This window comes from Bemisia tabaci, chromosome 10 (genome assembly GCF_918797505.1).
Source record: "Bemisia tabaci chromosome 10, PGI_BMITA_v3".
Classification (NCBI taxonomy): Eukaryota; Metazoa; Arthropoda; class Insecta; order Hemiptera; family Aleyrodidae; genus Bemisia; species Bemisia tabaci.
The window spans coordinates 18,849,724-18,921,812 of record NC_092802.1 but is presented as its reverse complement, the minus strand read 5'-3'; the positions used below and the strand labels follow the sequence as shown (position 1 = coordinate 18,921,812).

Genomic DNA, 72,089 nt, shown 5'->3' with positions numbered 1-72,089 from the left:
GTCCAGACTCGTAACAACATCGACAAGGAAAAATACTCTTGATTCAATCGGATTTTTGCTTAAATCAAGAACCAAGCCTCTTAATTCGAGCGGATTTCCTTTTGATTTCAGCAAAAATCTGATTGGATCAAGAGTATTTTTTATTGTCAATGTTTTCAAGAGTCTGGACTTTAGATCCAATGTGTTTGTTTGTTTGTTTGTTTTTGGCGCGTATACGTAGTATACCGCCTTTGCGATCGTTTCGAACCCTGCTCGATACAATAACCGAGTCCCTTAGTTCCTTACCGAAAAGTGACTACCGCGAACTTCTGAGATTTTCCAAAGCGTGTAAAAAGTTTATTTATCCATCAATAATTATGATTTAAAGTTGTTTCTCATTCTGGGGCTCATTAGTTTATGTGCAGTGAATACCAAGAGTCTACGTTACTTGGTTTTTTCAAAAAAAGCCTAAGAATGGGGCGCGCTGATTTAAAATATGCATATATAAGCAGAATCAAGCGAATTGATTCGAGGATGGCTGAGCAGGTCGGCACTCTCGAAATGAGAATTTAACTCCTCCGTTTTGTTCAAAACGTTGCTTTGACAGATCTATAACCTCGATTATACTTTTCAAAAGTTGGTACCCGTGCTCTGATAGTGCTGTTCATCTGACAACATTGTCAGTGTCAGCTGATAAAATGTATATTTTCACAGTGCAATCTGTGTAAGTGCAATCTGTGATGAGCCTCGAGACTCATTAGACCATTAGCTAAACGTGGCTCATACAGGAATCCACTTACCCCTCTCTTTCCCACGCTCCTGCTCACTGCGTCGGCGTCTCGACGAACAATAGCTAATGACGGTTGCCAAGCGATGCCGGGATCCTCAGCCCCTCGCCCAATTACTTACGCTTCATTAACCATTTCACCGTCACGCTAGGATTCGTCCAATTTTCAAAAAAAATTGTTTCGCGAGTTTTTAGCAATTTTTTCCTTACTCTCCGTTAAAACACGAATTAAAAGAGGTCTCATTCATAAAAATCGGCCAAATAGAAGAGAAGTTACAGTATTCGAAATCCGAAGAAATCAACAAAACTTCTCCAAACAAAAAATAAAATGAAGGGGAGGGGGGGAATGTATAAATTACAATTTAATATGATTGACCTCAGAATGTGACAAGCAATTCAATTATAAAAAGGAGAAAAAATTGAGTGAAATTACAAAAAATTAGCCTCTTGCAAGGGGCTTCCTTGTATGAGTTTTGACCTGAAGACAAGTAAATCCCGTTATATTATTAAAACGAAATTGACTCCATAGTTTAATGCCTTAGTTTCTTGAATACGATTATTTTAAGCACTCGATTTATATCAGCAATTTTACCCATGAGGTGATTTCCTGAGAGCTGATAATATCACGAATTTCTCATAGAGCCCTTCAAAAATGGCTTGCTTTTTGGGCAGCCGATTCGGCCATCAAACCGAGGTTTAAATGGAAGCTGATAATAACACAAAGCTCTGAGAACAATTTTAAGATGAGAATAGGAACGGTTTGTAAATAACGAGGAGAGGCGGGCATTCTGTTCAGCATATCGATACATAAGTATTTTCACACGTAGAATTCAATTTTCACGTCAGGGAGTCGACATATTTTGATTTTTTCGATTTTATACGGGAAATTTATGGTTTTTCGGGATTGAAATTACTTACAATTGTTTCATGAAAAATGAATGCACCCAAAATGACTATAGCATTTTGACTTTCACATACCTACGTGCACTCACTAAATTGATTGGTAAATTCAAAGAGTGGGTACATCGACCTGGTATATCAAGTTTCTGCGATTTTTTACGGCAAATCGGTAGATTTTCGGGATGTTGGATTGCTTACTTTCAATTCATGAATGAATAAAGCATGGACATGGTTGAGCTTCTTTGCATGAAAAGACGTTTAAAATAACAAAATCAAGACATATTTAATACAATTGCATTTATATCGAGTCAATTTCTTTTCAATAATATAACGGGATTTATAATACCGGTGATTTGGGTATTTTAGCCCCAAAATACCTTTAAATCGACTTTATCTTCTAGGAATTCGACAGAATTTTTCCTTTCTTCGCTTAAATTTTTCCGTACCACTTTTCTTCAAGAATCTGATAAGATTTTGCTTGAGGCGGATCAAAAAACTTAAATTTGTTCGAATAGCTTTCTAGATTCACAATACACGGTCTCGTCAAGGTGCGTCGTTGACCTTGCAGTGTTGGATCGTGAATTCTCTTGTTGTGCTGCTTGCCTTTTTTGAAATCTCTGTAAATGAAAACTAAAGGGGTTGATATGTGCGAGTTAATGACGCGCCTTATCAACACATTGTGTTGGAGTTCACTGCTTGTTTTTTTTTTTTTTTTTTTTTTGTTTTTTTTCCCCAGTGTATAGGAACAGTGGCGTGTCGTGAATGATCGATTATCGATTTTTCCTCACTTGAAGCTACACGGAGAAAAAAACCTCGTGCGTGGGACCCGAAGTTTAGGTCATATGGACTTTTGAAGTTTTCAGATTGAGCATCTGAACACTATAGGTCTAGCTGTCGAGGTTCGGATCACACATCTGAAACTCCAGTTCTTACATCTGAAGTACTTCAGATGTGAGAACCGAAGCTTTTCGGGTGTAAGAACCGAAGCTTTTCGGGTATGAGAACCGAAGTTTTTCGGATGTGAAAACCGAAAGTACTTCAGATGTAAGAACTGAAGTTTCAGATGTGTGATTCAAACCTCAACAGCTGGACCTTCAGTGTTCGGATGCTCAATCCGAAAAGTTCAGAGATCCATATGACCTAAACTTTGGGTCCCACGCACGAAGTTTTTTTCTCCGTGTACAATATAGGAACAGTGGCGTGGCGAGAACGATCCTTTCCTCACTTGAAACTATGGTGGTGAATCGATTATCATTGTGTTCGTTGCAAACGCCCTGTTTATCGATACTTTTCTATGGGTTTAAATGACAGATCAATCGATATATCCTAAAGCATGTCACTTCACTGAATGGATGGGGACGGAAATTAAAATTTTCTAAAAATAATTATTCACTCGTAAAACTTGGCGTACTTCCGCAGCGCATTGCAGAAAACGACACTGAATACTTTCGATTTCAATTTTGAGAAATTTGTGGGAGCAGAAGAGCTTACTTTGGACAAAGCCGGCTGCAGGGAATCAGGGCTCCATCGTGATTTCCGCAAATTTTTCATGGAGAGAATTAGTTAAATGTCGAATTCCGGACTCTTCCGGGAACCCCATTCAAAAACGTTCCAACTGAGTTCTACCTCTGCTTCCGACGCGACGGTTCAATTTATTCTGATTGTTCGCGTGCACTTTATTCCACACATGCCGAGCAATGGCGTGGCGTGCTTTGCGATTCATCGATTGTTCTGACATTTAAACCTATGAAAAAGAATCGATACGCAGTGTGTTCGCAGTGGACACCTTGATAATCGATTCTTCTATATGGATTTATATGGGGAATTATCGATAATCGATCGTTCACGCTTCGCTACGGATGCCGAGAAAAAAGTCTATCGCCGGAGGTGAGAATTAGCGGTTCGACCCTGCACTTATCCAGCGTTGCGAGCTCTTTACAAAATCTATCTAATTTAAATGTGTTCAGGGATTCGATTTATTGATGACCAGCGAAAGAGGCAATATATATAGATTAAATTTTGTATTAAGAAACCACTTTCTCTGGCTCTTCCATGAAAGCACATATCTGCATAGGGAAACCAATTATATGGATCGCATTTAGCAAGAAGGAATCGGCGCGATTACAGTGTTGTTAAAATGTTGCTTTTTCAAAATCAACTGAAAAACCTCCCAGAATAGCAAATAATTTTTGCTTCCCACCAAAAATTGGCAGTTCAAAGGCGAATTATCGTGTGAATTTTATTGACATGTTCGTACTCGCTCTATATAGGCACTCTAGAATTTTCTAGATGTCTACTTGGCCGATTTTTATGACTTTTTCGGATATCGAAAAGATCTGTATAAACTTTCGATCAGTCTACTATCTCTAAATGGAGAATTTGCATGCAATTTTTTAATTGCTTCATCTGAAAGTACTTTAAGATGCTGATTTCACAGTATTTTTTATACTTTTTTTCTGACATGAGAAATAGTATAAAAATAGATTTAAAAATGAGAAAATGCACCGTCTAGTGACGTCATCTGGCGACGTTTCCCATTTAAACACATGTATTTTAGCAGATTCGATCATTTTGTCATATTATTCAATTCACGAACCAAGGGTATTCTCGTGTTCAGTTCCCTCAGTAGATTCCACTTAAACACGAATTTCATCAAATTTCAGATACCTGCAAATTCTCTATTACTGCAATACGACCCAGCACTGGAAAAAAAACACATTGAATCTAGATCTAGAGTCCAGACTCTTGAAAACATTGACAAGAAAAAGGACTCTTGATTCAATCAGATTTAAGCTTAAATCAAAAGGAAATCCGCTCAAATTAAAAGGCTTGGTCCTTGATTTAAGCTTAAATCTGATTGAATCAAGAGTATTTTTTCTTGTCGGTGTTTTCAAGAGTCTGGCCTCTAGATCCAATGTGTTTTTTTGTTCCAGTGTAGGAACAGTGGCGTGGCGTGAATGATCGATTATCGATTTTTCCTCACTTGAAGCTATGGTGGAGAATCGATTATTGAGGTGTTCGTTGCGAACGCCCTGTTTATCGATACTTTTCCATAGGTTTAAATGGCAGATCAATCGATATATCGTAAACCACGTCACGTCGCTCAAATTAAGAGGCTTGGTTTTTGATTTAAGCTTAAATCTGATTGGATCAAGAGTATTTTTTCTTGTCGATGTTTTTAAGAGTCTGGACTCTAGATCCAATAAGTGTTTTGTTTTTTTACAGTTAGTAGACGACCTTCGGGGGTCGGGTCGCTCGGCAGCCAGCAGGGCGCAACCCTTAGAATTCGCATAATCACGAACCGCGCGCCAACTTGGCGACTTATCGAGAACTCGGCCCCTCGAACCACGAACCCCCGGCGGTTGACTTTTAATTTGAATAATCCATCGATATTCCACGGGCAGTCCTCCACCCCACCTGCCTGCACCCGCACCTCATCAGCGCCCTCCGTTAACGCCGGTCCACCACTTTTGTTTCTTCCGAGTTGATTAACAATCCGACCCCCGACCCCCGATCCCCCCCATGGTCACCACCCCTCGCATTTATTTACGAATCATCAATCATACCCCCAACCCCAACCCTGCTCCGAGGAGGTGCGATTCATGTTTGGCTTTCCGCAAGCACCCCGGATGGGAAGGGGGGGGGGGGGAGGCCAGGGAACCTGTCACCTGTCCGACGTCGCGGATGCTTGTCCGGTGTCAATAATAATGGACATCGACCGGTGGAAAAAACTGGTTGTCGGATCGTCCGAAGAGGAAGCAATCGCCAAGGTTATTGACGGGATCAGTGCAAAGCAGAGGGTCTATCGATGTCCTGATGTACCGATAAAGCACACAAACATGGCCCGAATATATGAATAAATAAGGATGGAATTTAAGCATGAGCAAACAAGGCTAAAACATTAAAAACATTATAACGCAGGACGTTTCGTGCTGTTACCAGCTCATTTTCAGCCGCAAAAAATAAAAAAATTAAATAAAATATAAAAATTGAGTGGTGACCTGACCCCCACCGTTATCAGTTACCACTCGATTTTTATTTATTTTTTGTGTTTTTTTTTAGCTGAAAATGAGCTGATAACAGCTCGAAACGTCCTGTTTTTTAGTGTTTTTAATGTTTTAGCCTCGATTACCCATGTTTCAATTCCATCCTTATTTAAAACATTTATATATTTACAATTGTTCGCTATTTCGTTAAACCGTAAACGCGAACATTTGATGTACTAGGTTTCAATTTGTGTATATTGGCAACATCAGAATGTTTATAGAATGTTCCTCTACCATAGAGCTCTTGAGTGAAGTGTACGTCCGGTCATAATTTCTTCGGAGAATCACAATCTTGACAAAGAGAACTCAGCGCCTATGAGACTCCTGCGAGTGATTCAGCCAGCGCAAGCGCGCGGCTAAAACGCCTTCAATTTTTTGTGATACTCAAGACCTACACCGGTGGTCGAATAGTTGCGTGCTTCAGATCGTTCAGTTTCCTGACTCCTCTCTATGAAAATAAGAGAGCCACGCATCAGCGGCGTGGTGTGCTGTGCGATATATCGATTGATCTTCCATTCAAATCCATTAAAAAGAATCGATAAACAAGGTGTTCGCAACGAACACCTTAATAATCGATTCTTTACCATATCATCAAAATGGGGATATCTATAATCGATCAGTTACGCCACGCCACTGCTACGCATAAAACATAAGTTGTAGACGAGCGTTTACGAGTCGACGACTTTTTACGACAGTTTTTCAGAGCTGAAAGCTAGGGCTTAGTGAGGCTCGAAACCAGAATCCTAGAGGAAAAAGGCGTGCAAATCATATTGTGGCACAAAAACAAGCATTCAACTATTTTAACTTCTTAGATACACGTTAAGCAACTGAAGGTGTTTTTGTGTTTGGTGTTGTTGGTCGGTTGATTCTTGTCCGTCAAAACTCCAAATTATGTTTATTCACTGGACATTACAAAAATCGCTCTTTTGAAACGAACACCTCTATGCACTTAAGTCCGTGTTCCTACGGGAATTATCACAGTGGGACTGAAACCGGCAAAGAGGAACGAAGTTGAGTTACAACCGAGAAAAAATCGGTTGAATCTGATATCCTCATTGAGGGTTCATTGTTAAAGATAACGTTCAACACCGTTTAAGTTTTTACAGATTCAGAATAAGTTTGTTCAATTCTGAGATGTTGCCAGAAAAAAATGTACGTTTATTTTTGAAATTAAAACAATGATAAACACATTTTTTCCAAAATGTACTTTGTTCATTATTTTTACTTGCATCGATCCAAATGTGATAGAGCGTAAAGTACTTTCCCTTAAATCTTTACTAAAAAATCCTAGAAATTCTTCAACTTATCTTAAAGTCTTACGCAATTTTTCAATTTTTTTAAAAAATAAATTGTATTGAAAATTCCAAAAACTTTTCTGTCATTTTTATCATGTTTTTATGAGATTAGACAGAATTATTCAATTGTTTTACTTAAAAGCGCTTCTACGTGGAAAACAGCTGAGCGCTTATCTACAAAACGGAATTAGGCCAATCAACCTACAACAACAACAACAACAACGTAGGGATCGTATTCGATACATAAAACAGGTGAGTTTGTATCGATATCGACTGGTTCAACATGTAAACATATAGCCTCAAAAGTCAATCGAGTAATCTTGAGGAATGGCTTTTTGATTGGTTTTTGTGATTTTTTACTCTAATAAGCGCCATATGGCAGTGAAACGCCGATTCGGGAGGAATTTTTTTTTCAGCTTTGCTGATTTGAATTTTAAAATTTTTGTTTGAGGTTGTGTTTTATTGTTTTGAACCAAACGATACTTCGAACCGCTATCGAATACGACCTATGAGAGCTTTCCACCTTGTTTTTTTCCTGTGTGTGTCCCATTACAAACGAATTTAAGCGAGAGATCTGGCGGTGGCGGAGAAATCACAATCAGGTTTAACATCGATTTGCTGCGTTCGTGTCAACGGCCCTTTGTTTTAATCTCGCCGGGTGTTTGAGTATTGCGAGGGGCGGGATGAGCGTTGAAGGGTGAGCGAAAGGTGTGCGAAAGTGCTGTCGGTTGAGGTTGACTGATTGTTCGGTCCGGGCTCCCGGCGCGCGGTGTGATTTCAGCGCGAAAACTGTCCGCGGAGCTGAAACCGAGGCGGCTTCTGACACTTCCCAACCCCTGCACCGTTTCAGCGAGCGCCTTGGGAACGAGTTGGAAGTTTGCAGTTTCTTAATGATCCGAAAACTTGAGAAAATTTAAATGAAGAGTGCAAGCTCAAAGCGTCTTCAATTGGATTTTTACCCCCTCCCCCCTTCTCTGTAACATATCCATGACGCAGGTCTCCATGCCTCATGAGAAAATACGGAACGTTCTCTTCGACACCACCTCCTTACTCACAAAAAAGTCGAAAAATCACCGATGAACCTCACTTCTTCTCTTGCTCCGAAAAAAATCAGTGGCGTGGCGTGCTTTGCGATGTATCGATTAGTCTGCCATTTAAACCTACAGAAAATTATCGATAAACAGGAAGTTCGCAGCGAACACCTTACTAATCGATTCTTTACCATAGGTTTAACAATCTATACATCGAAATTCACGCCACGCCACTGAAAAAAATGGGTCGGTTGCAGGTCACAGAATCGTGTTTTGATGCTTGAATTTGTAGATCAGCTAAAAATAATAAGATCCATCCAAACAGTAACTTTCTACGTTGAATATAAGCCGAAATATCACCCTTTGAAAAGTCGGGTTTTTGACGTCATACACCGCGGTAATGACACCCTTGGTTTCTTTCACCTTGCTTTAATCCGAGTTTTCCGATGAACAACAAGTGCAAAAGGGCGTGATACCGACCGAACTCGAAGTCTTGTAGGCGCTGATATGCGTTTCACGCCAATTGACCGACTGCTCTGCTTTTGACGCAATCCGAGAAGTTTTCAGGCTGTCTTGTAAGTTGTAAGTGCGAATATGCGGTTCACGTTGACCGCACTGTTTGGCGCAATGCGTGAAGTATTCACACACTCTTGTAGGCGCTTTATATGTTTAACGCCGGCCACTCTGTGTTTGACGCAATTATTGACCGAGATATCGCGCTTTGAAAAAGTTGCTTTATGACGTCATCCACCACGGTCGTGACACCCTTGATTCTTCCACCTTGCTTTTATCCGGGTTTCACGGTGAGTAACCAGTGCAAATATGTGTCTCCCTCTGACTGATGAAAGCAAGGTGGAAGAAACCAAGGGTGTCACTACTGCGGCGGATGACTTCATAAACCGAATTTTTCAAAGCGCGATGTTCAGATGGATATAATTTTTAGCTAATCTACAAGAATCAAGTATCAAAACACAATTCTATTACCAACACTACTGACCAATTGCATAATTTTATGAAGTAGCCAAAGGGGGCTCCACGAGGTACAAATCTCTCTCTTGAACTGGAATCGCCCCTTCGTTGAAAATCAAATTCTTTTTGGTCGGATTGAATAACGTAACTATTTTTTTTAATCACTGAGAAAAATAGTCTCATGGATCCAGAGTAGAGATTCTTAAAAATTTGAAAAGAAAAAATACTCTTGATTCAATCGGATATTCGATTGAATTAAACGGAGATCCACTTAAATTAAGAGGCTCAGCTCTCGATTCAAGCACAAATCCGATTGAATCGTGAGTATTTTCCTTGTCAACATTTCTTACAGTCTGGACTCTGGATAGAAGAGACCATTTTTCCGGTGAATAGATCTTTATTTTTGGCACAAACATTTTTTTACTACTGTAAATATTGAATAGTACAAACCATATAAATCGGTCCATGCAATTACACATAAAAGCTGAACATGATTCATCTTTGGATTGGTTAAAGAATGTTGGTTTAAACATACTTACAGATATAAAACGGGAGATGTTGGATAGAGCAATAGAGCATGTCCTTACCTGAAAAAAATAAAAACTTTTAAATGGACTTGAAAATAGACGCATAAATAAGACTACGAAAAAATTGATATAACCAAGAATTTTGTACAAAGCAAAGGGATAATAAGCCTCAATCTTAGCAAGATCGTAATCCTAATAATTCATAATAAACCAGTGACACTTTCTGTAAGTTGGCAATACTGAGCCTCACATTGAGAAATTAAGTTCGTGCATATGAACGGCAGTGTACATACAGGCGGCGGTGTTCGTACAGTGTTCTGTATCGAACGTATTATTAGGTTCATGTGACCGTACTCTCGGTTCTGCCTTCCGCATATTCGGTAAATGCAACCGAACTTTCTCAACAGTTCGGTTTGGTTTAATGTCCCGGTAGCACGGACTCGCGAGGATACGGTTTCTAGAACCGAATTTTACGGCCCGTGTAGGACACCGTATTTATGGAGTCCTGCGGACATCGATTCCAGACAAGATAGGCACCATTGGCGCGAGAATCGATTATTCAGATTGTTCAAAAAGGCTTCCCTCTAACTTTTGAACCGTTCGAGAAATAACGAAACTTTGGGAATGTTTCTTCATCTTAAAGGAGACCACCTGGGGGGGGGGGGGTGCAAAGTTTTGGCCTCCCCCTCATGTTGGGTTGGTTCCTTTCTGATAAACCAGGTCCAAATTTCCCTGTGCGCATACATGTTTTTTTTTTTTTTTTTTTTACGAATTGGCCAGAAAGTGTAGTATCCAATTTCAAAATGTAGTCCAAATGACGCGCATAGTTCCCATGAGATTTCCTTGGGGCGCTATGGATGTTAGGTCCGATTGCATGTTCTCGCATTTTCGTTTGTTCTATTGTCTATTATCTAGCTAGCAAGTCGTGCTTATCTCCTCACTTTTCCTCAAAATGCTCTAGTCTCTAGTTTGTTTGTTGTGGGTCAAGGTCTCCAACCGGCCTCGTCTTGATGACTGCGCGACTGTTGTTCGCGCGTATCTGTTGCCGTCTCACTACCACTTACAATATTTTCATTTTTTCTTCAAGTAGAAATGTTAAAAAATTGTAAGTCAGGTGCCAAAAAAAAGTGTCGTGTTTGTGCTACAGTGCTGCCTCCCCCTCCCTCCCAAACTAGTTGTTTACTGATGAGTAATTAACGCAGAGCCATGTAACATGGTTGATGTGCTACAATAGACTTCGATCATGGTCACTGCGATTTGCAAAACTATTACACTGACTTTTATTCAAAAATATTTTTGAGGTCAAGGCCTCTCATTGCTTGAATGTGCAAGACTGGTTTTGAGTCACGTGACTTAAAGGATTCTATAATTTAACAAATGGAGAAATCTAACTACTGTCGGGGGTTATTTTTCATCCTTACTTCTTTACAATTTAACATACAAATTGTTGTGCTCTTCAGTTCAATGAATGTATAGTATTTTTGAACAACGTGTTGATCTAAACGATGTTGATAGAAAGGATTTAACGTAAAAATCTGATCAAAATGTAATTAATAATGGATTCAAGTTCCTCGTCGATTGATCGAACAGTTATAAAAATTTCAATATTTATACGGTAAATGTAAATATAAGAACTGTTCTACAGCAAACTAGGAATTCTTAGGAATTTACCAACTAAAAATAAATTTCAACTTCAAAACAGATTCTGCCGATGTATTTCCTGATTAGGGCTGAAATTAATTACCTTCTTTTCTCGAGATTTTCTTCGATGATTTCCTTCGCGGAATTTTCATCAGTAAAATAAAATTTGTAAATTACTTAAAAATTACTGCTTAGAAGCCCCGCGAGGTAGTTGTAACATAATATCGTTGCTTAGAGATAACTCGACAACAAAATGTAAGTAGAATACATCCCGACGATACAAAGACACGTCTCCTGACAAAATTTGTAGATGATTGTGGCCCTCTTCTCACCCTCATTTTTGTTGCAATGCCTCTTCATCGATGTCTTCTCTATCTAAAATTAAATGAATTTCCTTCTCTTTTTAAGTTTTTCATAATTTTACACTTTTTTTCTTTCACCTGTTCTTCAATTCATTTAACAGTTCCTTAATCCTTGTCATCGACCGCCTTTTTTGTAGTTGTCAATATAGCTTTAATCTTTTCGTTATCTCTTCCCTTTTCTTTATTTTCTTATTCTTTTGCTTCCTTCTCTTCATCTCATTTTCCTGTCGTTTTTCCTTCCCTTCTTCTTCAAAATCAGTTTCTTGATATCACTTATCGTCTTATTCTTGACTATCTCTTTTGTTCGTCCCTGTTCCTCTCATTTTAATTGGTGTCTTCAATCACCCTCTTCTTCAGTGTTGTTTTCTTGATATTACTTTTCGTCTTATTCTTGACTCTCAGGTATTTGTTCCTATCCATCCCCTGCTTTTAATTCGTGTCTTCAATCATCCTCTTTTTCAAAATCAGTGTCTCGATATTATTTGTCGTCTTGCTCTCAAACCTCTTGTGTTTGTTCCTGTTCCTCTCCTTTTTTTGGATCCTCGATCATCCTCTTCTTCGTTTCGACCGGTGACGCACTGAATCTCCATGACGATACTGAGAATCCCCAGATGGCGGCACCGGCTTCTTCGTCCGAGTCTCAATCTCGCGTTACTCGTCTTCTTCACCATCGCAACTTTGCTCTGCATCTTCGACTTGCTTCTCCACTCAACCGGATCCAAACGCAGAGCACCCTTGAGGGTAAAACCTTACTCTCCGGAGGATTTCGACCCGAACGATCCGGACGCTGTCGAGTACATCAACAACACCGCGGTCGGGGACCTCTACGACCCGGGGTTCGACATCCGGAACTCGGAGTTGTGTCCGGCGTCCGGCGAGGACCTCAAGTTCGCCATTTTGGTTCCCTCGGCCCGCGGGAACTTTCACAAGCGGATGGCCATCCGGCAGACTTGGGGGAGCTTCGCGCAGCGGAAGGACATCGTCGTGGCCTTCGTCGTCGGCCGGCCCGGCGAGGCGTCGGATCCGGCGTCGGATCTCCCGTCGTCCGTGGAGGAGGAGTCGGAACTCTACGGGGACATTATTGCGGGAAGGTAAGGAATAATGTTCGAAAATGTACTTGTATTATGCTGCCGTGCTAAGGAAGAATCAAGAGTCCCTTTATACCCAGAGTTACGACATCTCACTTGTGGTCGGGCTCGGTTGGGATGAAAACTGGATGAAAGTGGCCCAAAAAAAAAATCCAATTCTGATTGGTTCTCGCTCAAGGAGCCACGAATGAGTGCACCAAGATGGCGGTGCCTCGAATGTAAACAAAAATAATGAAAATATATAACCAAATTGTGATTTATCAAGAGTGAATTGTTATTTTCATTCCATCAAAGTGAAAATATATAAAGAAATTATCCACAAATCGATTTAATTTTATTTTATTGCAATTTTTTTGGTTAGGTTTTGGTTTGTTTGAAGCGAGAATCTTTAAAAAAACGCAAATTTCTTACGCAGGTTGTGAAGTTAGGAGTGCATTTCAGAGTTTGCCGATGCGCTCATCGTGATTTTCGGGACATTATCTACACGGAGAAATAAACTTCGTGCATGAAACCCGAAGTTGAGGTAATATGGATCTCTGACGTTTTCTGATCACGCATCCGAAAACTTGAGGTCGAGTTGCCGAAGTTCGGGTCAGACATCGAGGTACTTCGGTATTTACCGGAGTACTTCAGATGTCTGACCCGAACTTCGGCAGCTGGACCTCAAATTTTTAGATACGTGATCCGAAAACTTCAGAGATCCTTCTGACCTCAACTTCCGGTCCCACGCACGAAGTTTTTTTCTCCGTGAATAAGAAACAACTCCTATTTTTGCTCTAGCAAAAGTTTGCAACAGGCCCATTCGACAAAGAACGGAGGCTTCCTTCCATAAAATGTTCTTTTAAGTGTTGAAATTTCTCTCGTAGCAAGTTTTCTTACGTCCACAGGTTCGTGGACTCGTACGCCAACCTGACGCTGAAAATCACGGCCATGCTCGAGTGGAGCATGACCTTCTGCTCGAAAGCGCAATTCATCATAAAAGCTGACGACGACGTGTTCCTAAACATCCCGAAGCTACTCGACCTCGTCGAATCCGACGCGGTTCTGGCAACGCGGACAATTTTCGGACAGCTTTTCAAAGGTTGGCACCCCGTGCGGGACCGAAGGGATCGCAACTACGTCCCGGAGACAGTCTACGCCCCGCCCACGTTCCCCGACTACATCCGCGGGCTCAGCTACGTCATCACGGGGGATCTCGTGAGGGAGCTCTACGACAAGGCTCTCGAGTCGCCGTACTTCTTCCTGGAGGACGCTTTCTACACGGGGTTCCTCCTCCAGGCCGTGGGGGGAGAGAGGGTGGGGATATCGGCGGCGTTCACCTACAGGGATAGGAAGTGCAATTTTCGGGATGATCATTGGATGGGCGTCGCCAGGGTCCGGGAGCTCTTTGATCTGTGGAATAAGTTTCTGGTAGGCCGCCCGAGATGTATGTTTTAGCATGTTTTGTAAATACACAAAAACGAAAAGATGTGTTGGCGCCTTTTATTTAGATAGACCGAGTTTATCAGAAAGGAACCAGGCCACATGAAGTTGAATCTGAGAAAAATAGGTTTGAAGTTTTATTCCTGCATAAGGCTCGATGTAAAAAATAAACTTCAACCCCTCTATCACATTTTTTTGTTCTGTTTTTAGACTTTCAATTTTTGGCAGGAGCAAATGTACAGCTAGTGAAACTCAAAAACATCCTTAACTCAATTTTTTCGAAAATGAGGGTTGGTTAATTTCTGATAAACTATCGGTCCAAATCGAGGATAGTTGGACCGCGTTAAGCAGAAAGAAACCAAGTCACATCAGCTGTTGTCACATTTATCGGGGCAGTTTAATTCTTTACGAAATAACGTTTATTCGGATTCGACTGAAAATTTTAATGGATTTGTTTCGTGCTATGAAGAAAATTTACTGGAATTCGCACAAGAGCCCGCGTAACCGTTTCTGTGAAAAAAATTAAATTGCTGGATAAAATTTAGCAAACGTTTGTGCGGATTTTTCCGCAAATTTCTGCGATTTTTCTGCATAATTCGTGGCAAATTCTTAAAAGTTTTCGAAAAAGTCCCCACGAGCATTCTCTTGTAAGAAGTTAAGTTGCTCCGTTAAATTTGGCAATTGTTGATGTGACTAAGTTCCTTTCTCCTTAACGTGGTACAGTTTCCGTTTCAATTTAATGTCGTTTATCCGACAAAACAACTTATTTGCGTCGCAAGTAATTAGTCAAATCAGGTATTTTGCCAACTGCGTCGGCAAATAGTCAAATGTTCTTACGTAGCTTTACATTTTTATCTTTTTGCTAATTTTTGAGAAATAATTGACATCTCATGCAGGAGAGAGTTATCTGTAAAAATGTGCATCTTAGAATGGTGAAAAAATTATTTTTAGTCCTCATACTATCATATTTATCTCGAAATTTGCAGCATGTCATAAAATGTGGCATTTTTGAAATGTTGCACTGAAATCAAAGTATGGTGAATTTTGCCGGTAGTATGGTAAATTCTATCATTAGTATACTTGATTTTTGATACAGTGATACTATAAAGTAAGGATAACGAGACATCTGGTAGCATTTGCCATACTTTTGATGAATGCTTTTAGAATTACAGTATTTGCTATTTAGCAATAAAGAGCTCATTTCTGGCTCTTTTTTAGAAACGACGTAATTGGCATTCGTATCTATCTGCAAATAGGCGATTTTACAGATAAACCGAAAATTGTGGTTTTAATTGCAAAATTAAATCGATAAAATCTTGTCGGGGGTGTCGCAGTATGGCTGAAGTTTAACAGTCTCATCTAATATTGTGAGGAAGCGTGGAAGATTGAACGGCTTCTCTTTCACATCAAATAAAAAATGTTAATTAAAAAATAAATTGATTATGTAAATTTGTCCCTGCAGTGAAGACGGAATTGCATAATTTTAGCAGAACTGCAGTCCACTCGGTTTCAATTTGCTACACTTATCTCAGAGAAAATCCGAGATTTCTCTCGATAGAAAGTTGATGTTTCCGTATTACATGATCTTGAGGAGAGACTCATCTCCATGAATTACTTAGATCAAGAGATGGAATAAGGCGCGCTGTAAAAGCGACTTGTATGTATGTGTATACATATTTATCCTTGAAATTTTCAGCCTTTTAGATCAAATCAAGAACGAAATCATCCGAAAAGTTGGAAGTGGAATCCTCAAAAATTTTCCTGAAATGTCAAAATTTTTCGGAAGAGGATTTGGCAACGCCTGATGGCTCATACGTCGTTCTTACTTAGTACGGAAATGCATAAGTCAGATCTTTTTTACGTCAATTATGCCTTACGTTATTTTTACTTGAAATCCCCCCTCCCCCTCCAAAAAAAACGTTACCCAGTACACAATTTTTTCAGTCCTTTTAAGAACTTTTGAAAAGAGCTCCAGTGGCGTGGCGTGCTTTGCGATATATCGATTGATCTCCCATTTAAACCTATGGAAAAGGATCGATTAGTGTTCGCAGCGAACACCCTAATAATCGATTCTTTACCACAGCTCAAATGGGGAAATATCGATAATCGATCATTCACGCCTCGCCACTGAAGAGCTCTCTGCTAGTCGTTGTTACTAGAGATCCCTCGGCCAAGAAAAACGCGAGCCCCTGTTGAAAGTGCGAGCTTTCCCGCGGAGCCAGCGACGCACAGTGGATCGAGCCAATCAGAGAAGTCGGACATGAAATTTTTGACCTTAAAACATCAAATTTTATCGTTTATTACGTCACATGTTACATTCCAAGGGATGCTTTAAAAAGAAAATCTCACGAGGAAACCGATGAAACCACTTTTGAGACCTCTAAGTTTTGTATAAACGGAGTTATAAGCGTTTTTTCCAAATTGTCCGACTACTTCTCCTGGCTCGATCCTTTGTGCGACGGGTATTTCAATCGCCCGAGAGTTGGAGGCCTGATAACGAGAGCTTTCAAGTGTCAGGTTAGCTTTGCGAGCTCACTCGAGAAGTTCGGTGATCCTGAAGGGCGGGCGGATACCGCCCCCTCGTCCCCCGATCCCTGCGCCAGGGAGGGATCAAATGGTACGGACGGACAGGGAATCCCCGCCGAGCGACCCTGGAGAGACGTGTCCCTGTCTCCCCGGACGATGTGCTGTTGATAAGGCAGCTTCATCGTGCTCCGCACTTTTTCCGGAGATTCCATCTGATTAGATGGGTCTCATGTCGACTTGATGTTCGAATAAATGAGTATCGACGTTGCAAGTCAGCAATCACATCCTGCCGTGCTAAGGAAAAACGCCGCGCGTATGAACCTTCAGGCGTTTCCAAATTTCCTTTGAAAAAACACGAATTTCCTGGTAAACTCATGAATATTTTTCCTCCTTTTTTCAGATAATTTTGCTCGCAATTCCACCGAAAAGTCCTGAAAATTTCAAGGGAAAATATATATGCATAAATTTCCTCAAAAATTAGCATTTTATCGAAGGAAGTTTGGCAACTCTTGGATGTTCATACGGCGTTTTTCCTTAGCACGGCAGCAGAACTCGGTTTGCGACGTCGCAGGCTTCCTGTCATACTTTATTTTTTAAACGGAAAACTTCTGAACGGCAATTTTTTAAAAGTACCGTGATTTGTCTTCTCTGTGCGAAGAAAATTCTGTGAAAACTTCAAGGAATGGTGTCAATTTGTTCTCCTTTAAAAAATAACATAGAGGCGGAGATTTTCAGACACCGTAAACGAGATATTTGATTGCCGACTTACACCGTCGGTATAATCTTGAATGGGCCAGTTGCTCCGGTGACAGAATCGTGTTTTGCTGCTGAACTCTTGTAGATTAGCTAAAAATAAGATCTCGCCAAACAACAACTTTCTACGTTCAATATTATCTGAGATATCGTACTTTGACAATTCGGATTTTTGACGTCATTTACCGCGGTAGTGCATACGAATAGCCACGGTATGTACTACCGCGGTGGATGACGTCATTAATCGAGTATTTCAAGGCGCGATATCTCGATTAATATTCAGTGTAGAAAGTTGCTGTTGGGTCAAATTTTATTTTTCAGTTGATCTATAATAATAAAGCAACAAAATACGCAGATTCTATGGCAAGGGTGAAAATTTCGTAAGAGGAGTCGTTCCATCCAACCCTTGCGCACCAGATTGCAACGCTAATTCAACATAACAAGGCTAAAAAGTACAAATAAAAATCTTAGACGTTTCGGCTCAGTTTCAAGCCGAAACGTCTCGGAGTCAAGACGGCATCTAGGGATCACCAAACACATTTTGACAGCCAATTTTTTTCTACGCGCATCTCACTCCTTGATGCAATCATAGCGGATCAAGCAATTTGGCAACACCGGATTTCATCATTTAACCTATACAATGTATCGATTCTCGAGGGGCCAGTGCTCGGCAAGATTCGATTATTTGCATAGGTTCAAATGGAGGAATGCGGTGTTGCCAAATGCTAGATCGCCTCTGATGCAAATGGTAGGCGGGGCAGGTGTCCTAATGTTCCCGTTACGGTTCCACGGAAATCAATTCCTCGCGGAAAATATTCTAAAGAAACTCATCAGATTCAGGCGGAAAATTTTTCCCACATAAACTTGGGGAAAACAGATAGAAATCTTCCTTGCTTTAAACCTGCACGCTCCAATTATTAACCTGCTAATCAAACACACTCCGGGAAAATCCAGCGCACTATCCAACCACGATTGGATGTATTTATGCTAAAAGGAACTAAGTGCATAGAGTTTGCGTGGAGCTTAGTTCCTTTTAGCGTAAATACGTCCGATTAGAAAATACGTCGTAAGAGCATTCGGACGTTGCCAAATTACCTCTCATAAAAGATGAATTTTTAGGGTATTTTGTGAATATTCCCCTTCCAATACTCCACAGAGTTATTTTCGCAATTTAATCTTAAGTACCAAAATGATTCCAATGGAAAATACTCATAACTTTTCTCAAAATTAAATATCCGACCCGAGGAAATTTGGCAACATTTGAAAGTCCATACGTCATTTTTCTCTAGAACGGCAGTATTATTGACGCCTGCCGGACGGGTTTCAGCGGCTCAGCGTTAAATACCTCCCCAAGGCTGACGAGGAAAAATGCGACGCCTTCGTGACAAAAGCGCGTATATACACTCAGCAATGAACCCTGTCTTCCATACAATTTAACGCTTTCGCCGGCTCACCTCAATGTTCAGTTACGCTCTCATGTCAGTCAGGCGACGAATAATTCCGAACAAGAGGAAAACCGGGCGAGGAAAAGTTGGCCGAGAAATTCCGGCCGGCGAGGTACGCACAACTCTACCCTCTCGGAAAAAAACCGCGTATAAGACCGATTGAAACCGTAATTCGATACGCGGTTTATGCTGTGCGTGGTTGAACTGATTAACGGCTTCGACGATCGGACGATTGCCCGAGGCTAGCTAGCTCCCCGGTCGTTGAATAAATTAGCGCGCCCATTAGCGAAAAGTTTGCGCATGGTGAATTATTCAATCGCCGCACAGTGGATCGAGTCAATAGGAGAGGTCGGACATAATTTGGAAACTTTAAAAGCTTATAACTCCGTTTATACAAAACGTTGAGGTTTTAAAAGTGGTTCCATTGGTTTTCTCGTGAAATTTTCTTCTCGAAGCACCCCTAAACATTTAAAATATGACGAAAAAAACGTCAAAATTTGCAGTTTTAGTCAAAAATTTCATGTCCGACCTCGGACCACTGACTCGGTCCACTGTGCGCCGGGAAAGAAGTAACTAACAATGATTTTAACCAATACGGTATTATTAATTTTGAGAACAAGCCGTCTAGACCTGCTGAAACATCTTTGCACCACGGTTTTATATAATTTGTGGTGAGACTTAACCCTATTTTGCCAGACTCGAGTTTTTAAGGACCGCGGCTTGAGTCTTTTGGGTAATGTAGGTTTTGATAATGGTCTCCGAGATATTCTGCCGTGCTAAGAAAGAACGCCGTATGAGCATTCGAGAGTTGCCAAATTTCCTTTGATAAAATGTTTATTTTTCAGGAAAGTTACGGATATTTTCTCTTTAAATTTTCAGGACCTCTTGGTGGATTTGCGGGCAAAATTATCTGAAAAATTGGAAGAGAAATAGTCACAAGTTTACCTGCAAATTCTATGTTTTTATCAAAGACGATTTGGCAACGCCTGAAGGTTCACGGCGTTCTGCCTTAGTAGGGCAATATTGGACTCCATGCTCACCCTTATGATGCTCGCTTGCTCATCGCGTCCAATATCTTGCTCACTCGTCATCTATCATCTACTCTATGCTCACTTTGATGAGAGATAGATTCTTTGAAAAGTTAATGTATAAATAGCGTGGGGTGTAAATATTATCTGACATTAAACGAGCATTGAGTCCAAAAAAATATCAGGACACTTTTGCTGAAGCAAAGGCGAAAACTACGTGTTCTATTAGCACATTTTACGTTGGGAGGGTATGGTTAGGTTGAATTGACTAAATTTAATTTAGCGGGAAAATCGTAAATATTTTTCCTCATATTTTTTTAGACAAATTTGTTCGCAATTCCATCTAAAATATATAAAAATTTCAAGAGAAAATGCGCATAACCTTCCTCTAAAGTGCAGGTTTTATCCAGGGAGTTTTGGCAACTTTCGAATGCTTTTACGGCGTTCGTCCTTAGCACGGTGGAATATTCCTCCGTCCAAAGCAAAGAATTCCGTAACCCCATTTTAGATATCAGATTCCATGGATTTTTAGTGCATTTTCCACAGGAAATACTCTAAGTTTTTTGGGGGAGAAAGGGCGAGAAAAAGGCGGAAATTCATAATTTTGGGGTTTTCACTGCCCGTTCCAACAAAAAAGGGAAATAGGTAGGTGAGACTGGGTGCGCACGACAAACGACGCACGACACAGTTAGAATAATGGTTAGGCACCCATTCAAATTCGATCAATTTTAATGATTCGATTTCATAATACATTTCTTGCGGCTTCCTGAGGTACAGTCACCATTCTCTGGCTTTATGATCGAAAGATCTCGGGTTCCAATCCCAGCCGGGGATCCGAGGTTGATGGTATCAAAACACTGTTGCTGGGGGCTGGTTGTTGATTAGGTTCTAAGGGGGATGGGGCTTTGACTAAGCGCGGGATTATACCCTCGGGGGTACTTGAAGTAATTAAACAAAAAAAAGTTTGCAGGCGCCGTTGCCATTTTTAGAAATAAATAATTTCAAACGATTAAAACGTCCTAATTGTTTTTTTCTATATTGATTTATTGTGAGCTTCTTCAACATAAGCAATGTACACATTGTGTGTAAAAGTTAAATTAATGAGTATTTACAAATGACCAAGTAGTTCGTGTTAAAACATCTTCATTTATAAAAATTATGGGTTGGTATTTTCACCTGATTAACTTGTAGTTCTCGGCGGCAATCCTTGAGAGTTGGCAACACTGTTTACTCCATCCCCCCCCCACGTTCTTATTATTTATTTTACATTTTAAGTAATGCTATGCTCAGATATATAAAGTAATTTTACGATTATAATTATTTCTGATGAGGCGTGTTTACCGCACGAAACTTTATTAAATAATAGATTGTCGTACATCCATTTAAATGGGCAAAGCCCACAGTTCTCAACTTTCACGAATAGCCACTGATAGTTCCCTGACTTTTTCCAGTTTCCCCGCAATTTTCCATCAGAGATCTGGCAACACCGTCCGAATGCTCTCGATTGAAAGTTGTGTTTCGAGGCCGAAAACGCGAGTAAGTGGCGATCCAATCGATGAGAAAAAGTGGACGACCGAACCGTGGCGAGGCCTGAAAAGATTCCTTTTCAATGGCTTTCCACTCAAGCGGTGTCGGAATTCGAGGGGTTTTTCCTTTGGAACGGAACGTGAAATGTCTCGATTTTAACTCGAGAATTCGCAACAGGGCACTTAAGAGCGAGTGCCGGTCGGCGTTTGACCAATGGTGGCCGATCGCGCCGTGCAATTAGTCACGCCGAAACTAAAGCCCCCGGTTCGGTGGGGGCTATGCAACCCGCGTTACCGAAGATTCTCCCACAGTTGCGTGGCAGGCAATCCTCCTAGTTCCCAGCTCAAGGGGCACGCTCAGAGAAAAATTACGTATCGTTGAGACAATGTATTTGGAACTAGTTTATGTGAAGGAAAAGGTGGCAATAGTATACAGGGTGTCCAAAGTTTAACATGTGAAATTTTTGAAGATGCCAGCTCAGAACGCAGCTAAGCTTGGAGAGCTCGAACTCCTAATAAACCGTGTCAAAATGAATGAAGAATTTGCAGGCGTCTAAAATTTGATAAATTTTGTGTTCTGGTGGAAACTGCTGAGTGAACTGAACACGAGGATACCTTTGGTTCATAAATTGAACACTTAGTAGGAGAAATACGGCAACATGATCCAATCTACTAAAATGCATGTGTTTAAATGGGAAATGCCGCCAGATGACGTCACTATAGACTGTGCATTTTCTCTCTTTTAAATCCATGTCTATACTATTCCTCATTTCAGAAAAAAAAATATAAAAAATACTGCGAAATAAATTCTTTAAGCATTCTCAGATGAAGCAATAGAAAATTTGCATGCAAATTCTCTATTAGGTCTGATCCAAAAGTTTAATCCTATGAACCGAATATTTCACTTGACGAATCAAACGTTACTTTTTTAACAGACCGGGAAGTTTGAATGACACGGAACACTGGATTTTTGTTCGTATAAATGAATTTGGTTAGTAATACCGAACTATCAGTTTGTCAAACTGATTATTCGGTTCATGTGACCGAACTGCTTTCATCAATCCGCTTCACCTTATGAGTTCGGTTACTCCAACAATAACGTTCGATTACACAATCTGAAAGTTCGGTCAGACAAAGTTGCAGTTGTCATCAAATCAACTACACTTTTTTTTGGTGTTGGATATTGAACACTATACATTCAGCTCAGATGACCAAATATTTTTCAGTGATATGTCCCCTTTATTTTTTTGAGCACCCCAGGGCCGGATTTACCTACGTGCCGCCCATGAGCCGCCTGTATTTTGCCGCATCCTTCTCATTCGTTTTGAAACATCAATAAAAACCATCAATTGAACGTGCCGGAGGAGGAGGGGTGCATAAGACGCGTTTACCTGCTCGTGTTCGATACATTTCAAAAGTTGCAAAATTTCACGGAACTTGACGTGAAAGTTAAGTTTCGTAAACCTATCTCTGTGTGGACAAGGTCCTCCATTCATAAGAAATGAACCAAAAAATTATGAAAGAACGAACATAAATGTGGTTTAATAATTTTAACTTCCGCCGCTGCGCCGCACTGATGGCACTGTGTTTGGCGCAATGCGTGAAGTATTCATGCAGTCTTGTAGGCGCTATGCGTTTCACGCGAACCGCTCCTGACCGCACTGTGTTTGGCGCAATGCGTGAAGTATTCATGCAGTCTTGTAGGCGCTAATATGTGTTACTTGCCGACCACCGCGCCGAGGGCTTGTCCTTCTCATCTCAAGTCCTCGTCATCATTCCTCTCTATTCTGAGCTCCTGGCCAAATTGCGTGTTTAGTTCCTCTCTTAACTCGACTAATTAAAGATACTGTCTCTTGTATCAACGAAAAACGACAAAATTAGAGATTACTTTACTCTCAGGAAAAAGAGATATTGTTTCCTTTTCTTATTGATGATTTTTTTTCTGGATACGATTTTTTTTATACCTACATTTAAAAAAAATGTGCGCACAGTGCGCAGACCGCACTGTGTTTGACATAATGCGTGAAGTATTCACGCAGTCTTGTAGGCGCTATGCGTCTCACGCTGATCGCACTGTGTTTGCCGCAATGCGTGAGGTATTCATGCACTCTTGTAGGCGCTATCCGTTTCACGCTGTCCGCAATGACCGCACTGTGTTCGATGCAATGCGTGAAGTATTCGCGAAGTCTTGTAGGCGCTAATATGTGTTACATGCCAAATGCCGCGCTGAGGGCTTCTCATTTTCATCTCAAGTCCTCGTCATCATTTCTCTCTAGGTAAGTCGCACCGTTCCAGACCAAATTGCGTGTTTGGTTTCTCTCTTAACTCGACTAATTAAAGGTGCTGTCTCTTATATCACTGAAAGACAACAAAAGTGGGAAATACTATACTCTCAGAAAATTAGAGATTTTTTCGCCTTTTCTCGTTTGTAATTTTTTTTCTAAATCCGAATCGTTTTTATACCTACATTTAAAAAAATTGCAAAATTTGCCGCCATGGGCCGCGGCCCACGTGGCCACCCCTTTAATCCGGCCCTGGAACACCCAAGTATGTTTTTACGACCCGTTCCTCACATTCGACGTTTCCCAGTGAGCCCGGTATTTCCTCAGTGCATGTTTTGAAGGCTTCGAGGCTGATTAAAGCTGGTGATTCCATATCATCCCCCTCCCGATCATAAATCCAGAGTATTCAATCAACTTCACTTTTTTTTGGTGTTGGATATTGAACACTATACATTCAGCTCAGATGACCAAATTTTTTTCAGTGATATGTTCTCTTTATTGTTTTGAGGAGTAAGGACATGTCGAAAATTTTGAGATTAGGTGATGGAGCTTCTAGACCCCAAAAGGGTAGGCAATCTATGAATTCAAATTATCCAGAGTGATTTTTATTCACAATTGTTGGGAACTGTCGTTGATAAAGCACGTATTTGACTTGGTTTTTCCATAAATTTACTCATTTTTCTGGAAGAATATTTACTTATGAATTTTCTTGTCCATTTTCGTTTGATATTAAAGTCTAAAGATTGAAAGTGACATTCTTCGTTTTCAAAGGTTACCTACCCTTTTGGGCCCTAAGAGCTACATAATTCGAGTTGTCCATACTCTTCCTATATAGGTACTCTAGTTCTGAGCACCCAAGTATGTTTTTAATACCCGTTCCTCACATTCGACGTTTCCCAGTGAGCTCGGTATTTCCTCAGTGCATGTTTTGAAGGCTTCGAGGCTGATTAAAGTTTAGTGATTCCATATTTACCCACCCGATCAATCATCCGCGGAAGAGACTCCCGCGCCTCCGAGTAACATTTCGTCATGTTCTCAGCTGTCCCAGTTTTCGGGGAGGGAGCCGAGTTTCGTGTTTTCAACGAAAAGCCCTCCCCGTTCTCAAGAACAGATGCGCCCGGTATATTAACATGTCTCGCCCCGCGTACCGCGCACTCCGCGATGTAACTCCAACTCGTAAACAAACAAACCGGTGACGATCCGCAGCTGTTGCAAGATTATACTTTTGTTCTTCGGGAGCCGTTAGGGGCCGTTCATACAATATTTGTACGTGACGTTTAAGGGGGAGAGGTGTATTTAGCCTTAAATAGGTCCTTTCCTTAGGAAACCACACATGGTTGGTTGGTGTAGATACGTTTATTGGTGCTTTTAACATTTGAGCCATTAACACCTTAGAGGAGAGATGAAAATAGTGTAGTACAGAATTTAAAAAATTTAAAAAGTAGGGGTCACAAAAGGGTAGAACACAAAATTAAAAGATAGGGCGAGGTAAAAATACATTAAATTTGGAGAATAATTCGTTTGAATAATAGAGGTATTTCATGAAAGAACTTTGAAAGTATGGTATTGAGATCAGAAAGTGAAGGGAAAATTTTGGATCTTCATTGATACAAATATTTGTGTTCTTGTGTTACTTTTGGTTCATATAGGAAGTAAAACACAAACCAACACAAATTTTGTATTGATTTTGGTACAGTTTGCGATGAATTTAGTGTAAAAACAATGAGGAGACTAGGAAAATGCATTCCTCCTATTGCGTCATTCATATCCACCACTCGCTTTTAATTAAATTTCATCAAAAAAAGCTAAATGGCATTTTCTCTTGAAATTTTCAACCGAGACACTTTGACGTGAAGTAATGGGGACTCATGTAACGTGCCTCCCTCCTATATAGGTGATTTTTACGTACTCGCTCGTTCTTCGAGTGGACTGGAAAAAAGTTACGGGCTATATAGACATACCGTCCGTTCCGGGCTCAGAAGCCGGACCTTCCGGGTGATGGAGCGTAAACTTCGATCGTTCCGGGTGCTACGCCCGGAAGTTTTAGCCTAAGAATCCGGAACGCGGACGGTATGTCTTCATAGTCCGTATAAGTAAGACTTCCACGGCCGGAGTTTTTTTTTTTTTCAGTGTGTTTCACGCTCAAAATTTAAGCATATTCGAAGCCTAAAAAATTCAAAGTAGCAAAATTAGACTTAAATCGTAGTTTCCTTTCTACGGCGTGTCGACCCCTGATATTTCGCAACATCGCGGGCACCCACCTCTATCTCACACGTGCTCCAACGTAGACTTCTCTACCCTCCCCTTTAGCGAGGAAGGAAGGTGAGACTGTGGCGGCTCGCACGCATTGTCAAATTCCAGTGGCGTGGCGTGCTTTGCGATATATCGATTGATATGCCATTTAAACCTATGGAAAAGGATCGATAAACAGGGTGTTCGCAGCGAACACCTTAATAATCGATTCTTTACCATAGGTTTGAATGGCATAACAATCGATACATCGCAATTCACGCCACGCCACGCCACTGTTAAATTCCCCCGCACCGTTCCCAAATGGACGTATTTATGCTAAAAGGAGATATGTGCAAGTGGAAAGATGGGGTGTGCTCGTTAGTTGGGTCATAAGAAACAATGTAAAAGTGGATATAGCTCCTTTTGAGAAAATTGAAAAGCGGGATTTGACATTAAATCAAAAGGAGCTAAGCGCCAAAATATGCTAACTCATGAGCCGCGGGCATGGCAAGAGAGCGTTGTGGACAGGGCTCATGAGTTAAAGAAGCCGGACGACGATCCCGATCCCGAAACCGTCACCGCACTCACCGCTGACGTCACTGGCGCTTTATATTCCCCATTCATTCTTATGGCCCGACCACTAACGAGCACACCCCATCCATCCACTTCCACATATCTCCTTTTCGCATAAATACGTCCAAATCATGCCCAGTTCCTGGGGAGTTGGCATTCGAAATTTGAATAACGGAGGGCTTACGGTCCCCGGCGCACGGTGGATCGAGTCAATCAGAGAGATCGGACATACAATCTGTGGCTAAAACTGCAAATTTTAATGTTTAATTCGGCACACTTTAAATTTCAAGGGGCGATTCTAGTCGAAAATTTCACGAGGAAACTAATGACACCACTTTTAAAACCTCAAACTTGTGTATGAACGGAGTTATAAGCTTTTAAAGTTTCCGAATTTTGTCCGACCTTTCCCATTGACTGGATCCACTGTGCGGCGCGATGGCGCCCGAAACTTAGGACTTTGAAGTTTTCGGTGCCTGTCAACTGATAACACGAGCACGCATTGTCCCGCTTGGGTGTCGCACAGTGGTATCGAGCTACTAGAGGAAGTCGACCATGAAAATTTTGGCTGAAATTTCAAATTTTGATGCTTATTTCGTCTCACAAATTCGATCTCAAGGGATATTTCCGAAAGGACATCTCACGAGCAACCCAATGGACCCAACTCTTAAACTTTTTCGTCTCATATTTTTGAAAATACGAGCTTTCGAATGGGAAGTTTACCAGATATTGTCCATCTTCTCCTATTGATTCGGTCCAGTGTGCGTCGCGCTAACCCTTCCACTGCGGGATTCGAATTCGGCCCCGTCGCTTCTGAGGAAGGCACCATCTTTGATTTGGGGGATCGATACCCCCCGCGGGCGGGAAACTGAATTCTAGCGTTGCCATTTTAGAAGGAATGAGAACCGTATTCGGAGTCGTTTCTTGAAAATCTCCTCTTCTCAAGGCCGCATATCAACGGTGTAACAGTTGCGTGGCGTGCTTTGCGATGTGTCGATTAATCTGTCATTTAAACCTATGGAAAAGGATCGATAAACAGGGTGTTCGCAGCGAACACCTTAATAATCGATTCTTTACCATATCTACAAAATGAGGAAATATCGATAATCGATCATTCACGCCACGCCACTGCGGTGTAAGTCCTCCATTAGGGATTCTTGTAAGTTGGCATCAGAGACAGGAGACCCTCCACTGGCCTCCTAGCGACAGAGGGAAGCTTTTACTCTCGGGGTTTCAACAATTCCTTGTGGACAATTATTAGGGAGCAACAGTCATCACCCTGATTTCGGCTGTTGACGTACCTACATGGTCGATGATGAGCTTCGGGTGACGTCATGAGCCAAACAAGTTTCCCAAACGTCGGCCATTTTCGGCTTGTTTGCAAAACGAAACTGCCAACACGTTGTTGAACATCAACCATGTGCGTAAGTCAACAGTAGAATGCTGCAGCCCCGAAAGTAAAAGCTACAAATAATTGGGAGGATGAAAAGAAATTTACAGGGACAAAAATTCAAAATCATATTTGCGCAATGATTTTTTTTAAGCTGACACGTGCCGAACTCAGGTTTTTGAGTAGCATAAACATCAACCATGTAGGTAAGTCAACAGTGGAATGCTGAAGTCCCGAAAGGAAAAGCTTCCACAATGGCCAAGATACTAGTGAAGGGTCTCTCGTCTCTGGTTGGCAACCCCGTTTTTCCTCCATTTAAAAGTATGCCAAACTATCGATTCGTGGCGAGGCAGCTTGTCGCACTTGAATCGATATTTATAACGGATTTAAATAGAGGATAAACAGTTTTGCCGTCTTGCATATCGCTACTCTGCCGTGCTAAGGAAGAACGCCGTACGAACATTCGAGAGTTGCCAAATTTCCCTTGATAAAACATGTATTTTTGACAACATTCTTGCATATTTTTCCTTGAAATTTTTAGATTAAATTGCGTACACAATTTTTTGAAACATTTTGGAAAATAATGTTCGCAATTTTCCCAGGAAATTCGGTTTTTATCGGAGGAAACTTGGCAACTTCTGAAGGCTCATACGGCGTTCTTCCTTAGCACGCGACAGTACTGGGCCCGCAGCAGCGATGTGTCTCGTTTACGGTGTTTGAAAATCTCCGCTCTTATTTTATTTTCTTTGAAGGGAACCAAATGGACATCGTTTGTTTCCCCCGTAAAATAGTGTAGGCCCAGCACTATTTTACCACGTTGTTATCTAAGGACTAACATCCTTTTATACAGGAATAAGTATACATTATTCTCCTCGAACGTATCGATTAATTGGACCCTTGCGTTACTGAACGAGTCAGTGCGGCACGCGAACACCTGCCTCAAAAAGACTCTCATAGGGCGGTTCCGCGAGCAGTGGCCAGGCGTGCTTTGCGATACATCGATTGATCTGACATTTAGACCTATGGAAAAAGATCGATGAACAGGGTGTTCGGAACGGACACCTCATTAATCGATTCTTTCACATAGCTTTAAATGGGGAAGTATCGAAAATCGATCGCTCACGCCTCGATACTGTTCGCGAGAGGACACGTGACTCATTCCTGAGAAATGACTTAAGCCCGCTCTCCCGAATTATTTTGTGTTCCTAGCTCATGATTCATGAAACGACTGATAGTAAGTCGGGTTCGCAGCGAGCAAGGCCCTCTTCTCGCACACCGCCCGCATAATCGCATGCACGCGCCGTCAAGAGACGCTGCCGATTTGAGCAAAAACAGGAATTTTCAACCCTGAAAAAATGCTCCAATATCAGAAATTTAAGACGCTTATGAGCAGGGCCGGATTTAGGGGTGGCCACATGGGCCGCGGCCCATGGCGGCAAATTTAGGGGGCGGCAAACTTTGCAGTTTTTTTAAATGTAGGTATAAAAAAAATTGGATTCGGAAAAAAAATTACAGACGAGAAGAGGCGACAGAATATCTCATTTTCTGGGAGTATATTAATTTCTAATTTTGTCGTCTTTCGGTGATACCGAAGACTGCGCACCTTCAATTAGTCACGTTAAGAGAGAAACCAAACACGCAATTTGGCCTGAAGAGAAATGATGACGAGGACTTGAGATGAAAAGGAGAAGCCCCCGGAGCGGTTAACACATATTAGCGCCTACAAGACTGCATGAATACTTCACGCATTGCGTCACACATAGTGCAGTCAGTGTGAAATGCGTAGCGCTTACAAGAATGCATAAATATTTCACGCATTGCACGAAACACAGTGCGGTCAGCGCGGCGCGGTGGCGGAAGTTAAAATTATTAAATCACATTTATGTCTGTTCTTTCATAATTTGTTCGTTCATTTCTTACAATTGGAAGGCCTTGTCCACACAGAGATGGGTTTACAGAACTGAACTTTCGCGCAAAGTTCAGTGAACTTTTGCCAGTACTATTGACAGGGCTTCCGCTAAAAATGTGTCCAACACGAGTGAACGCGTCTTAGGCACCCCTCCTCCTCCGGCACGTTCACGTGATGGTTTTTTTTTTTTTTTTTGATGTTTCAAAACGAATGAGGAAGGGGCGGTAAAATACAGGCGGCTCATGGGCGGCAAGTAGGTAAATCCGGCCCTGCTTATGAGACCAGTCGTAACATATGGAGGTGAAGGTTGATATCTGACAAAAAAAAAGACCAGAACATGCTGCGGGTATTTGAATGAAGAATCTTTTGAAATATTGAAAAAGGTGAGGATGGTTGAGAGAAAATGTAGAATTCGAAATGACATGAAAATTGATCAAATCTTGGAGCATCTGGATATGTCCCAGAAGATTCATCATAGCCCCCAGTATCTAATAAATGGTCTGGTAAACTTTAATTCAATATTTTCCTGATTTTTTAGACAAGAATTTCAAATTTTTAGCGCGAATAAATTGACACCAGTTTGATTTTAAAAATCAACACATGTGATGAAATTGATCAAATGTTTGAAACATACTTGAAGCACTCAGAATTTCCTATGTTCTATGAACAATTTCTCTGATAATATATAATTTCCCAATATTTTCCAGTTCTCCCGGTTTTTATGCCGATAGACACCCTACTGATCATACCAAAAGAATAGATGATAGCTGAAATTTTTAAAAAATGCTCGAGTCACTCAGAATTTCCTGATCATTGAAAAATTTTTCTGGTAACACAATATTTCCTGATATTTTCCAGTTTCTTCGGAAGTCGCAGCCGGTAGACACCTTGTAGATCATGTCGTAAGAATCGATGATAACAAAATTCCGAAGAGATTACTAAAAAGTACACCTCCATTTGTGGAAACAAACAAAAACAGAAAACTTCTCGGAGTAGTCCGTTTTCACAGATGTATGAAATTCACAACCTTTGGTCCGCGGTTAAGTCTCGCAATATCGCTCGCTTGATCCCTGCGGAAAGGCGATTCGAGGCCGGTCATAAAATTAAGTAGCTCAGTAAAACGCCGCGCGCGGAAGAACCTATGCTTTGACTCGAGGATTAAAACTTTATTACTGCACCCGTGGGAATGCTGCATTGCTAGGTAAAAACGCCGTATGAGTCATTAGGCGTTGCCAAATTACCATCGATAAAACACGAATTTCCTGGTAAACTTTTGAACATTTTCCTTCCAATTTTTCAGATAATTTTGTTCGCAATGGACCACTAAACAAAGTACGAATTAAAGCATTCTGATACATGTTTCTTAACCAAAATTTTACGTAGAACACGATGCGCACAACTAAAATTACCGAAATTAACTCCTTCCGAAGATATTTAGTGATTCTTAATGCGTGAATTCAAACCACCCGCTCATGAAAACTCAATACTCTACGTGATTCACATCACGCGCTAAACGTTATTATGACAGCATCTGAGATTTAAAAATCTGGCAACCTCAATCTTGACGCTTTGGCTTAGCTATAGCAAATTGCTTATAGTTTGAACAACACATGGTGGGAAATGAACATTGCTCGATTGAGAAGCTTGCAGAAACTGTTGTAGTGCACGATTTGACTCACGTATAGAGCTTTGAGTTTCTTGTGAGCGGGCAGTTCAAATTCCTCGTAACCAATGCGAAATGAAAACGTTGATATCTTCGTAAGGAGTCGGTTTCAGTCACTTTCGTTGCGCGAATCAAGTTTTGCGTGAAATTCTGGTTAAGAAACATGTATCAGAATGCTTAACTTCGTACCTTGTCTAGTGGTCCATTTCGCCTGAAGTTCCTGAAAATTGCAAGGAAAAATGTTGATAACTAGAGTCCGTTTATACTCAGAGTCAAGACAACAGCCCCTCATGGAGTCACACACGGGAATAAAGATTACAGAAATTGAACGTTTTTTGTAATCTTTGATCGGCCCATTCTCAAATTCCTTTCTCCGTTCCTTCTCTCATTCCGTTTGTTCCTTGCCGAACCCGTAATTCCCTGATCAATTCCAAATTAAAATCTTTGCAATCGGTGAAAATGTAATCTTTATTTCCGTCTGTGACACTGTGAAGGCCTAAAATACTGGAACCAATCAGACATGGATTCACATTGTCTTGACTCTCAGTATAAAGGGACTCTATTTATAACTTTCCTCAAAAATCGAAAATCTCTTATCGGAGGAGATTTGGCAAGTCTCGAATGTCCATACGGCGTTCTTCCTTAGCACGGCGGCGTGGGAACGAGAATGATTACTGTCAAAACGCTATGCGGGGTGGCGGTTAGGCCGCCGTGGGAATGGAATCCGGAAGCTGTTGCTGGGGTTCACCTCGCGAACCCCGGGGTAAACATCTTGGGGATTACCCTTCGCTAAACAAGTCCACTTTACGGGGCTTGTAATTTGAATTTTAAATTCTCCTTCAGTTGGATACTCGGACATTAATTTCTACGCGTTCTTGTCGGTGATTTCACAGATGAGTGAGCCTCTGTTGCGACTTTCATTGGTGGATCTACAATGGGGGAAAAAAACACATTGGATCTAGAGTCCAGACTCTTAAAAACATCGACAAGAAAAAATACTCTTGATTCAATCGGATTTTGGCTTAAATCAAGAACCGACCCTCTTAATTTGATCGGATTTCCTTTTGATGTAGGCAAAAATCTGATTGAATCAAGAGTATTGTTTCTTGTCGATGTTTTCAAAAGTCTGGACTCTAGATCCAATGTGCTTTTTTTCCAGTGTAGCGAATTTACCGAGAAAAAAGATTGGCAGAATTTACCATTCCTTCACGCTGTAATTCACACAGCGTCAATTGAGATTCAATTCTACTAGAAAAAAGATAAACGTTAATATATATTGGTACAGGTAACCATTCTTCTGGCAGAATCGACTTTGAATTCACACTGTGTAAAATACAGCGTAAAGGAATGGTAAAGTCTACCGATCTTTTTTTTCGGTGTTAGCAACATTGTTTTTCTCCATTTAAACCTATGGAAATGTATCGATTCTTGGAGGGGCCGGGTGCTCCGACAAGAATCGATTTATTCGTTCCTGAAAATTTCAAGGAAAAATATTCGCAACTTCCCACGAAAATAAACATTTTATCGGAGGGAATTTGGCAACTCTAGAATGTTCACAAGGCGTTTCCTTCAGCATGGGGCATAGGACAGACGAATAATCGCATTATAAAACGCATGTGTCGGAGGATCCTCCTCGCCGCACAGTGGATCGGGTCAATTAAAGAAGTCGGACATGAAATTTTTGAGTAAAACTGCAATTTTTAATGTTTATTCCGTCACTGTTTAACTTACAAGGGGTGCTTATAGCAGAAAATTTCACGAGGAACCAATGGCACCACATTTACAACCTCGAAAATGTTGAATAAGCGGAATTATAAGCTTTTAAAGTTTCCAAATTTTGTCCGACATCTCGATTGACTCGATCCACTGTGCGCCCCACCTCGGGCGTCCAGATTTCCAGGGAATTATTAAATTCACCACACGGCCGTTCACTACCTCGTGGAGTGGGCGCGGAGGGTGGCGAGGGGGGCGGGGCGGGGGTTGACGAAGTTTCCGAAGTTATTAAAAGGGAATTAGGAAGCGAGAAAGGCGCTGACCCTGAGCAAATTTCGGCATCCCCCGCGCCACGTGAACCCACCCCGACGCGCGGTTGCAGATGTTCCGGAAAACTCACGATTTTGGGGAGTGCGAGTCGGACTAAGTTCAATAGAAATGAACCAAGTTATTGGAAAAAACTGGAGACACGCATCCTAAGGACCGCAAATCCATAGGCGAATCCAAGGTGGGGGGGGGGGGCAGTGCTCCCATTTCCCGGAACTAGTAGCAAATTGCGGAATTTTAGAGAATTTCCAATTTTTCCCGGAACTTTTGCATTTTCCGGAACTTTCTCGGAGCTTTTGAAAAAATCTTAAAAGAATCCCGGAACTTTTGACGGTCATGAGGTGGGTGGAATGGAGCAAAAAGTTCCAAATCCCGGACCTTTTGATGGACATGGAATGGGAGCACATGGGGGGGGGGGGCGTTCGGAGTGTAAGGATCAGCTTTCGCCCAAACCCAACTTTCATTTCTCTAAAACGCCGAAATGGAGCTTTTGAGCGTGTCAGGAACTTTAGATTCAAGTACTGATACCTATGTAAAACTTCGCAAGAAACACGGTATTCGGTACTGTTCATTATAATATGCGCCTCGATTCATAAATTTTTTTGACGTGTAAAAACCCTAATAGTTCAATGGCGTTTAAAATTTTTCTTGAAATATCTCTAAAAACAAAATGTTTCCCAGATCTTTCTTTAAACGGGAGATAAAGATTGAAATATTTCTAGAGCGATCAAGAAAATGTCGAGGGAAATATGTTATGGTGACAAAGACATGCGTATTGTATGTTGCATTATTGGACACTGAAATCATTTTAAATATGTTACATTTCTTGAATTGTTCTTCAAAATAATTATTAAATACTTTTTACGCCCTGAATGTGTTTTTGCGAGTAGGTGTATCAAATATATTTGTGAATATTTGTTTTTCTTGTTTTTAAAACCAAAAATGAACTACGTTGTCTAACATCCATAAAAGCATTGCCAGACCTAAAAATGCCCTAGTTTCTTCCTAAAAGAACTTTTTTATAATTTCTAAAACAATCGTCTTCTAAAGATTGAAATGAAACGTTTTAAAACTAACTTGTTTTCCGGTGAGACATTAGGGTCATTTGATAAGATGAGCTGTTCTGTTCAAAAATTATTCTGTTTGACTTCGATTAATCACAGTTGTATTCACAAATAGTTCGAAAGCAGACGTTCTAAATGAGTAAAACCATTATCCTTAGTTCTAAGAAATATTGGAAAACAATTCCAAGCTGAATAACTACGAAAACATTAGAGTCTACATTTTTGCAGAGCAGAATATGCAGCTAAAATGCAAATTTGCGAAATCATACACCCTTACACGCTCACAACCCCGTGAATGAATGTCTCATAGTTTTGTGTAATAGATGTCTTCCGAGTCGGTTCTATCTTGTGTGCAACAGGCCAATTCGACATAACGGAGGCTCATCTGGTGACGTCACGATAAATAGCACTTTCATTCAGCGAGAAGGAGGTTATATTTCTCAAATATCTGTCTCTCTCGTGATACGACGAGGAAAGTCTGAATGAAACTAATGTTATCCACGGTTGAGTGTATCAGCTCATTCATCCATTTATGTCCTTCTCATTCCTGGCATTTTGATTTATCGTCCTGCTCTCGGCGTCTTTGTTTCTTTTAACACGTTGCCTGTCGACGTGTTGAGAAACACGCTGCCCCTGCTTACTTGGAGAAGCACGTTACAATAAAGAACAAAAGTCGCTGAGTTCTTGGTTGGCCGAAAAATTAAAGTAAAATTTGTTTTAGTCCAGAGCAGAGACAAGAGCCCCTCCACTAGTATCTTGGCAAACGTGGAAGTTTTTACTTTCGGGACTTCAACATTCAACTGTTGACGTACACCTACTTGGTACCTACCGTAACCTACTTGGTTAATGGTAACAACGTGTTGGCACTGGCAGTATCGTTTTGCAAACAAACCGAAGTTACAAACAACCGAAACTATTGCATCAGTCATCAACTGGTCTACTTTGATCAGAATTGGTTTGGAATTCGATCGTGTATCCAGACCAGAGACAAGAGACCGTCCACTAGTATCTTGGCAAACGTGGAAGTTTTTACTTTCGGGACTTTAGCATTCAACTGTTGACGTACCTTCTTGGTTAATGGTAACAACGTGTTGGCATCTGGCAGTATCGTTTTGCAAACAAACCGAAGTTTAGGAAATTTGTTTGGCTCATGACGTCACTCGAAGCTCATCATCCACCATGTAGATTGTAGGTAGTCAACAGCCGGAAAAAGAGTGATGACTGATGTTCTCTTATAATGTTCTATAAGGAAATGTTGAATCCCCGAGAGTAAAAGCTTCCACCTGTCGCCAAGAGGCCAAAGCAGGGTCTTTTGTCTCTGATCCAAAGTTTGCCGCAAGATTTTTAAATTTCTAACCTCAAAATTACAAAAGCATTCAAGTTATCTCTTCGTCCTGCAAAAAAGTCAGTTTGTAGATACAAGCGGTATTGTTCCTTAGCCATCGAAATACATACATGTGATGGGTCAATGGGTGCCAATTACACAATTCGCGGGGGCAATGCTGCAGTGCTAATAAGAAAACCGCCGTATGAGCCTTCAGACGTTGCCAAATTTCCTTTCGTAAATCACAAATATTCCGGAAATTTTTTATTTTTCCTCCAATTTTTCAGATAATTTTGTCCGCAATTTCACCTTAAGTTCCTGAAAATCTCAAGGAAAAACATCCACAGCTTTCAACAAAAATGAACATTTTATGCGGGGCAATTTGGAAACTCTTGGATGTTCATACGGCGTTTTTCCTTGGCACGGCAGAATGCAAACCCGGCATTGGCGTGCCGTGCTTTGTTCGGTTGTTATGCCATTTAAACCTATGGAAAAGGATCGATAAACAGGGTGTTCGCAGCGTACACCTTATTAATCGATTCTTTACCATAATATGTTTAATTGGCATAACAATCGATACATCGCAATTCACGCCAAGCCACTGAAAATAATGACCCAATTAGTTTCGTCGAAGCTGTTACAATCCCGAAAGATGAAAAGTTGTTTGCACAATCTCCGCCTCTTCGGAGCCACTGGCCACCTCCGAAGTTCCACGACAGAAACTGGTTTTTTTATACTTTTTGAAAAAAAAATCGAGCTTTGATTGCTTTCGTGATTGTTTTTCCCCCTTCGGAAGTGAGTAGGGGGTGGGACGCTTAAAAGTTGGGCGAACTCCATCGGGGGAGATTGCAACTTGGAGAGAACTGAGCGAGAAAAACGAACGTGCGTTCTACGTGAGCCGCGTTGCGTGTGTGTTGTTACGGATCTTGAGGCTCATGAGACGACGCAGCTATGTATTTTTTTCCCCTTTTTTATTGAATCAGTCCACTTGTTCTAGTCTCGGAGCGGAAGTTGAACGCGAAACCGGAAACAACGTACAGTCGGCGGAAATGAGTGCTCTGACGGCTAAATATGTTGGATTTCCCGCAGAGTGTTTTGATCTTTTTGCGTTATCATTTTTTTTTTTCAAACGGCTAGTCTGCCGTGCACGGGGAAAACACCGTATGAAATTTCAGACGTTGCCAAATTAATTCCAATCAAATATTTATTCAAGAAAAACATTTATGAATATTTGAACCGCGTTAAGCAGAAAGGGACCAAGCTACGTCAGCAATTGTCAAATTTTTATGAAAACGGTTGTAAGGATAATGGTGTAAATTTCAGGGGATTTTCTGCGTAGTACGAAGCAAATACCTTAAAGCTTTCAAAGGAATAAGCACAAATATTTTCTTGCAAAAAATTAAATTGCTCAGTTAAATTTTGGCAGTAGCTGATGTGGCTTGGTTCCTTTCTGCTAAATGCGGTACGTTTATCTTTGAAATTTTCTGACGCGCTATAAGAAAGTGTAAATTAAATTCTACCGGGGAAAAACCCCAAAAATATGTGAAAAATTGCCTATGTGAAACTTATTTGTCTCTTTGTAAAAAATGTATGACCGTTTTTCATATCTAAAGTAGAGGTATTTCAAAGACCTTTCCAACACTTCCGAAAAAAACGATGAGCAATATCAAGAATGTAAAAGTCATTTTGAAAGGCCTACAAAATAACCGTACAAATGAAGGTTCCATTCCTCATATACTTTTATTTTCTGTAGCATACACGTGAGTAAGTATTAATGAAGTTTTCAGGCCATTCCGTCAACGATTCTTTGTCCGCGCACCTATTTTTTCCTGTAGCTTACGTCCACGCGTAAATTAAGCAACAGTGACTTGGTCCAAGCGTTGACGGAAATTTTGATACGGAGCCACCTTAATATTCACAAAACACACATTATATTTTCATTTAATAAATTTTTTCCCCCATCAATTTAAATGAGAATAATCCATGCAGAGTGTGCAAACATTTCAAAATTATCCGCGACTTTAAGTATTAGAGCCAAACACAGAGCGGAGCAGCGCGCGGCGTGTCGCGCTGGTCACCCTCGCCCGCTGCGCTGCGCTGCTTCAAGCAACTAGATCGCAACAGAGGTGTTGTACAGTATCATACGGAATTGAAGGCTTTCCAACGTATCAAAAATGACAGGCATTCTTTAAGAGTACGGAGTTTTCCTCGCAAAATAAATCAAGATACTACGGCACAAAAAGAGAGCGGTAGTCCAAAAACTCACTAAGTCCTAGCACCCGCATTTAATAAGTTTAGCATAATTTTTGAATTTCATTACAGAAAAGTTTACACGATATAGACAGAAACATTCTTGAGTATGCCGTAAGAAGTTCTATTTTGAATCAAGAATAAAATAGCTGAATAAAAGCGGGTTTTTGCTTAAAGTAAGTGACTTTTCTTTTTATAAAAACATTATTCCTTTAAACAAACATTACTTTCTTTATTGAGTCATAAGGGAATCTTCTCTTCTGATTGATCAAGTCACTTTTTCCTCTGATAAAGTTCAAAAATCATGCCAAACGTTATTGAATACAGATACTTGGACTTGGTAAGTTCTTCTACCGCTTACTTTTTGTCTTCGTCACTCTATTTAATTATTTGCGAGGGAACTTCTTGCGTTCAAAAGATGCCATCAATCATGATACGTTGGGGTGCCTTCAATCTCGTATGATACTATGTGCAACACCTCCGTGGCGAAATAACCCCGAAAAAACGCGTGGACTTAAACTACTAGAAAGAACAGGTGTGTGGACAAAAAATCGTTGACGAAACGTTCTATAAGCATTAATGGCATACAATAATGACGAATTTGCAAGTTCAGAAATTTTTTTAGCAAAAAGAAGAGAGAGGGGGGGAGCGAGAGGGAGAGGGAGAGGGAGAGGGAGGGAGAGATGGAGAGGGGGGAGGGGAGGGAGAGAGAATAATGTACCGATCAGTCATAAACAAAATGACCTGACGGTGTAAAATTCAATTAAAGACTGTGACGGACAGTCAAAAAATTTCCACGATTTAAGGTGATTCAAAAATATGAAAACATTATAACAAAACAAACAAGTATAATAGATGCGGAGTGTTTCACACGAAGCAGCAAACGTCCTTGGTTGATTTAAGAAGCGAAATATCTGTCATTAATTGCCCTGCACAGATTTGTGCTTTTACAGATAAAACCATGAACTCAATTTTTTTGTGGTAAACCTGCTCTCAATCTAAAAGCGGGTTGTATAAGAGGCAAATCAAACCGAAAAAACTGCATGGTTGCATAAAATTGCAGGAAATGCGGCAAAAAATGGTCCAACTTGCGTCATGGCATTGTGACTACCTAAATATACTTGAATACTTAGCTATTCTTTAAATATTTTCGTGTTGACGTCCTCCCTGAGTTGTTCCCCTTCACGCTCACAAGATTCTGCGCCCTATTGTTTGACATGACCTTATTTTTTGTCCACGTTTTCCTCCTAATCAAAGCTCGTTTTTCCCTGTTCTCTGAAAGTCGAGATTTTCTAAAATCACCATCTCTGTTGTACCGTAATGACCGTTTCCAAGCTGTGTGTTAACTGCTTAGCTAACCAATATCCAATCCTCAGTTTTTTCTGTTACTTATTACTTGTTCTGTTGTTATTGTTTAGTTATATAATTTTCGTAACAGTTCACGAGGCGATTTAGTGGAAATTCACACTTGATAGCTGTATGCAAACAATATTCGAACAATTTTTGAACCTAACTTAACATAACGTCTCTTTAAGAGTGAGTGGCTGGTTCATTAGTTAGATTGGAATATTTTTTATGCTCATCCTTATAAAAGCTCTTCACTCAAAAAAAGCTCCGGCCGTGGAGGCCATAAGCAGCGGACCTGGAGCACGGACTGGATGGGCTATATGGCACTACCGTTCGCCTACGCGCCTGACGGCCGGATTGCTACGTGCGGGGACGATGCGGAGTCCTACGGACATGAAAACCGTAAGTCGCGGCCTCGAGCGGCATAGGCAGCTTGCGCTCTAGGCGCTACTTACGGGCTGGACGGCCGGAGCTCTGCGCGCCGCCGCTGTCCGCGACGTGGTGGATTTTTTCGGAACTACAGCTGAAAATTCACCATTAAAGTACATACTTAGAAAAGAAAAACTTTCCAGCAAAGTTTTAAACATTGAGTGAATTATCTTGTGTCAATTTCTGAACAAGATTTTTTTTCTTTCCTTCTTTTTAAAATAGGTAAATATTTCTTTGTTGATAGTTCATAACAATTTAGTTTCAGGAAAGTGATGGATAATTCAATGTCTAAGAAAGAAAAAGAGCATATGAACGTTAGCTTGTTGATCATGTTTCAGATATCAAGAGAGATTTGAACTCCTTGGCTGATAGTTCAGCAAGTCAATTTGAGAAAAGAGATGAATCTTAGAGAAAGAAAATCAGCATATGAATGTTAGCTTATTCATCGTGTAGAGATATCAAGAGAAATTTTCAAAAACCTAACTTTAATGTTGCAAGCCTTCGTAGAAATAAATAAAGCACTGGGGAAGCACTGGAAGGAACAAATGTAGATAGATCAAAAATTCATGCTACCTATTTTAAATGTAGAACAGACTGTCCAAGGTATGATAAATTGCTAAAACTCATTGCAGCGAAAAATGTAAATTGAAAAATCATTTTTATCACTTGGCAGCCCGTTCTCAATAAATGTAATTACTTTCACTCAATGAGAATTCAGCATTTGTCAAAAACAAAACCTGGTTCATCCCTCAATAAAAAATACGAATGCAAAGTAGGAAGTCACCCAAATGATTAACAAAGGAAAAGCACAGGCGTAGGTCTAGGTACTTACAGATTTTTACTCCTTACGACTAGAAAAGCTTCAGAATCTTGAAAATGAGGTTGAGAATATTTCAAAGTGTAAATTCAGTAGTAAAAGTTGACAAAACTTCAAGATATAACTCTCCGCAATAACTACCGGATACAATTTCCACAAAATATTAGCGAAGAAATATACCACCGAAAATTGTCACACTTGTTAAAATTGTAGATCTTCCCTTCAGCAAACTGAAGCGCGATTCACACAAAATTTTACCACTATTACAGTACACTGAGCTCCCTAGAATTGGGATATGGAATCAGAGAGATATTCACAGCAACAATGTTTGCACTGGCTCTTATCGGATAATCAACGCAGGCAAGATTGGCTTATAGCTTCCGCTGGCGGACAGCTATTTTGGCAACAGAGAAGGGAGGTGTTGGATGTCGGAGAGTGAAATACTACCTACTCTCAATTGAAAACATTTAAGTATAAGCCAGAGATTAGATTGAAATGGAATAAAAAATCAACCCAATCTTATGAGCAAGCAAAGGTGGCACAATGAAGTTGCAATCGGTAAATAGACATTCTTGTGTCTACATTATCAGTATTTTAGTGTGGCGGTAATTTACTCTGTGGGAAGATGCGTGGCAGGTAATTGATTGCTTTTCTTGGATTTAAGTTCTTTCCCTTAGTAGGGGGAAAATAAGTGAATTGCAAACGAACTTACAGGAGGAGAGGATATGAGCTCAGTGTGTAGGTAAAACTGACAATTTTCACTTAACTCTCGTCGCATTTCCGAAAGTATTTGACAAGCGTTATCACACAGAACTTTAGAATCAATCGTGCACCGCACAGAATCAAGAAAATATATCGAAAACCTCCAAAATTAAACGAAAAACGAACACACGTAATGAGCAATGACCAACAATGACAAGCAATTTACTAGATTCTAACCTCAATAAACAACGCTGAGTGGTGGCTGCGATCGCTCCCGAAAATGTTCAAGGCTGGCGGCAACTTTAAATTCACGCACTGAATAACATTGACGTAAAATATTATAATTTTCTGCGAATATACACGTAGCCGTCTCAATTTTAATCTGATGGTGACGCCATTTTCCGAAAACTGAATCTCACCTCACTGCCAACGGCCGTGGAAGCGGTTGGCTCCGATCCTGAAACCCGTAACTTACGCTCGGCTCCTAACCGGTCTTACGGCCATGAAGGCCGCGCGGGGTCCACGGGACACCGGCCGCTGGGTCCAGTACTAGCTGGCGCACAGCGCGTTAACGCCGGGATCACCAGTGTCCAGAGCAACCGGGTCACAGGGCCGTAGTTTTTTTTTTGAGTGTTCGAATCCGTGAAATATCGCTATCTTTCCGTCCAGAACCCCACAAGTTTCAAGTTTTGAACCATCCATGAGGTAAGGAATTTAAGTCTGCTCTGTTAATTGAACAAAAAGTTGACAGCTGTGATCAGAAGTTCTGCCCGAATAACTTTTGTTAATATCATTGAGAGAATACAGAGGAACCTTATGAATACAAGTAAGCAGTACTGCGTTCCCGCGATGTTTTCGCATTTGCATACTCGAAATGAAAGTACTCTCATACACACTCTATTTTTCGGTTAGTTTAGATTTGTTAACCATTGTGATCATGAAACAGTCCCCTCGCTTCGAAAAAGAGCGAGTTGTTCAAAGTTGATCGTGATCTTTCACCATGACCAAATAAACCTATTAAAAAGCCGCTCGATATTCATCAAGTAGGGAAAAAGGTGTCGACCTCCAAAGTAACTATTGTATCCCCCATTGGATAGTTTGTTAAAAACGCTTGACCAAATTCCAACGAAGGAATTCGAGAGAATTCCACGTATCAAACAGAGGTGCATATTGTTCTGGGCGCACAATTTTCCAGGAGGCCTCCGCAATTTTCTGCGAGGGTTTCCTCCCAAAGATCAACGCAACGCGCTGATCAAAATTGTGTTGAGTTTATTGTTGATTTTAGGACTTCTGCTAAAGTTGCATTTTTCTAAGACAGTTGAAAATCTAAAAAGGGAAACATCTAGAAGGAAAAAAAAATTCTCAGCATTTACAATTTTTTGGGCAAATTTACAATTTGGTTCGAGTTCAACTTGCACCCCTGGAACAAATCGCCGCCGTCTCCCGCTTGAAGGAACGTAACTCGAATCCACGATTGCTAAATCGACTCGGGCAGTCAATTTATTTTACAATGTTGTACCTGTGCAATTTTCATCAAAATTTTGTCTGATTTTTGCATGAAATCTCAGGAGAATCAGTCAAATTTTCAGTTAGGAACGACTAAGATTCTCCGAGTTAATACGCAATGTGCGAGGGGAAATTTAGCGACATTGAATGGAAATGTTGCATGTGTAAGGAATTTGCGATTTGACTGTTGATTCTTATGTAAAATTTCGCGAGAAACACGATGGTGCCACTGTTTTCTCTGAAATCAACTCCCAAGCTCAAATAAAGCTCTCAAGTTGAGGCCGAAATGGAGGGGATATCCCACGCTACACTGAGAGTCCACCTCTATACATCGAGACAAACTCTCTATGCAAAGATAGGGAGCAAATACATTGACAGGGCTGCCACTTTATTTGGGGACTCCAAAATTGAAAACTGAAAATACGGCAACCCTGCTAATGTACTTGCTCCCTATCTTCGCATGGAGTTTGTCTTGATGTAGACGTGGACTCTCAGGATAGCGTGGGATGTCCCTCCATTTTGGCCTCAATTTGAGAGCCTTTTTTGAGCTTGGGAGTTGATTTCAGAGAAAACCAGGGGCACCATCGTGTTTCTCGCGAACTTTTACCTAAGAATCAATAGTCAAATCGCAAATTGCTCACACATGCAACATCCTCATTGAAGTTAGGTGTTTTCGCGTGGGTTAACGACGAAATGTGACGAAAATTCGTCGAAAAAGCTCACCCAAATTTAGCCTCACAAACTTAACAACCCCCCCCCCCCCACTGATTTTCCTAGGTGCGATAGGCTCCAAACCCGATGCTCCTGCAGGCACCGCTGAGCCAAACCCCGCAGGACGAGAAGCGGCTCTTGGTCGAGGGCGGGGAACGCGGACAGCGCCTTCCGTTCTGGACGACGCTACCCGGCAAACTCGCTCTCCTCCTCGTCACCCTCACTGTCATATGTTTCCTCTACCTCCGTGCCCCCGTCCGGGGGGAGGACGACCCCGAGGCCGAGGTCATCCTCTATCGGCCCGGCAACACTACCGTCGAAACGCCTTCGGGAGAGCAGCCCCCTCACCCTTTGGATTTCCAGCCGAACAAACCTGATGTCGTCAAGTACCTCAAGAACGACCTGGTAAGGAGCTCCTGTTTCTACCGGAATCCATTTGCAGAGACACGTAAACAATTATCGAACATTTATGAATATCCCATTGGCGGTTCTAGCAAATTGGCAACATTGTTTTTTTTTTCTCCATTTAAACCTATGGAAATGAATCAATTCCTGGAGCGGCTAGGTGCTTCAAAAATAATCGATTGTTTAACAAGGGTTAAATGGAGATGTTGCATGTGTGAGGAATTTGCAATTTGACTATTGATTCGTATCTTTGCATGGAGAGTTTGTTTTGATGTAGAGGTGGACTCTCAGGATAGCGTGGGATATCCCCTCCACTTGGACCTCAACTTGAGAGCTTTTTTTGAGCTTAGGAGTTGATTTCAGAAAAAGCTTTTTATAACAATAGAACCTGACAAAAAGGCGGTTCATGAAACTTAATAACTCGCCTAATCAATTGTAATTGGTTTTGCTTTTCTCTGAATTGATCCACAATATTCTTCAAATCGAAACCCCCAAATTTCAACGTTTCCTGGCATAAGATGACCACTGTGAATCTAGTTCATTCGAAATTCAGTCCACTCATTTCTGGTGATAAACGGATAAGAAGCGCTGTGACGACAATCTGTTGGATCGCGAGAAATCACTTTCCATCCCACCGATGATTTTCAGCATCCATAATTTGGATCTCTAATAATCTTCATAAAATATTTCACTTAGGTAAAAGACCGCTACGTAGAAGGCTTTGACATCGAGAGCCGTGACCTATGCCCAGAGTCGGGCTCCAACTTAAAGGTTCTGATCCTGGTTTCAACCGGGAGGGAAAATTATGGGAAGCGGATGGCCATCAGACACACGTGGGGTCACTACGCACATCGAAAGGACATCAGTCTGGGTTTTCTTATCGGCAGAGGCAGGCACCCGGCATCTGATTCTAAGATTCAAGAGGAACAACAAGTCCACGGAGATATCATTCTTGGTAATTGTATTTCGTTCCCATTTTTAAGGTGTCTACATTGAGAAAAACCATGATTAAAATTGCAATGTAGCGGCCAGCGGCGAGGCGTGAATGATCGATTATCGATATTTCTCCATTTGAAGCTATGGTAAAGAATCGATTATTAAGGTGTTCGCTGCGAACATCCTGTCTATCGATCTTTGCCCATAGGTTTGAATGGCAAATCAATTGATATATTGCAAAGCACGCCACGCCACTGCTAGCGGTGTTCTGCCGTGCTGAGGAAGAACGCCGTATGAAAATTCGAGAGTTGCCAGATTTACTTCGATGAAACGTTTATTTTTGAGGAAAGCTAGGAATATTTTTCCTTTAAATTCTCGGAATCTTCAAGTGAAATCGCGAACGAAATTATCTGAAAAATTGGGAGGAAAATATTCATAACTTCACCAGAAAATTCGCGTTTTAAGAGAGGAAATTCGGCAACGCCTGAAGGTTCGTACAGCGTTTTTCCACGGCAGTGTTCTGCGTGCACTTTTAATTAATAATAACTATAAACAATAATGGTTATAAACTATTAACAGGTTAAATAACAGTTAGAAGATCAGTGATATGTCTCAGTGATTAGGAGATGTGTTAAAAATTCTCTCACTTTCCCGGTTTTCCAGACCGGTTTTAACAACCCTGCGGGCTGATTATTGAAATTGATAGACAAAGCTATCGACAAAGCTGTAGACAAAGAAGACATAGAGAGCGTGGAGCAATCCTACTGCAATGGTTGGTTACTATAGACTAAGGGAGAAAATGATGGACTAACGATAGGTGCTCTCGTAGATTCCCATTAATTAGTCTATTATCTACCTTCTTTGTCCCTTGCAACTACCCGCTGCCACCAACAGGAACCCATCATATCACTTTGTCGTCTTTGTCTATGGCTTTGTCTATCAATTTCCGCAATCAGCCAGCTGGACAATAAACGTTACAAATGAGGTCCCATTCAACGGTCTGCTCATCAATCATTTAGTTAAACGATTCTTACAGGGAGGTCGTTGGCTATCAAACGGCCGCGGGGCCTTGCAAGAGTATAGAGGTTACACGATGTGTCAATAGCACGAAGTTAAGGAGCACGGTCAAACTTCGGGGTGCACGACGGCAGTTGCCAGTTGCCTTGGCCCCTTGAGGGCGCCTCGCCGGTCAGCCCGGCCTCCTTACTTACTCTCTTACTTACTCACTTACTTACTTACTTACTTACAGGGAGGTTCGTGGACACGTACGCCAACCTCACCCTCAAGACGACCGCCATGCTGGAATGGTCGACGACCTTCTGCCCGGAGGCGCGGTACCTCTTCAAGGCGGACGACGACGTCTTCGTCAACGTGCCGAGGATCCTGGAACTCACCCAGGAGAAGAAAGCCGAGACCCGCGCCATCTTCGGGCGCCTCTTCCTCCGCTGGCAGACCCCGCGGGACTCCGGGTTCAAGCACTACGTCTCCCCGCAGGAGTACGCGCCCTCCATCCTACCCGACTACGTCCACGGCCCGGGCTACCTCATCACCGGCGACATCAAGAGGGACCTCTACGAGATGGCGCTGTCGACGCCGTTCTTCCTCCTCGAGGACTGCTTCTTCACCGGGTTCATCGCCACCGCCATCGGGGCGCGCAAGATAGGCGTCGACGCCTCCTTCGAGCTGCAGGACAAGGCGTGCAAGCTCCGGAGCGATATGTGGATCGTCGCCAAGACGCCCCCGCAGTTGTTCGACCTGTACAAGAGGCATCTCGAGGGCCGGGTTACTTGTTATGGAGGGGAGTATGGTCGGTATGGTCGGTACGGGAGACGACCCTGAGGATTGACTTAAGGTGATTAAATGGACGCCATATTTTGTGTCAGAACGGCATGCGATATATCGCATCAATTGGTTCCATTTTTCCTAGAGAGAAAATATCGCATTCGAGTGCAGTTTCGATATCAGTATCGAATGCGATGTTTTCTCTCTGAAAAAACCACGCCTATATTACGTTGAATTTCTTTTTTAAAATTGGTTAGTGAGTGCTTTAGTCTCCTGACAACAGAATTGCGATTTCAAAATTGGAGAAAAATAACGAGTAGCTGAAAAAATGGGACCAATTGATGCGATATATCGCATGCCGTTCTGATACAAAATATGGCGTCCATCAAATCACCTTAAGGTGATTCGATCAGAGACAAGAGACCCTCCACTACACGGAGAAAAAAAATTCGTGTGTGGGATCCGAAGTTGAGGTCATATGGATCTCCGAAGTTTTCGGATCACGTATCTAAAAACTTGAGCTCCAGCCGCCGAAGTTCGGGTCTGACATCTGAAGTCCTTCGATATATACCGAAAGGTTCGAGTAATACATCTGAAGTGCTCTGGTACATACCGAAGTGCCTCGATGTCTGACCCGAACTTCGGCAGCTCGACCTCAAGTTTTCGGATGCGTGATCAGAAAACTTCAGAGATCCATATGACCTCAACTTCGGGTCCCATGCACGAAGTTTTTTCCTCCGTGAAGTATCTTGGCCATGCTGGAAGCTTTTACTTTCGGGGCTTCAGCATTCTACTTTTGACTTACCTACATGGTTGATGTTTATGCCACTCAAAAACCTGAGTTCGGCACGTGTCAGCATAAAATAAACTATTCTCATCGTGCAAATATTATTTTGACTTTTTGTCCCTCTAAACTTCTTTACATCCTCCAAATTATTTTTAGACCGAAACGTATCTCGGCATTTGATTCATCCTGTCATCAGGTTAAAATTGTCAGGTTTTTTTCGAACCAACGATGAATGATCTCAACTAAGATGTTGCATGTGTGAGGAATTTGCGATTTGACTGTTGATTCTTATGTAAAAGTTCGCAAGAAATACGATGGGTTCAGTGGTTTTATCTGAAATCAACTCCCAAGCTCAAAAAAGCTCTGATTCTTATGTAAAAGTTCGCAAGAAATACGATGGGTTCAGTGGTTTTATCTGAAATCAACTCCCAAGCTCAAAAAAAGCTCTCAAGTTGAGGCCAAAATGGAGGGGATATCCCACCCTACCCTGCCATATTTTCAGTTTTAGAGTCCCAAAATAAAAAGGCAACCCTGCTAATGTATTTGCCTATCTTTGCATGGAGAGTTTGTCTTAATGTAGACGTGGACTTTCAGGGTAGGGTGGGATATCCCCTCCATTTTGACATCAACTTGAGAGCTTTTTTTGAGCTTGGGAGTTGATTTCAATTAAAACCAGTGAACCCATGGTGTTTCTTGTAAACTTTAACATAAGAATCAACAGTCAAATCGCAAATTTCTCACACATGCAACATCTCCATTTTGTACATACATTTCATTGCAAAATTTCAAACGGTGGCAATACTGCTACGCTAAGGCGAAACGATGTATGAATATTCAGGTTTTGCCAAATTCTCTCCCACAATATAAAAATATTTTGGAGACTTCAAACATTTTTTATTCGAATTTGCCTGAGGAAATCACTCCAAACTTATCGCCAGTACACCTGGAAATTTTGAAAGAAAATTTCCCATACTTATCTAAGAGGTGAAAATTTTGCTCTGAAAAATTTGACACAAATCTAATGCTCACGTGACATTTTTCCGGAGCAAGACTAAATGCTTGTGGCAATATTTATTTCTATCTCGCCAAAGCGAGTTTTAGAATGATGCACGGTCAGAGTTCTTACCTGCAACAAAAAAAGAAAATAAATAAATTAGTTCTGCTTGAGGTTTGAACAGATCTATATGATGGAAAAAAGAAGACAAATGGTAATGAAGCGAGGTAAAGGAGTTCGAACATGGAAATTGTATTCCGTAAGCGTGACAGTAATAAGATCAGAGTATGCATTAAAAATCTCCGATCAAAAGCTTTTCAAACCACTCTGAAAGTGGACTTACAGTAATTTTGAGATCGACTTCAAGTTCATTCTGTCAATTCTTTTTCGAATTTTGGGACTTCATTTTTTCTAAGAAAAAAAAAATCCAAAATTTACATTATGCGGTGAACGTCAGATATTTATATTATTCATGTATTTGGATTGATGACTATTTTATTCTCGATTCAAAATAAAATCTTCTTGACGGCATACTCAAGAATGTTTCTGCCTAAATCGAGTCCCTTTTTTTCACTGATGAAATTCACAAATTATGCTGAACCTCAATACGGATGCTAGAACTTAGTGAGTTTTTGGACTACCGCTCTCTTTTTGTGCCATAGTATTTTAATTTATTTTTCGAGGAAAGCTCCGTACTCTTAAAGAATGCCGATCATTCTTAATATGTTGGAGAGCCTTCAATTTCGTATCATACTGTGCACCACCTCTGTTGCGAAATAGTTGCTTGAAGCGCCGCGGCGAGGCGACCAGCGCATTGGCTCCTACAAACCTAACAGGGATACTTCACGCATTGCGCAATGCGTGAAGTATCCCTGTTAGGTTTGTAGGCGCCGGTGCGCGGCCTGGCAGCATGCCGCGCCGCCGCTCCGCTCTGCGTTTGGCTCTAATATTTAAACTGGCGGAGTCAGCGTTTTTCAACTCAGGATTTTGAAATGTGGGATTTTGGGACTCAGGATTTTGAAAAATGGGCTAAAATATAGCACTTGCACCAAGTCACTGTTTCTTATTTAACGCGTGGACGTAAACTACCGGACCAAACGGGCGCACGGACAAAAAATCGTTGATGGAATGTTCTGAAACCAAGATGGTAGTTTTATTTTTAACATTGCTATAGCTGGTTGATGTGATCATCCATAAATTGTAAAATTTGCAATACATTTTGCAATTGAATAGACTATTTTTAGAAGGGCAAAAGTCAAAAAAAACGACTTTTTCTGGATACAGAAGAAGTTGCTCAAAAGTTCCAGAAGATTAAATAAGTCAGGCTTTGATAAGTCAGGTCGGGCTTAATTATCTATCCATTTGACTGATTTCGCCATTTGTATACAATAGATGTGCGTGCATGCAAAAAAGTCCAAAAATGCAATACAAACTTTTTTTAAAAAAATTGGACTTCCGCCTTTTCAATAGAATTGGATTCGATTTGGAACTAAGTACTATTTTTGACTCATTTAGAGAAACAATATAATATGTGCCTTCACTGGGAAAAAAAACACATTGGATCGAGAGTCCAGACTCTTAAGAACATCGGCAAGAAAAAATACTCTCGATTCAATCAGATTTAAGCTTAAATCAAGAACCAAGCCTCTTAATTTGAGCGGATTTTCTTTTGATTTAAGCTCAAATCAAATGGAATCAAGAGTTCTTTTTCTTGTCAATGTTTTTCAAGAGTCTGGACTCTAGATCCAATGTGTTTTTTTTCCAGTGTTTGATTATCTCATGGAGAGAGGTGCGTTCGTGGCTAAGCCAGAGAGACGAAATGTTGTACAAATGGTGCAAAATATAGTCCAATTGGCAATAAGAATAATGTTCCAGATAAAAACCAAAAAAGTGCATTTTGCTGTGCTAATGAAGACAGACGGCCAACTTCATTGTTACGGAGTATCTCGCGTCGAGGCCACGAGAAACGAGGGTGAGCGATACGATTGTTCGTGACGGCGGAGGAAAGCCACGCTTCCACAAGCAGCGCACGACGTGAAACACGCCGCGCGAAAACAAACTAACAAGGGAAACTTCCCAAGCTACCTCCTCCGACCGGGCTTCAAAAATTCGTACGAGATCTTTGGATGAGTCCATTAGACCCGTGTTTTTTTGTTTTCTCCAATACACTCTGGAAACACTCCAGCAGAATTCCGAAAAGTTCAATGGAGATGTTGCATGTGTGAGGGATTTGCGATTTGACCATTGATTCTTATGTAAAAGTTCGCGAGAAACACGATGGTGCCACTGGTCTTCTCTGAAATCAACTCCCAAGCTCAAAAAAACTCTCAAGTTGAGGCCAAAATGGAGGGGATATCCCACCCTACCCTGAGAGTCCACGTCTACATCAAGACAAACTCTCCTTACAAAGATAGGAAGCAAATACATTGGCAGGAATGCCGTTTTTTCAGTTTTGGAGTCCCCAAATAAAGTGGCAACCCTGCTAATGTATTTGTTCCCTATCTTTGCATGGAGAGTTCGTCTTGATGTAGAGGTGGACTCTCAGAATAGCGTGGGATATCCCCTCCATTTTGGCCTCAACTTAATGGCTTTTCTTAGGCTTGGGAGTTGATTTCAGAGAAAACCAGAGGCACCATCGTGTTTCTCGCGAACTTTTACATAAGAATCACTGGTCAAATCGCAAATTCCCAACACATACAACATCTCCATTTCAGCGGCGTGGCGTGCTTTGCGATGTATCGATTGTTACGTCATTTAAACCTATGGAAAAGGATCGATAAACAGAGTGTTCGCAGCGAACATATTAATAATCGATTCTTTACCATAGGTTTAAATGGTAGAACAATCGATACATCGCAATTCACGCCATGCCACTGCTCCATTTCAAACCGTTTTGTTGCCGCGGACGTTAACGAGGCGACCCGCTTTATCAGTGGCGAGAGGGAATTTTAAAATCATTCTACCTGGTCGCGCGCTACTTGTGGAAGCGCGGCCTTGGAGGAAAATCCAGGCGGAAAAGTCAGTCACGGAGGGAAACTGCACCGGGCCGATCCATAACTCAGTCGAAAACGTTTCCTGCACCGGGACTGCGCTCGGAACTTCAATTATGTAAGTACAACCTAACCTCCAGCCACGCAGCGAAAAAAGCACGGTCGCTATCGTGACCAATCAAAGCATGACTTAATCAGAGACAGTAGATCTGAGCTCCGGTAATCGCTATCGAGGGAATGATAAAAGATGAGCCAGAGGGACTTTCGTAGGGTAGAGTGCCTGAGGCGGAAGCGAATGACACTGAGGAATCCATTTTTTTTTTTTTTGTCTCGGGCATTGAGGGCTTTATAGGACAACCTTGAACCTCACTAGAAAAAAAAACACATTGGATCTAGAGTCCAGACTCTTAAAACATCGACAAGAAAAAATACTATTGATTCAATCAGATTTAAGCTTAAATCAAGACCCAAGCCTCTTAATTTGAGCGGATTTCCGTTTGATTTAAGCTGAAATCTGCTTGAATCAAGAGTCCTTTTTCTTGTCAATGTTTTCAAGAGTCTGGACTCTAGATCCAATGTGTTTTTTTTCCAGTGCTGAAAAAAATGGCGGATAGCACGAGCAAAGAACTTTAAATGATTGACATAATTATTTTATTTGCTACTTAAATTGTATTTTCACAGTTTTCACATTGATTTCAGGCCAGTGCCACTCTTTGAAGGGAAAGTTTGAACCTTAAAAAAATGTGTGACCACCATCATGACCCCGTGCTACTATCTTTCTTACAATGTAAATTATAAAATTTAGCCGATTTTGAATCCTTTGATTATCCGACAAAGGTTCTCATCCAAAAAACAGTGTCCAGCCGTATCTCCGAGGGGGATCCAGCAATTTTGGCAACACCGGATTTCCTTCATTTAAACCTATGCTTAATAATCGATTGTTGTCGGAGCACCTGGCCCCTCCAAGAATCGATACATTTCTATAGGTTTAAATAAAGAAAGACAATGTTGCCAATTTGCTGGATCCACCGATGCGTATCTCATGTAAACCATAGACGTAGTTAACCTTCAGAATGCGATTTAGTGACCAACGCCGTTGACCGTAATTGAGTAAAAATTGTAAAGTGCGTCTCCGTTTTTCAGGCAGACGATCATGAAGATACCGCGGCGGAAATGGAATTCGGTGCTGCTGACTCTCTTCTACATTGCCGCAATCAACCTAATCCTCATCTTTATGGTCCGATGGTACGTCCAGAGACCAAACGTGGTGCAGATCGAAAGGGTAAGGGTCTCCCTCCTAAAATTATTTGTCGCTATATGACGCAATTTGTGATAGCCTCAGTTGCGTGGCCTACTTTGCGATATATCGCTCGATCTGCCATTGAAACCTATGGAAAAGGATCGATAAACAGGGTGTTTAAAACGAACACCTCAATAATCCATTCTTTACCATAGCTTCAGATGGAGAAATATCGCTGATCGATCAATCACGCCTCTCCACTGGACAGATTGTTACTCCTCTGACCAGTGGCGTGGCGTGCTTTGCGATATATCGATTGATCTGTTATTTAAACCTATGGAAAATTATCGATTAACGAGGTGTCCGCAGCGAACACCTTAATAATCGATAATTTATCACAGCTTCAAATGGGGAAATATCGATACATCGCAAAGTACGCCACGCCACTGTCTCTAGCGTGTGAGTATAACTGGACATAAACTCTGCCGATCATATAGTTGTATATTTTCCGGTGTTCATGCCAAAATATAGTTACGCCCAAGGACAATGTATTGTAAAATGTGTGCACTGCTATGTTCCATTCACCGAAAACGTTATATTCGTGATAAGTCAACGCTAGGAATCGTCTAATGTTGACTAATAAATTCTTAAATTTCCTCATTCCCTGCCTTTTTTGATAAAATGACAAACAGGGATTCTACTTTGTTTCAACTTTCAAATTCCCTGGATTTTCCCTTTATTTTCCCTGAGTGATGGCATCATAAAGTAATTCTCTACGACAACTCATCCGACATAGAGGTGAAAAACACTCACTAACCCGGGGCTCTGATAACTGACGACTAAGAAAGGCTTCTCCTGCCTTCTAAATTTCTTATTAAACATCAATACCCCACAATCCCATTCTCAAAAATATTGGATCATATTAATGTGTAAATAAATACACTTTCAAAAATCATGCTTCACAGACATTTCATCATAATTTTTGACTGTTTCATGTAATCAAATAATTTTTAATGTTTCTACGTCTGAAAAACTGCAAAAAAACTGTGATAGAGTCAAGCAAAATGGAACTTTTTATTGACGAAACCCGCGGATTTTGAAAAAGCGAAAATTCCTGAAGTTGACGTCAAATTCCCTGAGTTTAGCCTCAAAATTCTGTTCCCTCACTGAAAAAAAAGTCGCTTGGATCTAGAGTCCAGACTCTTGAAAACAATTACAAGAAAAATTATTCTTGATTCAATTAGATTTTTCTTGAATCAAATGGAAATCCGCTTGAATTAAGAGGCTTGGTTGCCAATTTAAGCAAAAATCCGATTGAATCAAGAGATTTTTTTCTTGTCAATGTATTTAAGAGGCTAGACTCTAGATCCAAGCGACTTTTTTTTCAGTGCCGGGTTTTCCCTATTTTCCCGATAGTAGAAGCCCTGGACAATGGAAATGTTGCATGTGTGAGGAATTTGCGATTTGACTGTTGATTCATACGTAAAAGTTCGCGAGAATCACGATGGTGCCACTGGTTTTCTCTGAAATCAACTCCCAAGCTCAAAAAAAGCTCTCTAGTTGAGGCCAAAATGGAGGGGATATCCCACCCTACCCTGAGAGTCCACCTTTACACCAATACAAACTTTCCATGCAAAGATAGGAGGCAAATACATTGACAGGGCTGGCACTTTATTTAGGGACTCTAAAACTGAAAACACGGCATCACTGCTAATGTATTTGCTCCCTATCTTTGCATGGAGAGTTTGTCTTGATGTAGAGGTGGACTCTCAGGGTAGCGTGGGATATCCCCTCCACTTTTGCCTCAACTTGAGAGCTTTTTTGAGCTTGGGAGTTGATTTCAGAGAAAACCAGTGGCACCATCGTGTTTCTCGCGAACTTTTACGTAAGAATCAACAGTCAGATCGCAAATTCCTCGCACATGCAACATCTCCATTTAAACCTGTTCTAAAAAAATGACTAGGAACGCGACCCTCATATTCGACAGATTCAACCAGCGACCCCGAAGCCGGAATCCGAGCCGACGAATAGAACTGGTCCGCCGGGGGATGTGCTGGACCGGTTGGCGTTCCTGCCGAACCCGTTCGCTCTGATCAACAACGAAACCGGGGCCGACGAAGACATCGTGCCCAACATCGTCCACTTCATCGTGATGAGGAACCCGGAGGTCAGCTTCCTCATGTTCGTCAGCCTCCTCGCCTGCCTCCGCAACCACAACCCCGACAAGATCTACATCCACTCCAACGTCCAGCTCAAAGGTAGCGTCAACTTCATGGTGAGACACCGAGACATTCCGGAGGCTATGAATCAGTGTTCGAAACTCACAGGCGCCAACGCGCCAAATGCGCTTAAGAAATCGGTCTTGGCGCCTAAAAAATGAAGGCTCTGCGCCAACGTGGCGCCTAAAAGTTGCCCCCGTCTCCCCCACCCCTCAAAAAAATTCTAATTTTTAAATTTGGTGATTTTTCGAAATCTTCTTTCAGTTACAGCTACTAGTTTTGTAACTAAAACATATTGCGTCTAACTTTTCACTAAATGCGCCGTAATATAGGCAAAAAGTTAATTTGGCCCCTAAAAAATCTTCAATGGGCCGTAAAAATCAAGCTTTATACGCCTCATGGCTCCTAGAACTCAAATGTGAGTTTCGAACACTGGTATGGATTCAATCCGCATGAATCCATTGAAAATGTATGTGTTGGTTTACAGAATCGTGTTCTGATGCTTGAGTCTTGTAGATTAGCTAAACGTGATAAGATCTGTCCAAACCGCAACTTTCTACGTTAAATATAAACCGAGATAACGCCCTTTAAAAAGTCGGGTTTTTGACGCCATCCACCGCGGTGGTGTTATACCCTTGCGATGTAGTCGTAAACACAGTGTAGCCGGCGTTAAACTCGTATTAGCGCTTGTAAGACTGTGGGGATACTTCACATATTGCGCCAAATAGTGCGGTCGGCTTGAACCGCATACTAGCGCCTACAAGACTGCATGAATACTTCTCGCATTGCGCCAAAAGCAGTGCAGTCGGTCAGTTGGCGTAAAACGCATATTAGCGCCTACAAGACTTCGAGTTCAGTCGGTGTGATGCACATCAGCACTTGTTATTCAACGTAAAACCCGGATGAAGACAGAAAAAACCAAGGGTGTCACTACCGTGGTGGATGACGTCAAAAAACCCGACTTTTCAAAGGGCGATATCTCGGTTAATATTGAACGTAGAAAGTTGCGGTTTGGACAGATTGTATTATTTTTATTTAATCTACAAGAGTCAAGCATCAAAACACAATTCCATGACCGACGCTACTGACCCAATAAAACCGTTAACCGGTCGACACCGACTCAATGGACAAGCTTTTTAAAAAAAACCGGTGTTGATTCGATTGAAGAATAAAAACGTAAACCGATCGATAAGATTCGATCGACGAACCCGTGAATCGATCGACAACTCCGTGAATCGGTCGACAACCCGTAAATCGATTAACAAACCCTTGAATCGATCGAAAAGTCCGTGCATCGATTTCATTGACAAATTACTAAAAACCGGTGTCTATTGAAGAATAAAACCGAAAACCGTTCGATGTGATTCGATCGACACTGATTCGATTCACAAATCCGTGAATCGACCGACTAACCCGCGAATCGATCGACAAACCCGTGAATCGATCGACAAACCCGTGAATCGATCGATAAACCCGTGGATCCATCGAATTCTGTCAATAATAGAAGCACGTCGATAGGTTCACGTTTTTATTTCTAGATCGATTCATGTCAATCAAATCGACACCGATTTTGAATAATTTGTCAATCAGATCGGTGTCAATTTTTTTTATTGATTCACGCTTTTATTTTTCGACAGACTGATGTCAATCGAATTCACACCTTGGAAAATGTCTAACTCCTTGAAAATCCACTCAGCGTTATTGGAATTGATGGACAAAGCGGTAGACAAAAAAGACGAAGATATAATGGAGCGATCCAATTGGTGGAAGCGGGTTGTTGCAATGGACAAAGTACACTTATAGAATTTTGAAAACCATTTAAATTAAGACGTTCTATAAATATACATTTAAATTATTAATACTTTTCGGCTTGATAGCTATGCCATGAGAGTTTGTACTTATACAACGACTTTCTCTAACAATAGCAGTTTATACCACGTCTTGGTCTAATTAGTTTTCAAAAATCTTATAATGACGTCGTTCAAGTGTATACAATCTCGGGTATAACTAACGGCATCCATCGAGAGCCCCTATGGTTAGCCCGTCATTTTCCCCATTAATTTTATAGGAATCACTTTAATCATCCAATAGGATTACTCCATTTTCTCTTTGTCTTCTTCTTCTCTGGTTGTGTCCATTAATTTCAATAATTGGCCTATGGGTTGGCCTAGTTATTAACGCGCCTGATTTTAGGTCAATAATCACTTGGAACCTCTCTAATATTACACCAAAATTCAAATCATGTAATTTTAATTTTAAGAAACACAGTTTTCAGATGTATAAATAATTAACAGTTTACCTCATCGGTACAATAGGCAATATTTGACTTAAATTTAGGCGCACAAGCAACAAGTAAAACGCTCTCAGTTAGGATCGCACACGACGAATACAGAACGATTTTATAAATGCTGCGATACAACTATTCGGGCTCTGCGGATGGCCACGTTGCATACGCACCGCATTGAAGGCGTTTTGACCCTCCACGCATTCATCGATTCACCCACAGCGCGGCGGGCTGTACTACGAGGATTCAAGGAACTAAGCGCTTTCAATTCTTTGATAATACTCCAAAGGCGTCTTTTGGGTACGAATAGTTGCACATAGGCGGAAGATGAGAATGTATGTTGGTTAGAGCAACTATTCATGCCTAAAGCCGCCGATTTGCTCAACGCGACACATTAATTACAGGTAAATTCTGGGATCGGATGATGAGACTGAAGGAATTCACGGACAAGCTGATCCTGAAGGACATCGTGATGCCTACTGAGATCTTCGGGCAACCAATCGCGGAGGACATGCAGGTGTTTCACGGCGGGGACATCGCCAGAATTCGGGTGCTCATGGAGTACGGGGGCATCTTCCTCGATAACGACTCATACGTTGTTCGCAGCCTCAACCCCTTTCGCAAATTCGAGTTTACCATCGGTTGGGACGAGGGCCAGTTTCTTGGTAAATTATGCAGGTTTCATTCACCGTCAGAAATGCATCATGACCTAGCCTGCGAGGGCGGCTCGGGTCTAGTTACAGAAAATACATTCACAGTACGTCTCTTTGTACTCTATGGTTCCAATGCAATTTTCGGTGTAGCAAGGTGTCTACTATAAAACAAGCTGGCTAAAAATCAGTACTTTTACAGTATTTTTTCAGTACATTCCCAAAATTTCACGACCTCCTAAACAGAAAAATTCGTACTTTTTCAGTGCCTTCAATTCGAAAAATTTCATAATTTGAATTTCTTTCTCAAATTGCGACAAACATAACACAAATTCCGGACCTTTTTTGCGGAATTTCCGCACTTTTTCACTACTTCCGGACCGCCCTTAAGAAATCAGTACGATTTCCGGACTTTCTTGGAATACATTCCCTTGCAGTACATTCCCAAAATTTCAGGACCTCCTCAACAGAAAAATTCAGTACTTTTTCAGTGCCTTCAATTCGAAAAATTTCAAAAATTTGAATTCCTTTCTCAAATTGCGACAAACATAACACAAATTCCGGACTTTTTTGCGGAATTTCCGCACTTTTTCACTACTTTCGGCGCCCTTAAAAAATCAGTACGATTTCCGGACTTTCTTGGAATACATCCCCTTGCAGTACATTCCCAAAATTTCAGGACCTCCTAAACAGAAAAATTCGTACTTTTTCAGTGCCTTCAATTTGAAAAATTTCATAATTTGAATTTCTTTCTCAAATTGCGACAAACATAACACAAATTCCGGACCTTTTTTGCGGAATTTCCGCACTTTTTCACTACTTCCGGACCGCCCTTAAAAAATCAGTACGATTTCCGGACGTTCTTGGAATACATTCCCTTGCAGTACATTCCCAAAATTTCAGGACCTCCTCAACAGAAAAATTCAGTGCTTTTTCAGTGCCTTCAATTCAAAAAATTTCCAAAATTTGAAATTCTCTCTCAAATTGCGACAAACATAACACTAATTCCAGACCTTCTTGCGGAATTTCCGCACTTTTCAGTACTTCCGGACCGCCCTTAAAAAATCAGTACTATTTCCGGACTTTCTGGGAATTCCGGATTTGTAGACACCCTGCGGGGCGATTATTGAAACTGATGGACAAAGCGATGGACAAAGAAGACATAGGGAGTATGGAGCGATCTTATTGGTTGACATGGTTGGTTCTTATAGACTAAGGAAGAAAATTATGGACTAACTGTCGGGTCTTCAATGGGTTGCCGTTAGTTAGTCCATTACCTATCTCATATGTCCAATGTTACACCTGCCTCCACCAATAGGATCCCTCCAAATCCCTTTTGTCGTCTTTGTCTATAGCTTTGTCTATCAGTTTCAACAATCGGCCCGCTGGTGTAGGCAACACGGGTTTCCGCGTGGTAGTCTCTATGTTTATGTCTTTACCTTATTCCAGGCACGCAGATAATCCTGGCGCACAAGCAGGCCCGCTTCCTGGACCTGTGGCTCCACACCTACGACGGCAACTACAAGGGGGAGGAGTGGTACTACAACGCTGGCGAGCTCCCCACCAAATCCGTGCTCTGGCGGCGCCCGGACCTCATCCACCGGGTCAAGGTGCTCTTCGGGAACGACATCAGGTTCCAGGGCAACCTCTTTCAGCGCTACTGGCCCGCCTGGCGGAAGCACCACTTCACGTTCCACCTCCTCATCCGCCGCAAGCACCAGGCCGCCCTCCACAGCATCAACCGCAAGGCCAAGTACCCGGTCGAGTTCGACGACGTCAACCTCCAGGACTACCCCATCACCTTCCGCGAGATGGCCAACGAGGTCCTCGACTTCGAGAAGGCACTCCTCAAGCACAGTGATCTTCTCTAGAAGAATGTTTCTAGACGCGACTCGTAACACTCTGTGGTCTAACTTTCATCCATAGAGTACATAGAGTCGTAATGTAAGTGGGAGAGCTGGCGCCATGTTCTGCTCAACTCGATTGTTCCCAAAAAAGTACTTGAGCAATTTTTGTCCAAAATGTGTCTGATTTCCGCACGAAAGAAAATTCCGTGAAATCCGGAAATCTAAAAAATTCCGGAAATTCAGGAATCAGATCTGAATCCGTGAAATTTTTGGTCAGAAACATAGAGTACATAGAGTCGTAATGTAAATGGGAGAGCTGGCGCCATGTTCTGCTCGACGAATTCCGAGCCCGGTGTGCGCCGAGTTCGGGTCGCTTTTTCGATCCAAAATGGCGGTGTGGAATACGTGGTAATTCCTATCTCCTTTGTTGTTGTTGTTGTTGTTGTTGTTGCATCGGATGGCCGGGTACCCGTGTATCGCAAACAATCGATTAAGTATCGAAAAAGTGACCCGGCGTCACACAGGAGTCTCGGAATTCGGGACATGGAAAATGCTTAAAAGTGGCGCCAGCTCTCCCACTTACATTACGACTCTATGTACTCTATGCTTTCATCCTAGAGTACACTGAAAAAAAGATTGGTAGAATTTACCATTCCTCCATGCTGTATTTCACACAGCGTGAAGGAATGGTGCACGGAAAGAAATTAAATGTTGATTTAGCATTTATACTGTTAAAAAGATGTCCGACAAGTTTCAATTGCTGATTTTACATTTTGACAAATGCTAACGTAACTACGCCCACTGCGAAACGTACAAATTAAAATGTTATGTTAGCATTTTTGTATTGTAAAATCAGCACTTGAAACTTGTCGGACATCTTCTTAACAGTAATGCTAAATCAACATTTAATTTTTTTCCGTGTAAATTTTAGCAATCTTTAAGTCGATTCTGCCATAGGAACGGTTACCTGTACCAGTATATACATAGTAACGTTTACCTTTCTTCTGGCAGAATTAACTCTGAATTGACGCTGTGTGAAATAAAGCGTGAAGGAATGGTAAATTCTACCAATATTTTTTTCAGTGTACCTTGATAGAGAGAGTATGACTACTGGGCCATGGAGGGGCTTAGGACCCAAAAAAAGGCAGTGCTTTCTTTTGGTTTTTGAGGATGGGAGGGGGGTCATTGACGACATTTGACAATTATCACCGACCGCACTTGCTGCCAACCTCACTACAAGGATGATTTCTCTCGAAAATTGCACACGATTAGCCATAAAACTATGTAAGCAAATAAATCGCAATAGTGCATTTGGGTAAATTTCTCGTTGCAAAAAGCGAAGAAAACTACATTTTGAGTAATTTTGTATTACATTATCTTAAAGCTTCCACCATGTATGGGTCCTAGAAAGGCTCCATTCGACCCAAATTCAACCTAAGATGGCTGGGCGAATCAGAGGTGGATACCGAAGTGGACATACTGTCCCTATTAATGTACTCAATTCACCCACGGAGCGCAATAAAGTTTCTATGTAATTTGCCGTGCTGAGTAAAACCACCGTATAAACCTTCAGGCGATGCCACATTTCTTCCAACAAAATACGAGTTTTCAAGGAAACGGCGAAAAAGTTCACTGAAAAATTGATACGAAAAAAATCACAAGGGTCCCGGACCATTCGTATTATAGGTGAAATTTGTCTGCATCAGAGGCGGATCCAGGAATTTGACAACACCGGATTCCCTCTGTTTTTGAACCTATATGGAACAATCGATTTTTGTCGGAGCACTTGCCCCCTCCGAGAATCACCATATTTCCATAGGTGTAAATGGCGAAAAACAATGTTGCCACTTTGCCCGATCCGCCAATGGTCGACGTCCGAATATTTATACGACGTTTTCCTTAATGCGGCGAAATTGGCAACAGCAAGACTGTGGCTGCACCTCTATTGTCTTACTTTGGAATTGACAACAAAGGACACTAATTTTATCACCCAGTGTTTAGATGTATCTCTTATCAGTTGTTTGTAGAATTTTTCCAACATGAATTTTTCCTTTTCCCCATTTTCATGCTCTATTCCCCATCTAATTTGGGTCAAGTTACGTGGGTCACTCGCATTCAAGTTACGAAAACAAAAAAAAAAAACGGTTCCGATAGGACATTTTCAATACTCTTCATTCCTTTAACTTATTGTTAACTTCTTACGTCGCGTAGTGTTCCTATCTCGCAGTAACCCTTTAAGTGTCCCCGCAGTGCCCCGAACTCTTTATTTTAAACAGCTTTTTTCTCGTAAAATTACATTTTTAGAACTGGGACCTTTAAACCTTCGTAACTTTGGTTTAATTTGTTTTGGCATGTTTAAAAAAAAATAATAATAATCACATAGCACCCCTCTGCGCTCTAGTATCAAACACTTGTTTCTGAGAACGCAAGCATTTCTGTCACATTTCTGCAAACCTAACTGCGTATTCAAAATCTAAATCTGGTTGATCAGCGTTAGATACAAGTTCGGAATAGGACATTAAGGTGGGCCGAGTCGGCCATGAGGGAGAATTTAGTGGAAAAAGGTGTTTATCAGTGTTTGGGAAGCAAACGAAGATGGCGGGTTACGTCGGACCGCATACTGCTGCTGGGAATTTTCCTGTTTGTCCTGTTTATCCACGCCGTCGTGCTGTTCAGCCTCTCTGACGGGGCCTGGAAGAAGTTATTGCCCGGCTCGCAAGTAAACGATACCAATCCTGCCACGACCACATCTTTCTCACCGAGGCCCTTGCCACCGCCCAATTCCGTCCAGCCAAACCCATAGACATCAGAGAAGTGGATCAGGGACAAGATACCTTCCGCTGGCCTCTTGGCGACAGGTAGAAGCTTTTACTTTCGGGGATTCAAAAATTCCTTCTGGACAATGGAGATGTTGCAGATGTGAGGAATTTGCGATTTGACCATTGATTCTTTTGTAGAAGTTCGCGAGAAACACGTTGGAGCCACTGGTTTTTTCTGAAATCATCTCCCAAGCTCAAAAAAAGCTCATAAGTTGAGGCCAAAATAGAGGGGATATCCCACGCTATCCTGAGAGTCCACCTCTACATCAAGACAAACTCTCCATGCAAAGATAGGGAGCAAATGCATTAGCAGGGTTGCCGTGTTTTCAGTTTTAGAGTCCCCAAATAAGGTGGCAGCCCTGTCAATGTATTTGCTCACTATCTTTGCATGGAGAGTTTGTATTGATGTAGAGGTGGACTCTCAGGATAGCGTGGGATATCCCCTCCATTTTGGCCTCAACTTGAGAGCTTTTTTTGAGATTGGGAGTTGAGTTCAGAAAAAACCAGTGGCACCATCGTGTTTCTCGCGAACTTTTACGTAAGAATCAATGGTCAAATCGCAAATTCCTCACATCTGCAACATTTCCATTCCTTTTGGACACACTTATGAGGAAACAATAGTCATCACCCTAATTTCGGCTGTTGACCTACCTACATGGTATGGATGGTGAGCTTCGAGCGACGTCATGAGTCAAACAAGTTTCCCTAACTTCGGTCATTTTCGGCTTGTTTGCAAGACGAAACTGCCAACACGTTGTTAAACATCAAGCATGTAGGTGAGTCAACAGCAGAATGCTAAAGTCCCGAAAGTAAAAACTTCCACCAGAAGATACCAGTGGAGGACTCCTGTCTCTGGTTTGGATACACGATCGAATTCCAAACCAATTCTGATCAAAGTAGACCAGTTGATGACTGATGCAACAGTCCTCTTTGATCAAAATTGGTCGAGCCGTCAAATTTTGATCAGAAAGGAGTGTCACCATTCGTCATTTCCTGCCGCACAAAACATTTCTAGGAAGTTTTCATGTTAAAACTAAGCAAAATAACGATTTCGAGACTGATGACTCCCGAAACTTTGATGGTAATTGGTTCGGGAATTTGATCGTGTATCGAGATCTCATGAGACCGCCAGGAAAATGAAGAACAGTGGTGTTACTGATATGCATTTTATAATATGGAACTACAATTTCCGGTCTATAGATAAAACACCTTCTAATTAGTATTTTTCGTCATCTTCTTTCTTCCCAATTTTCAACAAGATGACACCATGACAGTTTAATTTTTGGAAACTATTGTCTTAAATTTTGTATAACAGCGGAATCATACAAATATTATTATTCCGAGATATATTATTGGCTGTTATTTGTGTACATTATTAAAGTTAGTCCGATCAAAATCTCCATTCGATATTTTTTCCTTTGTGTGGATTTGCGGAAGTAAGAAGTACTGCTAGAAATTAAGAATATACCCTATATTTGGTGAGAAGTTATTTTCTCTCCATAATTATTGCATGAATGTCGAGTGAAATTCCAGAAACATGTGCTGGCCACAAAATATTCGAAACTTGGGCTATGATTCTGAGTGAAGCGTCACGTAATTTAGGGACGTCTCCTTCTTTTTATTTTTGAAAATACAAAATCTACACTGATTAAAAAAAAGAAACGGTTTCCATCAACAATAATTTTAAAATTCACCTTAAAACCCTCGAATGGTTTTTCTAAAAATTATTTGTCATCAAAATTGCGCTAGCAGGCGAGAGGATCTTTAACTAAAATACAGAAAAGATCTTAAGAACGTACACTTTTTCAGCTCAACTCCTTGAATTCTGCCAAATTTCCCTGTTTTCCTGAACATCTGCGGGTAAAAAAGTTTCCCTTAACTTTTCGCAGTTCCCCGACCCTGTGAACAACCTAATAATTAATTCTTCCTCCACCTTTTTCAGCCCTTTCGGACTCGGACACTCCTCTCCGAATTTCCCTCGGCCCCCTCCCCCACGCCGAGCAACAACCCCTTCAACATCTCCCCAAAAACAACCCTCTCGTGCGCGGGCCCGCAACTTTTAATAAAACACGCGCGACGACCGTTGCCAAAACCCGAAGCTAATCGCCGTTTTTCCTAAAGAAGCAAATTAAATGGGGTTTATTTCAGGATAAAAAGTGGCAACATTGCCGGCAGCGTGCACTCGAGGTTTGATTTATTCGCGCCGCGCGGGACTCCCGTAACGAACGCGTGACAGGCGGTGGCCGCTGCTTCCGGCAGAGCGCGCTCCGCGCGGGTGGGGACCGGGACCCCCGGAATTCCCCGTGGGGCCAGTCAACGTTGCCAGGTTCCTCGAAAAATTCGCCATTTTGGAATTAAAGGAGTAAATCAGGATAATCTAGAGTCCCTTCATACTGAGAGTCAAGACAATGTGAATCAATTTCTGATTGGCTCCCGTATTTTAGGCCTTCCCAGTGTCACAAACGGGAATAAAAATTACATTTTCACCGATTGCAGAGATTGTAATCTGGAATGGACCAGGGAATTACGGGTTCGGCAAGGAACAAACGGAAGGAGAGAAGGAACGGAGAAAGGGATTTGAGAATGGGCCGATCAAAGATTACAAATAACGTTCAATTTCTGTAATCTTTATTCCCGTTTGTGACTCCATGAGGGGGTGTTGTCTTGACTCTCAGTATGAAGGGACTCTACCTAGGATGACAGAGTCATATTGTAGGACTCCTGACATAAGCTGGATGAGAACGCATTAGAAGGGAGGAGAAATAGGAAAGGGACAGACGAGGGGAAGAAAGACAAAAGAGGGACTGAAAACAGAAGAAAAAAAGAGAAGGAGGAATAGAGAGAAATAGTAAAAATAGGGAGGAGAAGCAGAATCAGAAGGAGAGGATTATGGAGAAGACGAAAAAGAGGGGCAAATGTCGTTGACGGACGCGGAGATGAAGAAGAAGAAAAGGGGAGGAGAAGTAGAAGAGGAATAGGGTGAATAAGAAGGAAAAGCGGAACGAATGCCATTTTGGAGGTGGCTTTTCACTACCTTGGAGACCGATTCAATAGCCGATCGATCAATAGATAATTTCTGGATTTTAGCACATTTCTTAACAATGCCCGGGCATCACACTACGCTGTGGTATGTCGGGTATTTATACACCAAATTTGACCCCTCAAAAAAATTAGAATAGCTTCAAAAGTGCGTCTCGAATGGCAAAATCTTTCTGTAATGTTCACTCGGAATGTGTTTTCGGAATTATATCGAAGTGTTTCTCAATTAAATTTTTTGCATGAAATACCTGACATACTACAGCGAGATAATATGGTCGGATATTCCTAAGCAGTTTCCTCAAATCCAAAAATTATCAATTGATCAATGGACTATGGAATTGCTCTCCAAAGTTTTGAGGTACAATACTCGTTTTTTCCTGCTTTCCTTTGCTTCTTCCTCCCTTATCTTTCATTCTCTCCTATATTTTTCTTCCTCTTCATTTTTTCTTTTCTTCGTGTTCTTCTAATTTTTTGCCGATTCTTCTCCTCCTTCTCCTCTTCTCCTTCTTCAACCACTTCTTCTTCTTTCACCACACACTTAAGATCCAGCGTTGCCCCCTCTCTCCCCCATTAAGTAGCATTCCATCATGATTCTCCTTTCCCTATTTTTCTCCCAATCCTCTAAATTTTACGTTCTTGTTTCCTCCTACTACCTTTCAAATTTCTTTCTACCCCCCTTTCTTCATATTTTCATGTTATTTTTCCAGAAGTGACCCCCAACTTTGTGACACCTCGTAAAAATGAACTCGTTCATCTTCTACTGCTTTCTTCCTTATTCTCCGTTCTCTCTTCCTCCGTACTCACCGTCCTCGTAATTTTTGTTTTCTTCTGAATCCTAATAGATAATTTGCAGGTGTCTGAAATTTGATGAATTCGTGTTTAAGTAAAAACTACTGAGTAAACTGAACACGAGGATACCCTTGGTTTACGAATTGAGTAATTATTAGAGAAGATATGACAAAATGATCGAATCTGCTAAAATACATGTGTTTAAATATGGGAAACGCCGGCCGATGACGTCACTAGGTGGTGCATTTTCTCACTTTTAAATCTATTTTTATACTACACTGAAAAAAAATCTCTGTGCATTTACCAAGAAAAGGTTAAAATTACCAAGAATTCAGGGTTCTATTGGATCCCAGTTTTTTCTTGGTAAAATTACCATTTATGGAATTGGTAATTTTACTGAGAAATCTCGGTAAAATTATTGACTTTCTCGGTAATTTTACTGGACCCCGGTAGAAACGCCAATATTTTGTATCGACTGTGGTAGAATTTCCGAGATAAAATGGCAAAGTTACCGGGAATTGATCACCAATAAAATTGGTATTCTCACCTGAAAAACACAGTAAAAATACCGGTTTTTAGGTAAGCTTACCAGTCTGTCTTGGTAAAATTACCAATAATCGGTAAAAAAGTGAGATGGTAAAGGTACCAACGGACCTTGGTAAAAACGCCGAGAATTTTTTTTCAGTGTATTACCCATATCAGAAAAAAATTATAAAAAATACGGTGAAATCAGCTCTTTCAGCACTTTTAGATATATCAATAAAAAATTTGCATGCAAATTCTCCATTGGTTCCGATTTCCCGGTCCTGGACACCGGTTCCCGAATCACCCTGTACATTTTTCGGGCGTCTGGCAACGCGCGCGCGGGGAGGGAGTGAGGGGGGGGGGGGGGTTATGGAGATTGAAAGTCGGCGCCTTAAGCGGGAATAAATACAGATTAATGAATGGGGCTTGTCAGCTCCCGAAAGAAAGCCCCGGCTCCTGATTTGATTAAATTCTTCCGCAATTTATGAGCCAGTTTTGGCTTCACCTTTCCCGGAGCTTCCGGGCCCAGCGCCCGTCGTCGTCGCGATATGAGAGCCTCGTAAATCCTCCGCGTCAAATTCTGTCCGAGCTCCTGTGACGGACACCCCCCTCCCCCTCCCCCTCCCCCTCCCCCTCCGCGAGACCCCTTCTTCACCCCCCATCGACCCCCAAGATGCTGGGCATCGGGAGAAAAATCGCCCGTCCGTCCGTCCGTCCGCCTCGTTGACAATGCTGCCGTGCTGGGGAAAAACGCCGTATGAACCTTCAGGCGTTCCCAAATTTCATTTGTTAAAACGCGAATTTCCTCATAAACTCATGAATATTTTTCTTCTAATGGAGATGTTGCATGTTTGAGGGATTTGCGATTTGACTGATGATTCCTAGGTAAAAGTTCGCGAGAAACACGATGGTGCCACTGGCTTTCCCTGAAATCAACTCCCAAGCTCAAAAAAAGCTCTCAAGTCGAGGTCAAAATGGAGGGGATATCCCACCCTACCCTGAGAGTCCACCTCTCTACATCAAGACAAACTCTCCCTGCAAAGATAGGGAGTAAATACATTAGCAGGGTTGCCGTGTTTTCAGTTTTAGGGTCCCCAAATAAAGTGGCAGCCCTGTCAATGTATTTGCTCCCTATCTTTGCATGGAGAGTTTGTCTTGATGTGGAGGTAGACTCTCAGTATAGCGTGGGATATCCCCTCCATGTTGACCTCAACTTGAGAGCTTTTTTTGAGCTTGGGAGTTGATTTGAGAAGAAACCAGTGGCACCATCGTGTTTCTTGCAAACTTTTACATGAGAATTAATAGTCAAATCGCAAATACCTCACACGTGCAACATCTCCATTCGCTTCGTACTATAGAGAAAATCCACTAACATTTGCACGAGAATCCGCACAACCGTTTTCATGTAAAAAATTAAATTGCCCAATTAAATGGCAATAGCTGATGTGGCTTGGTTCCTTTCTGGTTAACGCGGTCCAAATATCCATAACTTTCCCTGCAAGCAATAAAGAGCGGCGAAGTGGGCCTCGGAAAGCGCTTCGCGCCCTCTAGGGTTGGGCCGCGGAGCGGCCAGGGGGTCTAGTCCCCTGGTATTCGTATACTTTTCATTGAGAATATATATTTTTTCTCGACCTCTTGTGGTGTGTCGACCTCTTGTGGTGTAGTGGTTGTAGCGCTGGCTCTACAATCAAGAGGTCCCGGGCTCGATTCCCGGCTAGGCGACCCGAGTTTGATGGTCTCAAATAACGGTTGCCTTGGGCTGGCACATGGTAGGGACGGAGGGGGGAGGGGCTCTAACTGGAAGCGCAAGGATTACCACTTGTGCGGTATTTGAAGCAGTAAAAAAAAAAAAAAAAAAAGAAGATACTTGGCAACTTTCCATTTCGTATACGGCATTTTTCCCTGGACACGGCGGAATGACTGCGAGAGAAATTCGAGGAATGCGGAGCTTCAGACGCGATTTTGGTGGTCAATGTACGTCGAAAAGCCAGGAGCCGTGTGCCTAATAAATGTCATTAAAGGGATGATATTGAAAAGTGTCGTCTCCGTAAACAGATTGAATTATGGGCGAGTTCAGTAACACGTCGACAGCGTGAATATTATATTGAGGCGGAGAGATTTATTGGACGTATTTAAATCAAGAGGAAGTATGATCTGACATGCGCCGTGCCATCCATAAGGAAAGATGCATAACATGGCTCATGTCACGATGGCAATAGCAATAGAGCAATAGCAATAGAGAAGGAGAGGTAGAATAATATATATATTAATCATTAGCAATAGAGAAGGAGAGGTAGAATAATAGATACATAAAGTAATATAGTAAATCAGTCCTAATATAAAGAATCTATGGTAAAAGAAACACATATCGAGCTATCGAAGAAATTTTGCTTGAAATTCTGTTCCGCGGTTAACTTATCGTAAAAAATGAGGCCGATACGTCTGGATGCATCGTGCAACTAGGTCCAACGTAGAGAGTTCACTAATTACTTCACACGACCAGTGTGTTATTTTAAAAGTTGAAAATTAAAGGGGGAAAAAATTACACGATACATGAACTTCTCCACCAGGGAGCTCTCCCCACAAGATATCGTTCATCACCCCCCCCCCCCCCCCGCCGCACCGGTATAGCCGCGGCGTGCTGCTAGCGCGAAATGCGCACTGACGCCTACAAACCTAAAGGGATACTTCACGCATTGCGCAATGCTTGAAGTATCCATTTAGGTTTGTAGGCGTCAGTGCGCGTTTCGGGCTGGCAAGTAAGCCACGCCGCAGTGCGCCATGAACTTGCCCAGAATTAAAACGTCAGGGTGTTAAAATGTAGGCAATTGGACATCAAACTCGAAATTAGCGACTCAAAAAACATACTAACGTTATCGATTTTGTTTTTACAAATTAAAGAATTGGGACTCAAGTCACGAAGGCTAGACGAGAAGGGAAGGGGGAGGATTGAAAATTCCGAGACCAGCGTTACGTTTTTTCTGAACAATCCCTAATCGTACAGTGATCAAATACACACATTTTTGGCATTAATGGTATATCGACGGTGAAACTACCAGACCACGTATCTCGTTTGCGGTGTTTAAAAATCTACGCTCACATTTTATTTTTTTGAAGTAGACCAAATCAATATCATTCCTTGAAATTTTCACAGAATTTTCTCCGCACGAAGAGGAAAAATCACAGAAATTTTCAAGAGTGGACGTTAAATAGTTTTTCATTTAAAAAATAAAGTATGACAGGAAGTCTGCGACGTCGCAAACCGAGATACGTGGTTTGGTAGTTTCACCGTCGATATGCGACTGAGACTATGCTATGGCCCAAAAAAAATGCAAGCGGAATTGTAGACTCACTTTTTTCACGACGGCGAGACCATATTAAAGTGATTAGCAGAAACTTATTACATCGTAGGTTATGCCATGTTCTCTTTATTTCCTTATAGTGTTGATCGAATTTTTTGCAGGATGGCCTGGCCATGTAAATGGATTGCATTTTGCAAAAAGAAACCACTAGCATTGCAATGATGCAAAGATTGTGCAACTTCATCCCTTGCAATACAATTGCGGAAATCATGAAAAACTATGAAATTTAGATGGTAATTTTTGTCTTAAATTCACAGTTTTCAGCGAGTAAAATAGAAACTATAATGGATAATCGGGTTTTTCCTCCAAGACAAAAGAAGTTGCACAATCTCGGCAACATTGCAAGGCTGGTGGTTCCTTTTTGCAAAATGCAATCCAAATATGGGACACCCTTTATACGCGCTTAAAACCTCTTAAAATCCGCAACCCCGAGCCTCGGTGCGTGAAGACGAAATTCGGCGAAATTCCGGGAGTTAGATTTGTGTGCTGGTGCGCGTAGCCACTCGCGTTTAGTGTTGGTGATAAGCCAAAGTGGCGGATTGAACAAATAAACGAACGGATGGCGGAGGCAAGCGAGGCTGGCTGTTTACGCTAAGTGCATCTATTAGTGGCTAATGAGAAAGAGCGCGGCGCTGAGATTTTTTAAGAGCACTGTTAGTGGGATGAATCAATTCGATTCTGCTCCCGTCCAGGGCGGATAAGCGGCGATGCCAGGTTTTCGACCTCGGGCGAAATCGTGCACTGAGAAAAAAATCTCGGTGTATTTACTAAGAAAAGGGTAAAATTACCAAGAATTCAGGGTTCTATTCGATCCCAGTTTTTACTAGGCAAAATTACAATTTATGGAATTGGTAATTTTACCGAGAAATTTCGGTAAAATTATTGAACTTTCTCGGTAATTTTCCTGGACCTTGGTAAAATCGCCAATATTTTTTATCGACTGTGGTAGAATTACCGAGATAAAATGGCAAAGTTACCGGGAGTTGATTACCGATAAAAGTGGTATTCTTACCTGAAAAAAAAACAGTGAAAATACCGGTTTTAAGGTAAACTTACCAGTCTGTCTTGGTAAAATTACCAATAATTGTTAAAAAAAATTTAGATGGTAAAGGTACCAACGGACCGTGGTAAAAACGCCGATAATTTTTTTTCAGTGTGGGCTCTGTCTCCACGGGACGTTTTTATGAGGTTTGTCCCGGGGTTGAATGGATGGAGAATTTGCAGGCACTCGAAAAAAAAGTCGCTTGGATCTTGAGTGCAGGACTCTTAAAAACATTGACAAGAAAAAATACTCTTAATTCGATCGGACTTTTCGCTTGAATCAAAAGGAAATCCACCTAAATCAAGAGGCTCAGCTCAACGATTCAAGGAAAAATCGGATTGAATCAAGAGTATTTTTTTTTGTCGATGTTATTAAGAGTCTGGACTCTAGATCCAAGCGACTTTTTTCCAGTGAGTGTCTGGAATTTTGAAAAAATATCCTCTCTATTTTAATAGATTTTTAAAAAGCTCGATGGGCCCAGGTGAGAGAGGAGAGCTTGAAGTCCGTGAGAGGGAAATTCTCGTAAGTGGAGGGTCGTCCGTAGGTGGGTTGATTGAGGTTTTTTAAACTCTTAATAATACTGCGTTTTTTTTTTTTGTTTTTTTTTTTAGATTTCGCTGAACCGCGAAACAGGCCCTAGGGGGCGCGCAGCGCCCCGCGGGTTGGGCCTCGTAGTGGCCAGGGGGCGGACCCCCTAGTTATGTATGCGAAGAAACTACCCGGCCAAAGCGAAAATGTTTTAAAATATTGTGGCAACATTGTTGACGTTAAGTTTCCGATAATATTGCTGCCATATATGTCACAAAATTTGCCACAGT

At 41.5% G+C, this 72,089-nt stretch overlaps 3 protein-coding genes across 3 annotated transcripts; all 3 read left to right on the top strand.

Moving 5' to 3' along the window:
• The first annotated feature begins 12,125 nt into the window (after positions 1 to 12,125).
• Positions 12,126 to 14,062, top strand: LOC109033351 (beta-1,3-galactosyltransferase 5-like). Its single transcript, XM_019045933.2, has 2 exons — positions 12,126 to 12,628; positions 13,513 to 14,062. The coding sequence occupies exons 1-2, from the start codon at positions 12,126 to 12,128 to the stop codon at positions 14,060 to 14,062; spliced, it is 1,053 nt and encodes a 350-aa protein (XP_018901478.2).
• Positions 14,063 to 43,648: 29,586 nt separating this feature from the next.
• LOC109042091 (beta-1,3-galactosyltransferase 1-like) lies at positions 43,649 to 46,866 on the top strand. Its single transcript, XM_072305326.1, has 3 exons — positions 43,649 to 43,966; positions 44,663 to 44,921; positions 46,152 to 46,866. Exons 1-3 carry the CDS (start codon positions 43,649 to 43,651, stop codon positions 46,739 to 46,741), a joined length of 1,167 nt encoding a protein of 388 aa, XP_072161427.1. The 3' UTR covers positions 46,742 to 46,866.
• Positions 46,867 to 52,472: 5,606 nt separating this feature from the next.
• LOC109033404 (uncharacterized) lies at positions 52,473 to 61,657 on the top strand. The gene is made up of 4 exons (XM_019046001.2): positions 52,473 to 52,737; positions 54,683 to 54,953; positions 57,603 to 57,863; positions 59,298 to 61,657. Exons 1-4 carry the CDS (start codon positions 52,609 to 52,611, stop codon positions 59,717 to 59,719), a joined length of 1,083 nt encoding a protein of 360 aa, XP_018901546.2. The 5' UTR covers positions 52,473 to 52,608; the 3' UTR covers positions 59,720 to 61,657.
• The last annotated feature ends 10,432 nt before the right edge of the window (positions 61,658 to 72,089 follow it).

Excerpts from the sequence above, each read along its gene's own strand:
- LOC109033351 (XM_019045933.2), top strand. The coding sequence starts at position 12,126 with ATGACGATACTGAGAATCCCCAGATGGCGGCACCGGCTTCTTCGTCCG. Across the intron at positions 12,629-13,512 it reads GGGGACATTATTGCGGGAAG|GTTCGTGGACTCGTACGCCA; the intron begins GTAAGGAATAAT and ends TTACGTCCACAG.
- LOC109042091 (XM_072305326.1), top strand. The coding sequence starts at position 43,649 with ATGCTCCTGCAGGCACCGCTGAGCCAAACCCCGCAGGACGAGAAGCGG. Across the intron at positions 43,967-44,662 it reads AGTACCTCAAGAACGACCTG|GTAAAAGACCGCTACGTAGA; the intron begins GTAAGGAGCTCC and ends TATTTCACTTAG. Across the intron at positions 44,922-46,151 it reads CCACGGAGATATCATTCTTG|GGAGGTTCGTGGACACGTAC; the intron begins GTAATTGTATTT and ends ACTTACTTACAG.
- LOC109033404 (XM_019046001.2), top strand. The coding sequence starts at position 52,609 with ATGAAGATACCGCGGCGGAAATGGAATTCGGTGCTGCTGACTCTCTTC. Across the intron at positions 54,954-57,602 it reads CTCCAACGTCCAGCTCAAAG|GTAAATTCTGGGATCGGATG; the intron begins GTAGCGTCAACT and ends CATTAATTACAG. Across the intron at positions 57,864-59,297 it reads GGACGAGGGCCAGTTTCTTG|GCACGCAGATAATCCTGGCG; the intron begins GTAAATTATGCA and ends ACCTTATTCCAG.